Source organism: Gasterosteus aculeatus, chromosome 14, assembly GCF_964276395.1.
Source record: "Gasterosteus aculeatus chromosome 14, fGasAcu3.hap1.1, whole genome shotgun sequence".
NCBI lineage: Eukaryota > Metazoa > Chordata > Actinopteri > Perciformes > Gasterosteidae > Gasterosteus > Gasterosteus aculeatus.
Window position 1 is genome coordinate 9,358,822 of NC_135702.1, and position 70,681 is coordinate 9,429,502.

At 44.1% G+C, this 70,681-nt stretch overlaps 4 protein-coding genes across 10 annotated transcripts in view; 3 read left to right on the plus strand and 1 right to left on the minus strand.

Annotated features, from left to right (window-relative positions):
* The first annotated feature begins 755 nt into the window (after nucleotides 1-755).
* On the plus strand, nucleotides 756-5,650 carry clic3 (chloride intracellular channel 3). Its single transcript, XM_040198140.2, has 7 exons — nucleotides 756-1,527; nucleotides 1,701-1,805; nucleotides 2,506-2,615; nucleotides 3,403-3,528; nucleotides 3,634-3,740; nucleotides 3,852-4,027; nucleotides 4,155-5,650. Exons 2-7 carry the CDS (start codon nucleotides 1,770-1,772, stop codon nucleotides 4,317-4,319), a joined length of 720 nt encoding a protein of 239 aa, XP_040054074.1. The 5' UTR covers nucleotides 756-1,527; nucleotides 1,701-1,769; the 3' UTR covers nucleotides 4,320-5,650.
* A 1,284-nt stretch (nucleotides 5,651-6,934) lies between these two features.
* On the plus strand, nucleotides 6,935-24,376 carry pnpla7a (patatin-like phospholipase domain containing 7a). The gene is made up of 36 exons (XM_040197811.2): nucleotides 6,935-7,103; nucleotides 7,701-7,758; nucleotides 7,882-7,956; nucleotides 8,761-8,848; nucleotides 9,022-9,104; nucleotides 9,418-9,515; nucleotides 10,195-10,335; nucleotides 10,431-10,590; nucleotides 10,853-10,933; nucleotides 11,284-11,412; nucleotides 11,586-11,666; nucleotides 12,138-12,267; nucleotides 12,361-12,432; nucleotides 12,552-12,625; nucleotides 12,745-12,900; nucleotides 13,095-13,172; nucleotides 13,729-13,934; nucleotides 14,384-14,515; nucleotides 14,686-14,809; nucleotides 15,606-15,719; nucleotides 16,043-16,109; nucleotides 16,199-16,348; nucleotides 16,531-16,594; nucleotides 16,818-16,986; nucleotides 17,247-17,429; nucleotides 17,603-17,721; nucleotides 17,854-18,010; nucleotides 18,835-18,951; nucleotides 19,067-19,136; nucleotides 19,249-19,365; nucleotides 19,531-19,679; nucleotides 19,782-19,934; nucleotides 20,046-20,165; nucleotides 21,124-21,208; nucleotides 21,602-21,717; nucleotides 22,019-24,376. Exons 1-36 carry the CDS (start codon nucleotides 7,084-7,086, stop codon nucleotides 22,127-22,129), a joined length of 4,047 nt encoding a protein of 1,348 aa, XP_040053745.2. The 5' UTR covers nucleotides 6,935-7,083; the 3' UTR covers nucleotides 22,130-24,376.
* Nucleotides 24,377-33,299: 8,923 nt separating this feature from the next.
* On the minus strand, nucleotides 33,300-41,451 carry LOC120811697 (uncharacterized). 2 transcript variants are annotated; one of them, XR_013452516.1, is made up of 2 exons: nucleotides 33,748-41,451; nucleotides 33,300-33,344 (listed from the first exon to the last, which is right to left on the minus strand). XR_013452516.1 is itself a non-coding variant. In XM_078087922.1 (2 exons), the coding sequence occupies exon 2, from the start codon at nucleotides 40,535-40,537 to the stop codon at nucleotides 34,403-34,405; it is 6,135 nt and encodes a 2,044-aa protein (XP_077944048.1). In that variant the 5' UTR covers nucleotides 40,538-40,789; nucleotides 41,193-41,451; the 3' UTR covers nucleotides 33,300-34,402. The 2 variants fall into 2 exon arrangements, 1 of the variants encoding a protein (XP_077944048.1); XM_078087922.1 differs by having other exon boundaries at nucleotides 33,300-40,789; nucleotides 41,193-41,451.
* A 4,302-nt stretch (nucleotides 41,452-45,753) lies between these two features.
* Nucleotides 45,754-70,681, plus strand: part of nsmfa (NMDA receptor synaptonuclear signaling and neuronal migration factor a) — a 29,520-nt gene continuing 4,592 nt past the window's right edge. The window contains exons 1-12 of one of the 6 annotated variants that reach the window (XM_078087929.1): nucleotides 45,754-46,006; nucleotides 53,542-53,603; nucleotides 53,872-54,786; nucleotides 55,342-55,408; nucleotides 61,309-61,361; nucleotides 62,819-62,908; nucleotides 65,487-65,617; nucleotides 66,091-66,174; nucleotides 66,296-66,329; nucleotides 67,136-67,206; nucleotides 67,412-67,491; nucleotides 68,026-68,128. In XM_078087929.1, the coding sequence (XP_077944055.1) occupies nucleotides 45,936-46,006; nucleotides 53,542-53,603; nucleotides 53,872-54,786; nucleotides 55,342-55,408; nucleotides 61,309-61,361; nucleotides 62,819-62,908; nucleotides 65,487-65,617; nucleotides 66,091-66,174; nucleotides 66,296-66,329; nucleotides 67,136-67,206; nucleotides 67,412-67,491; nucleotides 68,026-68,128 (1,761 nt within the window). In that variant the 5' untranslated portion in view covers nucleotides 45,754-45,935. The remainder of the gene's footprint in view (nucleotides 46,007-53,541; nucleotides 53,604-53,871; nucleotides 54,787-55,341; nucleotides 55,409-61,308; nucleotides 61,362-62,818; nucleotides 62,909-65,486; nucleotides 65,618-66,090; nucleotides 66,175-66,295; nucleotides 66,330-67,135; nucleotides 67,207-67,411; nucleotides 67,492-68,025; nucleotides 68,129-70,681) is intronic. The other 5 variants (XM_078087923.1, XM_078087924.1, XM_078087927.1 and 2 more) reach the window with 5 other exon arrangements.

Genomic DNA, 70,681 nt, shown 5'->3' on the forward strand with positions numbered 1-70,681 from the left:
GGTCGTTGACCTCATAAAATCTACGACTCCAATCTGTGGATTCCACAGCGCACAGTCATAAGTAACTGCCACCGCGCCCTCTCTGGTGCATCCTCGCCTATCTAATGACATGTATAGCATGACATACCTCCACCAATGCGTTTCTTCCTATCCCGGGAGGTTCAACTCACTGTTCTCGGTGTGCTACACTATTTCCTTTTAAGTCAACTTGCTTCTAGGGTGTTTCTGCATCCTGGCTCCTATCACTGAAATCTTGTGAATACCTGCTACCTTTTTCTGCCAGTCATGAATGCAGATGGACAATTGATAGCAGGCTGCAGCTGATGAAGGCAAAACTAACACATGAAACGTAGAGTAAAATGGGCAACAAGCAGGAGACACCAAACTACTAAAACGCCATTGATAACTCAGATAAAGAGAGGAATATGTGATGTGGTTAGCTATGCTATTTTATGGAAGTGAATCTCTTTTCTTCCAAACACTTGAAAACAAGTTCTCTCTGAGTGTGAACATTTTTCAAATTCTTTCTGACAAGATAAGCAAATGCACTCTTTGGCCCGAGTATGTAGACAGATACTTGTGTGCACCTTTGGAACAAAACATGACTGTGAAAAACAATCAAGAAAATATTTTTTTAATAATATATGTTGCATTCATTTCTAAATATAAAATAATTTGAATTTTTTGATAAAGTTTGTGGAATGTCTGTTCCTGTTTCAACAGGACAATCCTCACTCCTCGTTTTTTTTTTTTAGAACTGGGCCGTACGGAGCTCAGACTTCAACCCAATCCAAAACGTCCGTCTACGAGCCTTCATCGCACAACTTCGGTGACCGGCCAACATGTACGGCAACGTGGCTTTATTCTCAACGCTGATATGTTAGCGTCAGTAAACTGGTAATAATTGTGACGGCCTCTGTGTGGTTCATTGAGGCCACTCTGTGGGAGTGATACCTCTCACGGGTAGTAACCATCTTTGTCCGGAGTTGACGGCAGATCTGGAGCACCTGGGAGCGGTGAGCCAATGGTGATGAAGCCCCACCTGATCGGACTACACCTCTCGCTCTTCACCGCAATCCAGACATCAACCATGGCCTGATCACCCTGCTTGATTTCATCAGTTACGCTGCCTCGTTCCCTCTTTTGGCATGGCCCTTGAGCCAGGTTGTGACATAATGCATTGACTCATTGCAGTAGAGTGAAATTGATAGAAAGCCAACAAGGGGAAAACGGAGATAGAGACGGGCTAAAGTGGACAGATTGAGTAAAATAACAGATTGAGTGAGGAAGACTTCTTTCAGAGAATATGCCGGAAGGCCGACTGGCTGAAAGGGGAGATCCAGATCTGCTGGTCCGACTGGAAAGGCCACAGAGGGTGTGGTCTGCCACGAAGAGGATGTCAGGTGCGGTGAAAGACAAACAAAAAACAGAAGAGAAGAGAGAAGAGAAGAGAAGCAAAGGGGAAATACCGGAATAAAAAAAACACAAAGAGCAGTAAAAGCAGTTTTCTGGGGTCCGGCGCTGACTGTGAGTACAGACTTCAGTAACACGTCTACCACCAATGTGTGTTGAAACTTTGAAAGTGTGACATGAGTGTGTATGAGTAAAAGAATGAGAGATTCAGAACTACACAGTAATGTGATGTCAAATTCCCAGTCAAAGATTTTCTTTGTTGAATGAATGGTTCTTTGCATCGACAGCGACTGAAACGAGACCATTTTGTGGATCCAATACTTATAAATCAGGACTACGAAACTGCAGGAATAAAGATGTCAGAGGTCCCTAATATTGAACTCTTTGTTAAGGTAAGACCTTTTTAAAAGTTGTGATGTGTGTGTTTTAAAAAGAAAACTGCTTAAACTCTACAGATGTCTACTTCAATGTTTTACTTTTATCGGTGTTTAACAGCCAACATTTAAACCAAATTATTCAAACTAATGTATAACTCAATTTGTAGTTTATATCCCTAAACCACTGTCTTAGTAGGAAAAACAAGCATGCAAAAAAACAGAAAAAGGAAAGTTAATTTCTTGGTAAAAGTGTCAGCTTATATATTGTTTTTCCTTAATGTAGCTTTGAACTTATGAATACTTATGGAGCACAGTAGAAACTAAAAAGAAGCCTGTCCAGTTTGGAAGCCTTTGTCCTGCCCTTTAAAAAATGTGATTGCACCACAAATGCCTGACTCAACCATATCAGACTGCAGTGGTAAGTGTTTTAATACAACAAAGACACTATCTGAATACTGGGTCATTTAATCCGGGTGAAAAGCGTCCTCAACTCCCCATTTTAAGTTCCCCAGTGGTTGGTTTGAACTGTCGGAGCGGGCCTGACGGTATGCGTAGAGGTAGTCGCTATGTGGTTGGAGACATTACACTCATGCTGTTGAAACCAACCCAGCGGTGTCCAATTTCAAAAACAAGACTACTTCTGATGTTTTAACATCAGAGAGCCTGCAAGCCAGGGGGAAGTGTGTTCATAATGGTTTGTCTTTGTGTCGGTCAGGCCAGTGTTGATGCTGACAGTGTGGGGAACTGTCCTTTCTCTCAAAGACTCTTCATGATTCTTTGGTTAAAAGGGATCAAATTCCGCCTCACAACTGTGGACATGAAGAGGTAAGAAAATGTCCTTTTCCCCAAGTGAAACGTATCGGTCCTGTTTTTGAGACATGTAACATCCGATGAGCTGGAACAAGAGACACACACTCTTAACAGTCCGAACACATCTGTGGCATTTGCATTGAAGTATGTCTTATTGTCCACAACACATATGTTGTTAACAAGAGTAACAGTTAATGTGGGGGAAACAAGACACAAGAAAATGCTCATATTAAAAAAGGTTTAGAAAATAAACTCCTTTCGAGTGTTCAATATTTCATTAATCTATCTGGAGTGCCGGGTCTGCAGGTGGACTGCTTGGTAATCTTATTTGAAGCTGTGGTTGTGGCAGGTCTATGAGCAGCGTGTCCACCTACCTGGCAATCTGCTTATTGCGTGCACTGATTTGACATTATGCAGAATCTTCCACCAGACACTTGCAAACCACTTGGCAGCAGTGAGCGGGCGTATGTTTACGAACACAATGAAGAGTTTATGGGAGTGGCTTTGGCGAGAGCTACGGGGGAACGTCTGACAGCTTTGCAGACTTGGCGACATCGTCTGACGATTTAGTGACATGTCAAGGTGCGCGCTGATTTAATAACTGGAGGAATTATAATTCTAAAAGTAATAGTAAAAATTGTATTGAGAGACGATATAATTGTGAAATGCTTCTTGAGTAAATCGGATGACAGAATGTAAGTTTGTAAAGGGAATCAGAGAAAGTGAGCTCTTTATCCCTTTTGTGCTCCATATTTATTTTGCATGACCACCTTTGGTGAGCTCAACTTGTTCGTTGTTGCAGGGCACCTGACGTGCTGAAGACTCTGGCTCCGGGCTCTCAGCCTCCGTTCCTCCTCTATAACGAAGAGGTCAAAACAGACACTAACAAGATTGAGGAGTTCCTGGAAGAGAAGTTAGCCCCACCGGAGTGAGTAGACCATGGGATGTTTTCTGTCAATTCTTTTTTTTTTCTTGAAAAAGCAGTAAATATCCCCTTCATTGTTGCACTGACACGCCGTTGTCCCAATGGCAGGTATCCAAAGTTATGCTGCAGATACAAAGAGTCCATCGGTGCCGGAGATGACATCTTCCGGAATTTCTCAGCATATGTAAAAAATCCTAATCCTGCATTTAATGAGCGTAAGGGCATTGGTTGAATATTTAAAAAATAAATGTACAACCATTTCTGTTTAAGACGTAACCACACAAGGGAGACCTTAAGGATAAAAAACGCATTTTACGCTCTTTCAGGGATAGAGAAAAAATTTCTTTCAACTCTGGTTAAGCTGAACATGTACCTGGAGACTCCTCTCCCCTACGAGCTGGACCAGAAGCCAAATGCCACGGAGTCCTCACGCCTCTACCTGGACGGTGACACCCTTACCTTGGCAGACTGCAACTTGCTGCCCAAACTCAACATCGTCAAGGTGGGCAGATTTTACACAGTTTGAAAACTTCCTTTCCATCGTTGGGACGGAGATACACAAATGTTGTGTCAGATGGGTAAAGATGAATTCTCATAATGAGCTGTGCCTGAAACGGGTCTCCCGGCAGGTGGTGTGCAAGCAGTACCGCGACTTTGACATCCCCAAAGAGCTGAGGGGTCTGACACGTTACCTGAGCAACGCCTACAAAAGAGATGAGTTTCGTCACACCTGCCCTCGTGACTCTGAGATCCTCATCGCCTACCAAGCTGTCGCAAAGTACCTGAACAAATAACGCATCAAGAGGGAGAGAGGAAGCAGTGGAAGTGAGGACCAAGAAGAGTAGAGCGAGAAACGTGGAGAACCACAGAGAAAAGTTGACAAACTGTAGGGGAGAACGGGGGTGAATTGTGAATTGCGCATTAACAGTCATTAAATTGAAGCTTAAGGTGTTGGCTTGAAACGTGTATCCCTCCCATTTACCTTCCTTAATGTAACAAAAAGGTGATTAACTATCAAAGACACGCTGACACATTATGACAACCATGACGAGGATGGTTATCACACTGGGGGGGTTGGTTGTCACAAAGATATTACAATGGTATGGGAGAACTACATTTGAAGTAGAATTGCATTGATGAGTTGACAAACACATGACTCAATATTATTTGACATAAAGAAAACCAACACCCCGACTTTAGCCGTCTTACTCCATAGAAGTGTACGCAAGCTCTGATTCCAATCCCGGACAATTCCAAACCAACATTTGAGAAAAGGCGCCTTTTGGTGGCGAGATATAATGAATGTGACAGCCAACCCACGCGCTCCACTACGGGATGTATCTCTGGTTTGTGTCTAGATGAGAGTCTGGACAGTGAAGGCTGATTGGTGTTTAATGTCATGTTCAACAATTAACATTCTTTAAAAAGTATTATTTTCATCAATTGGGTTTTAATTTGCCAACTGCTCCTTCAAAGCTGCTTACACCTTGTATATCTACTGTTACTGCAAACTCTGACTGTACTGCTTTATTTAACCCCAAGAGTACGAAAGCAGTGTAAATCCCTGAGATTGTTCATATCGTATCTTGTTGTGCGTGCATATTTTGCATCCAAGCAAATGCATGATGTTGATTGCAATTTATTGATGACATGTTGACATTAAATCCTACATGACTTAAGATGACATATCTTATGTTTAAAATGACTGCTGTAGAAAATTCTAAACAGCTGTGGCTGTACATAAGGCAGATTTAGAAGCTATTCTTTGCTTTCAAAGTGTCTTTTAATGGTATGTTCTTGAACAAGAAACATTATTTCTCTTCCTGAAAATGAGTTCACACCCTTAATTTTTTTCAGTCCATCCTGTTTTTACCATTTTGAGTGTGTAAATGACAATGTACAGTACTGGTACTTTTTGCTGGTGCTGTATCTCAGTATAGACACAGTTATGTTTAACATTGACATACATTGAATCTAGGTCAATTACATGAGAAGGAAGAGAAAAGTTGGTTGTATGAATACTCTTGAATGCAAAAACAATGTACATGTAAATGTCAGGAAGTGTGCAATATTATGTGTTTAAGAATAGTAAGTAAGGAATGCAATAAAAAAGCTTTTAAAATTACATTTGGTATATGTATTATATATTCATTAGATTCCCACTGATCTGTTATTTAACATATGACCAGCATTTAAATGTTGTAACTGTTTCAGGCGTTAATTTGACCTACCTACTGAACAATCACATAACTAATGAATGTGTCTCTTTTCAAACTTTAAGTAACTTAGCTGAATAATTGTAGTGGAATCAATAATACTTTATTTTCCCCTTAAAAGAAAGATAAAGTAGCACATGTGAATACTACAGTACTGTAAAAGTGCAACCCCTTTAGCATTGCATTTAAGAGCAACAGCTGAGCAAATGTACTCACCATCATTTGATTTTATAAAATTCACACACTTTCTTTCTTAACGTGTTCGGAAATATACAAACTACAACCTCCGCCTGGCAGACGCGCTGAATGAGTTCTACTGCAGATTTGATAGACAATGTCCTGATTCCATCCCCCACAGCTCCAACCTGCCCCAGTCCCCCAGCCCATCAGGGGCTCCTGCCTCTGTATCTCCTTCCTCCCCCACCTACTCTCCCACCAGCAACGACCCTCTCTATTCTGGAGAGAGACGTTAGCCGGCTCTTTAAAAGACAAAAACCTGGCCTGGACTCCGTCTCTCCCCGCACCCAGAATTATTGTGCTGACCAGCTGTCTCCGGTGTTCACTGACATCTTCAACACCTCCTTGGAGACATGCCGCGTACCAGCCTGCTTCAAGGCCTCCACCATCATCCCTGTTCCAAAGAAGCTCAGGATCACAGGACCCAATGACTACAGGCCCATGACCTAAAAAGATCGTAGCCGACCCCTCTCACCCCGGACAAAAACCTGTTTGTGCCCTTTCCATCTGGCAGGAGGCTGAGGTCCATCAGGACTAAGACCTCCCGCCACACGAACAGAGCCCGGTCCCCCACTGACTGACTCTGACATTCCACCGGTCACTTTCTTTCTCGCTGAACACGTCACCTTCACTTGTCAATTTTACTTTTCACTCTCTGTTCGCTGGTGCGCTTTATTTTTTATTTTGAAATATTTTTAACTTTAACTTGTATTTCTTTTGTTAAGCTAAGCCATAGCCTTATACTACTAATCCATAGCATTATATTTGATCTTATTCCTCGTGCATTGGTGTCTTGTCGTCCATTGTTGTACTGTCGGCTGTTACACACCAACCGCCAAGTCAAATTCCTTGTATGTCTGACATATTATGGCAATAAATGTTTCTTGATTCACGTTACAATGGTACAAAGGACCTCGAATGGGATTGGTCCGTTTCTGATTGGACGAGCGTTTCAGACGGTTCCAAGGCGGAAGGAGTTATCGAGAGGTCATTGGTGTACGCGTGACGATGGGCGGGGCCAAGCAAGTGACACACGGCATACAGAAAACTTTGAGCAACATGCTAACTTTGGATCTGTAAGGCTATATTACTAGCTTGACGCGGCATGTCAGAATTGCTCGAAAAGTAAGTACAGCCTCTTCTGCCTGAATTTCACAACGCGTGGATGTGATGTCGACTTCGGTGGTTTATAATAGCTGGCAAGACGCGGCTGCTAGCCGGTGTTGTTTTTAGCTAACGTCAAGCTACGGCTAACTGAAAACAATAGCGGAGACCCGCAATCAACAACAGCCGCTAATTGTCCACGGCTAATCGCACCAGCTTGCCACGTCACGTTAGCTTCGCCACAATTCGCTCATCAACGCATATTCAAGTGACGATGCGAAGACAAGTGATGGGTGGCGGAACGTTAATTTACGGTTTATTCGCAAATCCGGGTTCCTCTCTCCATAGTTCCCGTTCATCCCCCTTAACAACCCGTGAGCCTCCCGCGACATAACGGCGCCGTGCGCGCGACGCTACGCACGTTTAACCGTTTACTTGGTTCGCAGGCGTGAAGTAAACGAACGTCCTTGTCTCCCATTTGATTGTCAATATGTTTTGTTTTATTTTAGCAACGCTTCCTGTCGGTTTCATTCACTCAATAGCGGTTATTCCATTGCGAATGCCCTGTACGTGACAAGCTGGCTGCCTTTAACCCTCCAACGTGCTGCTGCTTTACAGGATGCAATGCAGAGCAGAGGACGAGGGAGACCTCTGCAGACTGGCGAGGGCGAGTTCAGTAAGCTCTGTTGTTTCTTTCTTCATCTTCTTCTTTTATACCATAACACACACAACCACCTGTGACCTGTCGGGATTCAATAACTTTTGCTGATCTTACTTGTGTGTGTGTGTTTTTTTTTAGCTGCTGTTGAACAGAAAAAATGAAATCAGCGCGCGGCTGCAACAGTTTGTGGAGGAAAGGATGCAGACCACCATGGTAAGAAACCACAAGCTACTGTGACAAACCAGCGGGCTCTGCTGGCCAGATTGGGATATCTCTATATTAGTAATAGTTTGGGGGTTAGTTGTGGTAATCTGGATTCCCAACATTTTGTAATTCCAAATGATTGGCCCCAGCACTCTTAAAACAGTGGGATTGAGGTTGACACAGCGATCGATACCTGGCGAATTATAAAGCCATGTCAATTTTCACTTTATTGCAACTATTAAAAAAACTTTTTCCCATTCATGACTCTTCTTTCACAGCTCTGAGATAAAATTCATGTAAAACATTAGATCGTTTAATGTAATGAATATTTCCAACAGCTTTGATCTTCAGTTAACTGGCTAACACTGTGGCTGAGCATGTGTGTATTCATCATTTCATCAAAAGCAAAGAACTTGTGCTGTGTCCCAAACAAAACAACATTGTGTTTGTTTCATCCAACACTTATTTCCAGTTCCTGTAGAAGGTTATTGTCAGTGTTTTCTCAACATGATCCATTTTTCCTGCTCTACCAGTTTCTTTGTTTTAATTCCATTGCTGGCCAATATTGTATGACAACAGTAGACTCAGTTTATGTTTTACTTTACGTACCGCTTACAGACATACTGCATACTTTGTTTAGTCTCTTTTCCAGTGTAAATGCAATACTTTGCACATTGGCACTTTGCCAAGCTTTGGACTTTAACACATAAGGTTACTAAACCAGCAGATTAAACATCCTTTTCTGTGGGAAACTAATGTCCCTTCTCATGTGTCTTTACTTTCACTCCAATACACTGCTTGTCTCTCTTCTAGCTCACCGGTGTGCTGATTGGAGCAGCAGTCGCCGTCTCACTGATCGGTATTGTGGTGCTTTTCCTTTACAGGAGATTCAAGCTCGCTCGTGAGTCCTCAAACTTCCTTGTAAAGTTCATACTTATTGCAATGCTATAGTACATATTGGAAAATATTTTTCTGTTCCCCTGATTATAACGCTCCTCAGAACAGTATATTTTATTTATAGTTTTCTTTAACATGTGGTCTTAATGTGCTTTTTTTTTCTAATTCTATGACTAGGTGCAAAACAGCCGGGTGTACCTCAGTATCGCTTCAGAAAACGAGATAAAGTGCTTTTCTATGGAAGGAAGATAATGCGAAAGGTTTCCCCACTTCTATTTGTCTCGCACTCCTACACAAGTATTTACAGTCTGGTAGACTCCTCATCATTGTAAGGAAATTGCTTTTGTACGCACTTAGGCTCCACAAGCTTATCCTTGTAATACACAGATAGAATAAAACACAGACGTAAGAATTTAGCTTACTAATTTCAGGTCCTCAAAATTATCTCTCTATGTTTAATCGAGAACTTCGGCATTTTTTGTTGTATCCCCTTTAATCATGAGGTCAACAGTTGTGTTGTATAAATACAAATACATGTTTCCGAACATTTCTTTTGTGTTTTGTCGTTCTAAGGTCCAGACGCTGTCATCGATTCCTCCCAACTCTGCCTCAGTAGCGAAACAACCGCAGCGCATCCGCAAAAGAAGCAAAGTTCTGAACCTAGCTAGCAAGTATGCACCATTTATATCCTTTTTGTGTCCAAACGAAACCTCGAAACAGTTTTTCAAATTTGTTTAGTCGATTGATTAGTAAAATTTCCTGGAGTCTTACGTGTCATGGAAATCCTGAAAAACGGTAGACCGATTTTACACCGACCTGAAAGGAAATACAATACTGGTAACTCTTGTTTTATATTGAAATATTGTCCTAAGTAGGGAAGGAACCAGGTATCAGAGCTTCTCAAAATAAGCAATGTCTCAATGTGAAAGGGCTGAGTTTTGTTCAGGATCCCATGAACTTTTGGTATGTTGTGAAAGTTGTGATCATACATCCCCATGCTGAGACGGGCAGATTGGTTTCCAACACATAACGTAGTCCCAATTTGTTTGCCACTGTTCAATTTGTCAGCATGTTTGGATCAGTTGCTAAAGTGGAAATGCTTTCTAGCTTGTTTCACTTACAAAGGTTTAAGGCACATGATTGAACTCTAAATAAGAGCAAGTGTTCAAATGTGTGTTCGCATTATTGGGAGAGTTGGATAACAGTCAATTGGAGGATGCTGGAATATGTTTGTGCATGGTGCCACCCGTGTCTTTCATACAGTCTTGATCAAGGCCTCGACTTCCTCGAAAATGATCTCTAGATGAGAGTAGGAACCCTGAATTTAAATAATTTTGTACCCGTCTTTAGAATCCTAAGGATCGGCAAAGATCCTCCCACCCTGCAGCCTAAGGAACCCCCTTCCTCTCTGCTGGAGGCTGACCTAACAGAGTTTGATGTGCAGAGCTCAAACATGCCCTCCGAGGTCCTCTACATGTTGAAGAATGTCAGGTTGACAAGAATACTTTTTTTTTCTTTCTGACAGATTTTAGCTTCCCGTGCTTTCCTCAGTTTTCATAACGTGTTTATTCTGCAACTTGTTTTAGAGTCTTGGGTCACTTTGAGAAGCCCCTGTTCCTCGAGCTGTGTCGCCACATGGTGTTTATCGAACTGCAGGAGGGTGAAAGTCTTTTCCAGCCAGGAGACAATGACGATAGCATTTTTGTGGTCCAGGATGGACGACTCGAGCTCTGCATCCACGAGAAGGTATGTGGATATCATAAATAAATAAGTGAAAAAAGAAGTGTTACTCAGAAGCACATTAACACTTTGCATTGTGTTAGGACTGTTTGAATGTCATCCTCAACCTCACACTACCCATAAACAAACATAAACACCAGAGAGCAGTACAGCATCATATATCTAGATGCAGTCTGCTGTTAAAATGCTGAACAAGCAGAATAAAAGTACTATCTCTCCACAGCTTTTTATATCTATTTAAATGTTTTTCTGCTCTTTCTGTTTTTAGGATGGCACTGAACCCGTGGTGAAGGACGTGCTCGCAGGGGATAGCGTCCACAGCTTGCTCAGTATTTTGGACATCATCACTGTGAGCTGCTTTTTTTTTTCTCCATCCCATCTCTACACTGTTCATATCTCCATCGATGCCTATCTCGTTTCCAGGCACTTCCTTTTGTACTTCCTGGTCAACTGAAATGGTTCATCATTAAACCTTTAAATCACTGTGTCAAACCGTTTTAAGTATTTAATCACCTTTTTGTTCTTCTTATCAGATGTAACATTTTAAATGAATAGTTCAGATTTAAATGCTACAACTACAATGTATGAAACTCAAACTTCTAGTTAAGTCAATACCGCAATTCATTATGTATATGAGGCTCTCGTGAAGGCCCTCTTTGACCTTGTTTCTTTTCTCGCCATTTCTGTCACCTTTTCCAGGGTTATCCGGCTCCATATAAGACCGTGTGTGCACGGGCTGCAACTCGCGCAACCATCTTACGTTTACCCGCATCTGCCTTTGAGTCCGTGTTCGAGAAGTACCCAGAGACACTTGTTCGCGTCATTCAGGTAACCGATTGTTTAACCATAAATATACAGTGTGTAGTGTTTGTTTTTCTTTGAGACGCGTTCTTATTACTGGAACACATAATTATGAAATTAAACATGATCAAATTTAAATGTAATCACAATCTTATATATATTATCTGTTGCGCTCTGTGTTTCCTTTTGTGTGTTTACAGATAATCATGGTGCGCCTCCAAAGAGTCACCTTCTTGGCGCTGCATGACTATCTGGGCCTAACGACGGAGCTCTTCAATCCGGTAGGAGGGAAATGTATTAGTTCACGCGCGCATACAGTCAAACAAAAGCGGCCCGTATTGAATACATAGACAAGAACTGAAAGGCACGTACACCCTCTGTCACTCATACAAGTTCATTTCACACCACAATGAGCGTATTATAAAAACATATTGTTGTTCCTTCATAAAGCTCATTTTAAAATGAGTAAAATCTATTACAGCCCCAGGGAAGAAAACAACTTTTAAACCTGGCCTGCCTCAGACTTTATGATGATGAACCTACATAAACTATTTTTCGGGGGAAATGTGTGCTTTGCAAATATTTTATTATTATTTTTTCTCATCACCCCAGTTATGAGCTTAATGTGTGATTTTCCCCGGTGCCAAAACTAAGTAATGCAGGAAATATTTTATGGTTCTGGGAAAGGTTACTGTAGTCCTGACTAACTTATATGGGCACTGTTGTTATTTGTTTTGCCGCCTCATTGACAGGAGTCTTGGGCGGTGCCCTTGTCCAACATAAACAGTGTGATGGCCGATGGGACCACTATGAAGACGACTCGTCGCTTGTACTTCCAGGACGAGTTACCGACCGGGTTAACGGAGAGCTCCTCAGAGACAGGTCACATGAATAATTCTAAACATACAACACAACACTGATGTTAAAAATTGCTTTGTGTTGAGCTGATTCTGTGTATCACTGTTCAATAAGCAGATGGCATAAACGACAGTCCTTCAAGCAGCCACAGGAAGCTGCGTTCCACCTCGATGCCCACCGACTGTTCAGGTGGGTCACTGACTCTGACATAAGCGCTCACCAAATAGCATACATCTGCACTAATGTCCTACACTCACCGATTACACAGGAAGGCCACACGCACGGATACAACATTTTTTGATTTGCAGGTAATGACCTGAACATGGCTCGTGAGCGAGCTCGAGTCGCTATGGATGAAGCTTCAAGTCCTGTGACTCCCAAAGTAAGACTCTCCTGCCACGTCACCGCTTTGTCTGCGCATATTTACAACCCAACATCCACTGCCACTTATGCGGATGAACTAAATAGCAGCAGCATAAGTCGCTCTTTCTGTCTTTGTAGTCAAGTCTGAAGAAAAGCGTGACAGTGCAGCAAATCCCCACCGAAGTGTTTCACTGCACCGACAGCAGGGAGCACTCTGATTCCACCAACTGCAATAAGAGTGGCGCAATCCTCCAGGCCGCTAAGAAGGACCTGCTAGGAATCATCCAGCTGCAGGTAATCATTTTAATGATTCATGTTTTCAAAGAAATATTTCAAACATTGACTTTTGAATTCATCAGTTTAATAAATTGAGACCTGTGTTTCTTTTGTGAGTATTAATGTGTACATGATGTTTGTGTATCTATAGTGTTGACAGCCCTAATATGAACACACATTTTGTGGTCAAACTTTGTTTTTTCCTGTTGCAGAACCCCAGCCTGCTAGATGGCAGAGTGACCCTCCGTCAGGTCAAAGCTGGCGCTGTGGTGGCTTGTCAGGGAGACCAGGTTAGGAAAACAACTTGCAAAGCGACTATATCCTTCTTTTTTGTTTCTGACAACTATGATTAATTATTTGTAAGGGTTTTGGATTCCAATGTAGATATATTTGGAGGAACTTTTTTGATTTGATGTGTGAAATTTGCTTTGTGGTTGCATCAATAGTTGACAAATTTACTGTATTCTACCACACAAGTGTTGTCCTCCACTGGTCTTAATTGGACAGCATTTTCCAAAAATTTTCCTAAAACACTGTCCTGATTTAAACTGCACAAATTATACGTTTTTTCACTTCGAGCTCGAGTCAGTGTGGTCCATTGAGCTGCACATGTCTTTCTGAAGATGTAGCAAAACATTGAGTATTTCTGTGAAGAAATAGCTTGTTTCAGTGCCATACACAAAAATTAGATACTTTACACATCAGCTGTAATTTTTTTTAATCCATAAATCTTATTCATAACAATAATGAAACAAGAACTCATTAGCGTGTCATTAGCACACCTGAATGTTGTCAATCACCTTCAGACTCCCAGATATGTGCTCTTCTCTCTTCATGGTGCTTTAGGAGGTGAGCATCCAGTTTGTGATCTCCGGCCTCCTCCACGTTTACCAACGGATGATCGACCGCGAAAAAGAGACGCGTCTGTTTGTGACGCACCCCGGAGAGCTGGTCGGTCAACTTGCCGTTCTGACCGGAGAGCCCCTCATATTCACTGTTCGAGCCCTGCGCGACTGCAGCTTCCTCTCCATTTCCAAAACCCACTTCTATGAGTCAGTCACACGGACATCTCTGCACTCACCCATCCAAAGAGCAATTTGTTCAAGACATGTAGTCTCAAAGTCAGAGAGGAAAGTTTGAGTGTATAACGGATATTGAAAGACTCACAGAATTCATCCATATTCTAAACATCTAGATGAACGGCAGGATCTTCAAACAAGTGTTTTGTTTTAGACTTAAGTTTTCAACAAGAGTTAATGCAGTTGGACTTCAACCCATGTCTCCTTGTTGAAAAATATAATTTATTTTTAATATCTCCCGCCGCTCCCTATATGACACATTTCTATAGTACATTTGAAATGCAAAATAAGCCATCAAATTTTGATTTCCCACGTTTAACCAAAGGGATAGTTCCTGTGTTTGGGCGTGGTAGTGGTTGGGCTGACACACGTTGACTAAACAAAAACGCAAGCAATCAAAATAATCTGTTATTCCTCCTCAGAATAATGCGCGTGGAGCCAAAGGTTGTGCTGAATGTTGCTCACACCGTGGTGAGAAGGATGTCGTCCTTCGTCAGACAGATAGACTTTGCTCTCGACTGGATGGCTGTGGAGGCGGGCAGAGCCGTCTACAGGTACTCCACTCGTAACCTTGTACGACTTGGAAAAATAAGTCTTCAGAAGACGGGGTCAACTTTGTTGACGTACACATTTATGTGAGAGATTTAAATACATTTCTGTCACTTCCAAAGTCAAAAGTGTTTTCATATTTGTTGTGAATTGAAGTTGTTTGTATATTTATCAGGCAAGGAGAGAAATCCGACAGCACTTTCATAGTGCTGAGTGGTCGACTGCGCTCTGTAATCCTGAAGGAAGACGGGAAGAAGGAGCTCATAGGAGAGTACGGACGCGGCGACCTCATTGGAGTGGTAAGGACCGGGATGCTGAGGGGTGGAAGGAGGGGGAGGGGGGGGGTGTAAAATGCAAAAAAATATTTATCTTCACATAACCTATTTACTGTCATTACGTTCTTCAGAAACCCAAATGTTGGACTAATCTCACAGCCAATAAACAAAGAATAATAATGAGTATTTAGTGAGAAAAAGTGACCAACACCACCTGCCAGCCAGCTGAAATTTGATTTTAAACAAAGAACAAGAACATATTTAATCTTTATTAACCATGACATACTATTCATTATAGTTAACACACAGCTACATTAAGTTATTCAGGATACATCCTGAAAAGAAAAAAACACAATCTGTCTATTCTGGGGGGTTTCAAACACATTTAAACTCTCGTTTGCAGGATGGAGGCATAGAAAGACAAACTAAACCGCTATGCAAAGTATCTAAGCTCAGTTGGAGTCCTCATGGTGACTCTTACTCCCTCCACCTGGCAAATCGGCACCACCTGCACAGAAGAATTGTGTAAATTAGAAAATAAAGCATTGACCGCTCTCTCAAATCACTCCATATCCTCAGTCATCACCATAATGCCATATAAAAACATTGGTTGGTAAACCAAATATATTTGCCCTGGCAGACGTACGCAAGGTTTTGTAAGTGAATATATTTTTGGTGCATCTTTCAAGGCAAATATTTAGTGTTTATTCCATGTACTATTTTATAAATTAGGGACAGTTTGTGTTTTTCATTAACTATCGAAAGCAAACCTTTTCCTTAGTAAGTAAACAAAGTTATGTGTCCTCTTGTTTGCCTGCAGGTAGAGACCCTAACCCATCAGAACAGAGCCACCACAGTGCATGCTGTACGGGACTCTGAGCTGGCAAAGTTACCAGAAGGAGCTCTCAGCTCCATCAAGAGAAAGTTCCCACAGGTAGGATGAACCTCAGTTGCTAAAATACATTGTAGCTGATGTGAAAACACCATTGATTTTCAAAGTGGACCTTTTTGGAGACCAGTACAATCAAATTCGATTAGTTAAAATTAGTTGATTAAACCTAACCTCCGATCACGAGTACATGGCCATTGGTGTGGTAAAGGGTTCGCAAAATGTGCTTTTCTTGCGGTTTTGAGTGTAAAATACTTAATCACTACAAACTACAGTTTTAAGCATCGCTAAAGGAGGAATGAGTGAGGAAATGGCAGCCGACCGTCTGATGACGAAACACCGAGCCTCTTATAAAATGTCCTCTCCAGGTTGTCACCAGGTTGATCCACTTACTGGGACAGAAGATCCTGCAGCAGGTCAACGGTCCTCTGACAGGTTTGGAGCCTCTATGTCCCATGTGCACGTGTGTTAATCTCAACCCGCCGATGACTGGGGCGTTTGCTAATACGCGCGCATGTCCCCAGCTCGCAGTTTGGCCCTCCACACTCCTGGCAGTAAGTGGGATGCAGGAAGCCAGGCCTCCAATCTTTCCACTGTGACAGTCCTGCCGGTATCAGAAGAAGTCCCTCTGACGGCCTTCACCCTGGAGCTGCAGCATGCACTCATAGCAATTGGTAAGAAAGAGAAATGCAGAAGCTCAAATATGTTCCTGATTTGTGTGTTTTGCTGCTACACTTAAGGTCCTGGATGTTCTTTGTAAACATATGGCCACCGTTTTTAAAATTTGAATTAGACACCCGGCACGTGCTGATAATGATCTTCTTATTGACTAACTGCTGTAACCCGTCACATACAGGTCCTACTCTTCTGCTCACCAGCGACGTTATCAAACTGCGGCTTGGAGCTGCAGCACTCGACAGGTATGTTTGGTGGCTGAAAATTTAGAATTTTCAATATTGCATTCAACACCTCCCAAATAATAAAACCATTCATACTACTTATTGGCCGATTTCATTTTTTCCTTGGGCTCTTCATCTTTCTGACTTATTAAATTCTGTTTAAGTTTGCTTTACTGGCACAATAAAGAGCTCTACTGCCTGCTGCCAGCAGTGGCCGTCTTTAATGGACTCTCATCCTCTTCAGTGTCCATGAGTATCGTCTGTCCAGCTGGCTGGGCCAGCAGGAAGACCTCCATCGCATCGTTCTTTACCAGACTGACTACACGCTGACCCCGTGGACACAGCGGTGCATTCGTCAGGCTGACTGCATCATCATTGTGGGAGTAGGGGACCAGGACCCTGCTGTTGGGGGGGTGAGATGAGAATCCGGGTCAATGGTAGCTCTGGGTTTAGGAATTTTTTTATTTTGATCGGTGTAGGGTTGCTTAACACAAGTTTAATCATTAGCTTGTTCTATTTGAAGAAATGTTAAAGGCCCATCAAAAGGCTCCAGAAATACATTTTATTTTTAAAAGATATTGTATCTGTACTAATATTCATTTGTCGCTACACAGGATAAGCAAGTGATTTGAAGAAAATGTTCTGACATCTGGGCTTGCTTTCTTCCCTCTAGCTGGAGCGCATGTTGGAAGGAAGTGCAGTGCGGGCCCAGAAGCAGCTGGTGCTTTTGCACAAAGAAGACGGCCCCCCACCCAAAGGAACTGTGGACTGGCTCAACATGCGGAGCTGGATCTCCAGACACCTCCACCTCTCGTGTCCCAGAAGGGTCTTCTCGAAGCGGAGTCGTCCCAAACTGGTAGGATGTAGTCATTTCTCATCTGCAGACAAAAACACATTTGTCTGTCCCATTCAGGCTGCTTTCGTCCCCTCATTTAGTTATTTCAAATTCAACATAATCATATTATTCTGATCCATTAAATTCTTCCTCACTCTTTCCTGCTTTTATTGCATTGATTTGACTCTCTTCAGTTGGAGCTGTATCAACGTGTGTTTGAGAAGCCAGCAGACCGTCACTCCGACTTCTCGCGCCTGGCTCGAGTCCTTACAGGAAATGTTATTGCCCTCATACTGGGAGGAGGAGGGGCCAGGTAATGCCACCCAATCTCACATCATACTGTACTGAAATCTAGAAAACCTTTTCAAATACAACTCCTCCTATGGGTTTAGTGGATTTCACAATTGTCAGAGACTGACTATAATCATGAAGCTTTCCTATTCAGGGGCTGTTCCCAGGTGGGCATAATGCGAGCTCTCTGCGAAGCCGGCATCCCAGTGGACCTTATTGGTGGCACCTCTATCGGTTCCCTGATGGGGGCACTATATGCCGAGGACCGCAGCCACAGCCGCATGAGGATGAGGGCCAAAGAATGGGCGATGGTAAAAGTCTTCGTCTTGCAATACATCCACATGTTAAACAGCTGGAGGCACTTACAATTTGATCACACTTAAACCAAAAGAACGGTGATACTGTACATGTGAGATCTAATTACTATAAGATGGATTTGGATTTTGGAGTCATTTCCGAGGATCCGAGAACATGAACCTTGAGCATCTGCAGATTTCAGATTTTGGAGAAACAACTTTGACCAAAACCAAATGTTTTTATTGGGATTGTTTTGTAAACTTCAACAGTGAATCCTCCAGTTTTTTAAAAGGAATATTTTCCAAGCAATTAAAAATGTTCTGCCTGAGTCCTCCTTGTGAAGGTGGCTGGGTCACTTGACTTCTATTCTAACCTTTTTATATTAAGTAAAGGCTGTGTGATGCAGAAATCCCTGAATGATTTGCACATTCAGCTCATGCAGTTATTTTGTAGTTGTCATATGAACCATGACTGCTGACTTGAGACACCTGCTCCGTGTCGAGGTCTGCAGGCTGAACATCATTCGTCCCCCACAGCGTATCAAGACCCCCCTCTTTGGACTCTGTCCTTGGTTCTGAACGTCTCTACAGCAGCGGCTTCTTAGCAGTTTTAGTATTTCTAGCTTAATACTAAGAACAAACTTTTTATCAAACAAATAAAATGTTGATGCCTTTTTAAGAGTGAATTTGGGGTTTTACGAAGAAAATTCTGATTACCTAGAAGAACCTACTTATTCACACTTCAAAGAGATTTGCTTGAGATCAAACTAAACTTACGTTTTTTGTTCAGAATAGAAACCATTTTACCTTTTTTTTTTTTTTGTCCTTTTTTCCGGCAGGAAATGACATCCGTGTTTAAGAAGTTCCTGGATTTGACGTACCCAGTCACCTCCATGTTCTCTGGTGCGGCCTTCAACTCCAGCATTAGCAATGTGTTCAAGAGCAAACAGATTGAGGCGAGTTCCCAAAGAGCTACTGAAGAATAGACATAACCCACGAATTAGTTTCAGATGGAGATCGCGCAATGTGGCATGTGAACTTATTGTTGTCATGTTTGTAACGTGTGTGCAGGATCTACGGATTCCGTATTTCAATATTACGACTGACATCACTTCCTCTGCCATGAGAGTACACACTGATGGTAGGTGCAGTGTCATTTAAAAAATAAATAAAACTGTTCTTGTTTGTTGAAAGTATTCTTACCTAAAGAAGCCACAGCAGTAGGTGAATTAAATCCTTTTTGGCCATTTGAGGGTCTCTGTGGCGGTATGTTCGTGCCAGCATGTCGCTGTCTGGCTATCTGCCTCCGCTCTGCGACCCCAAAGATGGCCACCTGCTGATGGACGGAGGCTACATCAACAACCTGCCTGGTGTGTTACTCTGCTGACTTCATTCCTCTCTTAGTGGAATACTTTTACTACTCTACTGGAATACTAATACTTCTCTTAGTGCCTTGAACATGTCGTTGCTTCCATTTCAACACTCATGTAGGATCTGTTCTTCTGTCCCACCGTTGTTTCCTCCTCGTCTCCCAGCTGATGTGGCGCGCTCCATGGGGGCCAAAGTGGTGATCGCTATTGACGTGGGCAGCCGGGATGAAACCAACCTCACTAATTACGGCGACTCGCTCTCCGGCTGGTGGCTGCTATGGAAACGCCTCAACCCTCTAGCTGAGAAAGTAAAGGTAATGAATTGATTAAAGACAAAAGACACAGACCGTACAAGGATCCGTTTTAATACCAAATGTGTCCTATGAATGACGATGAGGGCACGTCTGTGGTCTCACGTGTTGAACATGGCAGAGATTCAGACTCGGCTGGCCTACGTGTGCTGTGTCAGACAACTGGAGTCTGTGAAGAGCAGCGACTACTGCGAGTACATCAGACCTCCAATCGACAGATACCGAACACTGGAGTTTGGCAAGTTTGATGAGATTGCTGTAAGTTTAAGCAACAAATGTCAGACAATTCCCACAAGGTATTCTGGTGTCTCCTAAATGATGTGGCAGTGGAAAAAGTAATGGTGACGTGCAAGTATCTCCCTGACGTAGGAGGTGGGCTACCAGCACGGAAAGACTGTCTTTGACGTGTGGATCCGCAGTGGAGTGGTGGACAAAATGTTGAAAGACCGACACCAGGAGGAGTTCCACAACACCCAAAGCAAGAACAATGTAAGGGAAACACAAAAGAGGAGGAGCCAGTACAGAATGGATCTATTGTGGTTTTAAGTATAACCATAGATTGTCTTCACTACTATCTTTTGAATCCAGCATTCATGGACAAATCAAAGCCATTTAAAAACTTAACTACAAAAGTTTAAATTAGATAGTTCTTACATAATATTAATAATGGTGTCACAACATGAGTTCTAGATGACTACCCATCTAGGTAAAAAAAAGGACTCGAGGATGGCAAGTTTGCTGTAATCTTATTGTGCAGTCCATGTTTATCATCAACATGGGTATTCTACGTGTTCTGTCATCAGCAGGCTCATGTTCGGCCTTGGCTGCACTGCCGCTAGAGTAATAACGCTAAAGCTATGCAGCAGTCTGCTCTTTAAGTACAGAAGAAAAGATGTATTTTACAACAGATCCATTGTCCTGCAGCAATGGCCCATGTTAACAGGGACGGCTACAGAATGATGAGATATTTTAACAACGCGGGGAGGAGGATTAAGAGAAAAATGGTATTGTTGATATTGAAATGAGTTTTGAAAATGGATCCAAACTGGAAAATTAACCTGAAAAATGATGACAATGGGAATGTAGTGAACTATAGTCATGCACTGCGTTTTGAAACCGTCTTGGACTGAATTTTCATTTAATAGCTATCCCACATAGTCCGTTCTGTTAATGATGTTTCTATCTTTAGGTGCAACCTGCAGAGGAAATAATGCTTCTCTGTGATGGATTCTACAGTGTGTTCAGTAATGATTCACATAATGCTGAACAAACAAAAACAGGGGGCAGCAATTTAAAAAAAAATAACATACAGGAGTTAAGATCCAGAAAGAAGTTGGTCATTACATTTTTAAATTGGCAAAAAACTATCGGCACAGTACAGGCAAAACTAATTGAACCTCAGTCAATTTTAGTATTACTTTAATGTTTATAAACGTGTGTGTCACAGGTGGTCTCATGTCCCAATGCTTCCTTTACTGACCTGGCGGAAATTGTGTCCCGCATCGAGCCCGTCAAACCTGCTCTGGTGGATGGTAAAACTGCTCTCACACACACACACACATTATTTATTTTGTGCACAATTTCTGGTGTAATGCATGTTATGGTCTTTCTCTCCTTTGCGCCCTATTATTTGTTTTAAGATTAAATAAATAAAACATTAAATGTTTCTAAAACCGTACAGGCAACAAATAGACCATAATGTTATATTATTTTTGATCAGCGCTGCCTAGCAACAACGTTTGTTTGTTGTTTCCTCGAGCCGTTGTCACGGGTCAAACTGCCCTTTGATTTCCTGTAATATCGTCAATGCTTCCTTTTTCCGAACTGTTCACCTGCGAACCCTCATTCCTCCTCCGCACACCACGAATTATTTACCCACAATTTGCTGCTTTGCTTCCTGTTTTCCCGCGCCTTCCTTTCATCAGAGGAGTCTGACTACCACACTGACTATGACGAGGAGGCAGTGGAGAGCGCTCTGTCTGACATGGAGCTATACAATCGCCCCGGAGAGCACACTGAGGGGGAGGAGACTGCTGACACGGTGTGAACACTCGGGGGTTTCTGTTGGGTTCAGCACTTTACGGCTCATCCGTCTTTTTCCTCTACTTAATATCGTTTTTTTGCATTATTGGGTGCACTTTTTTTTTTTTTACATTTCGACTTTGCGAAAGTCAATGTAAAGAAGGAGAATAAAAGCATTGTTTGAGGTCCTGCGGGGCCTCCAAAATACATGACAACTAAAGTTGCAAATAAGCATATTTATATATATTTTCCCCCTTTGTCATTAGATCAGAAATCATTCAAATGTAATTCTTTGCTGATACTTTACTTGTGATCATCAGGATGAAGAGCTGGAAGGGAGACGTGCACAAGACACGGCCTCACTCTCCAGCAGCCGTCCCCTGACTCCCACAGTCTCCGACAGTCCGTCAAGCAGACAGCCCATTAAGTGAAGACCAGTCTCATGAGCTCAGTCCGATCAGGTCTTCACAATTTCACCTGCCCGTTTCGCCCAATTCCGTCCCACATGACTGAAAAAAAACTTATCTGCTGCCCTTGAGCCTGTCAGAATGACCGCATTCACCACGCTGGCCTCGATACACAGGAGGGCTGACAACAGGCGACACAGGCAGCGAGTGTGACATTTCCTCAGAAATCCAAACACTATGCATTCCTCTAATCCAAGAGCAGCTGCAAATCTGATCATTTATTTCAGTGACAGCCAAGACTACCTTGTAACTTTACATGACTCGCAACAGTCCAGTGCAAGATAGAACATTCTATTCAATGAAATATGTTAGATTTAACCAGCTGAGAACTTTTGGTTGATAACACTCCGACAGATGAAGAGTTCCAGCTACGTTTCAGATAGTTAGTCAGTTCATTTCAATTAGAAAACAACTTTTTCTCACTGTTAACTGTACAAAGTGGTTGTTTGGAAATATATTCTGGAGACTTTTCCACACACAATGTATAAAGATTACAAAACATCTAAAGTTTGCCCTTTTCTTTTGAAATTCAGATACAAACACAAATTATCAACTTGACTAGAAACCACGACGGCCGTAGGAAAGGCGCTCAGTGGCTACTTCAACAGGTACATCGGTACAGTCAATTTTTACAAATTCATGTTGTACAGCCCAAATTTGCGTAAGTGGGCTTTCGGTCTGTTGAAGATGTGAGAATTAAATTATATTTATTAGAGGTCACAGGTGTTGTTGTGCTGGACTACATTATATTACGGGGTTTCTCTGTACATACAATACAGTCCAGGACAACACCACCACCACTCGGACAGTGTCAAGGGCACAACAGTTGTATTGGCGCAGACCTGAAGAAGTGGCATTGCACTTGAAAAATCCCAAACTTTTTGTGTTTTTAACATTCAGTCATAATCTACATTTTAAAATCCGAAAGGAAGCAAAACAAGCAGCACGCACTCCTGCCGCGGCTGTCGCGCAGCTTTCGGTGTGCCGGGGAGGGAAGGAAAGATCGCAATGCACTTCAAAGCGCTTGTTACCCGCTCAGCTGGCGAGAGAGCCCCCTCCCATCTGTTATCAGGACCGGATTTATCAGACAGACAGCGTGGATCTGCTGGGAGAGCCCTGAAGCGCTTCTCGCGTCACTACAGCTGAGGCACAGGGACGTGTTGTAACAGAAGTTATTTGGCTTGCACACGTTTTTAGTTTTTTTTTCCCTCTGATTTGCAACTGGCATCAACATTATCCGATGCCAACATATATTCAAAAAGGCAACTGCAGATTGTATTATTTAACCCAAGTATGTAAACGAGCTAGGCCCTAGGTGATTTTAAACACAAGTTATCTAGCCTTGTTTAATCTGCCTGTGTCACTTTTAATGATTTTTGTCTCAACTTTATTCACAACTAGAGCTGCATATTTTCAATGTTAATGTTCGAGTGATCCATCTTTTGGCATATTGTGTAAGGAAAAGTGAAAAATTGATTAAAATTTCTTAGTGCCCAATAACTATCAGAGCCCCAGCAACATTTGAGGAGTCTTTCAAATGGTTTCAGGTATAATTTATCAAAATATATACATTTAAAAACAAAACTTTTTAGGGTTGTTATGCAATTTCCTGTTGCTTGGAAGCCAACGCACATTGAAATGCAACAAGCCAATTTATCCGTCTGCCTCCAATAATAAGGATATCAATGCGAATTCTTTAATGACATTTTCTTTTCACTTGACAAAGCCCCCTGTGAGCCTCACAGTATGAAGCTGTGATCTCCGCTGATACTGGTGCTACGGTTCATGCTGCCTTACACGCGTACAGAGAGAAGAAACCCTGTGATGCGCATATGGTGGTTTTTTTAAAATGCAGATGGAATGTGGGAGCGAAGCAGACGTTCGTAGTTGACCGATGAAGTAATGGTGTTTTGTCGTACCTTTTGGGTGGTTTCCAAAAACCGAGCACAATGAATCAATGTTGTCTGGCAGAATGAATGTTTTACTACTTTATTAAATGGGACATGGTAATGGATGAAGTGCTGATGTAATGTGTGGAACTGTGCCATAAAGTTAATGTTACAAAGCCTTAGATGACCCGTACGGGAGGGAAACACAGTCCAATGATGAATGTTTACCGTTAAGCCTGCACTGTATTGCATCTACTTTTCTATACTTCAAAGAGTTGTTGATAATCAATAGTTACTAATAAAAGTTTTTTTGTGTCTTTCATTTTTACGTGCCCGTAATTTCAACTTTAATGTGCAATTAATTGTTTGGTCTTCAAAACATGGAGAAAAAAAAAAAAACTCATCAAAATGCCTTGCAGAGCTCTAACACATAAGGGGCACATTTTAGCAGAGATAACTGATCCGGGAGAAAGTTTTATTTAATACATAAAACCGCATAGTTCAGTTCTCAGGGGGCATTTCCAAAAAAGATCAGATGGTATTGGCCTAAGTAAATACAGCATCATCTAAAACATCAAATGAAGTGGTGCTACTTGGTGGTTCGATTGTTAAATGACTTTGTTGGCGTACCTGAAACCCTCAATAATGGAAATAGATATAAGGATTACTATTCAATAATATTTCAGTATGTCATAAAAATGGATTGATTGATATCAAAAGTAATTTAAAAATGGTTTAGTACATCCCAGAAATCCTTGCATAGTATTTCATAAAATGTCACACTATGGCATGTCACAAATATACATAGAGATTGTCGCAGTTGGATCAAAGTTTTAGAATAATGTCATAAGCAAAAATTGTATAATATGTTAGAGTGATATAGAACACAAAAGTCTGTAGGATCTTCAGAATCACTGGATGATTTCTAAAGAACGAGTATGATGAATAACTGAAGCGCTATTAGACCAGCAGGCTTGTTTGTGACAGATTAACACACACACACTTAATCCCAATCTTTTGACGTGTCCTATAATGAGCTTTTTCAATCCCCCGCCCTCCCTGTGGAACTGAGGCTTGCATCGGCTAATTAATGAGCACCCCGGGGGGAATTTAGGTCACAAGGAGGGAGACGAGAACGAGGAGGGAATAATTGGCAGCAGCCTCGATCAATACATCACAGTGAGGACGGCAAAAAAACGGGTTGAATGAGTACAGGCTCCCAGGATATTACAGTCTTTTGACAGAAAAGCAAGGTTGACGATGTACAAGTGGCTGGGGGCGAGTTGGTGGGCGACGACCCCTTTCAGAGCCACTATTGGAAAAATGAGTCAGGGGGAAAAGTGGTGACAAGAAGCCCTCAAACAGACAGACCTTGATCCGCCGGAGGAATATGTAACCAGCTCCACACCGCGCACCTCTTTCCGAACACGCAGGGCCGCTCTTCCGTTGCTGTGACCTTCCGTGCAGGAAGTGCTTTTGGAAGGAAGATAGCTGAGAAAAGGGGCACTTTGGTGCTGATGCAGTCCCAACTAATTGAACCTCGGATGTGGGTTCAGGTTCGACTTTACTTGGCACTCTCCACAAGAGCAAAGGAACCACTTCGGACTGATTTTGAAGCCTTGTGGCTGATTGTGGATCATTGTCCTTACATTCACTTCTCTGCCCCTGAGTACAGAGCATCCATACGTGTAAACCTTTCCCCCTCCGTAGGTCCATGCCACCAGTGTCAAACTCAATCACAGAGAGGGACAAAACTTAAAAGTGGGAGACTAGTGGCCATGCGGTTGCCACAACACCAAAGTTATGACTTTGATACAATAATAACAATACCTGCCATAAATATCACGATACGATACTCAATACAATACTCGTCCTCCCTGCGATCCCTCGCTGGGCCTCCCCGTCTCCTCCACCGGAGAAGTTGCTAGATCCGTCGCTAGTAGCGCTTGCAGTGCCTTCTGGGACGTTTAGAATCAGCCGCGTGCGTCCTATTTGACCGGCTGGGCCACTTATAACACACGTGATATTTACTCGCGGCCGGACATAATGGAGTTTGACACGTCTGGTCTATGCTCTCAATACCGTGAGAGGCTTTGTTCCACATCAGAAGCAGCAGCAGCGGAAACCTGCACTAACAGGCTCTCAATAGGTTGGATTTTTAAGACTTTGCTCGGTGTCATTTCAGTGCTGCATAGAATAGTGGTGAGGAATTTGCATCGGTATTCCGTTGAATAAAAGGTTTCTGCAGATGGGAGCATTAAAAAAGGCACCAGGTGTTGAGGAACGCACGGTTTCAAGGAATTACAAAGAACACAAGATTTCCTCTTAATCTTAAAAAATATATATTTTGGAAATAATTCCTGTTGGTGGTGGATCTGGAAAACTGGACCCACTGCACCACTCAGCAATCCAATTTGTCACAAGTGCGCCCTTCACCCCCCACCACTGTGATCTTTGCAGGCCGGTGGACTCTTCATACTTCTCGTGGTCTACAAATCCATTTTTGGGAATGACCCTTGAATGACCGCTCAAATCTTCTGCGCGTTTCCGACAGCAATCGCCATCCAGTGACTTAATTCGGCTCATCATTCCAAAAGTCCGTACGGAGTTTGGTCAGAACTCCTTTCATTTTGCCGCTGCGAATGACTGGAAGTCCGTACAAAACACGCTCAAATTAACGGACCTCACCTTGCTCAACATGTCCCTCACTTCTCTCTCTCGTCCATTTTTACGAAGAACTTCCAGTAATCTGCACAGGATTGCAGTACATTGCTGTACACAAAGCAGATCTCCCACGTTCACCTAGAGAGAAAAACGTGGTTTTGAACTACACTATGTGAATATTTTTGATGAAAATCTTTACTGAAGTTATTAGTCAATGACAAGAGAATTCATAAAGAAAAAGTCTGATCATGTATTAATCACTTACGCCATTTTTGCCATTTTTGATCAGAAAAAAAGCAATTTGAAGACGGGACGCACCGTCATAGTTCTTTTTACATTTTACAGAGTAAATGATTGATCAACAATGAAAATAACCATTACATGCTAAACAAGTTCCAATAAATAGTATATCCAATAAAGCCTCCCACCTCCCAAAATAAAAAATGAATAATAATCACACTACAAAAGTTCATCCAAAATGAATTGCAGTGCAATGAAGAGCAGAATTAAACTCCAGTGTTGAATGCCAAAGCACCCAGGAACCCCAAAATAAAAAAACATGAATTCAGCTCGGTTTTTCTTTGTGTTCACAAACTCAATGTCAAGTGCGTCTGATTTGTGTCAGAGTTGAACGTTTTTCTTCTCTGGGTTTCAATCTGCCTGAGTGTGAGTCGGTTGATCTCTGTCGCCTCGGGCTCGACAAGATGGAGCGAATAGAAGAAAACGGTAAGAATTCTGTTGTTGCAGTGGACACCATCAGCATGCAGCTGTACCCCCCCCCCCCCCCCCCTGCATCCACATTTAACAATTCAATCCGCCGAACTACTCTTATTTACAGCACACCGCTTCAACAGCTTCACACTCAACATTCGTTTCGTCCACCAGCCCTGATCCCCTGGTTTCCCACGGCAACATGCACGAAATACACGCGGAACCTTTTAGCAATTGATTGTCGTGAGTGGGAGAATATATATATATTTTTTTTTAGAGTGCCGATGTCTGAGATGAAATCAGTTAATATGCAGCCAGGGAAACAGGACACGAGTGTGTGGGAATAATAAGAAAAACCGTCGCCCACCATTGCAGGTTCCTGCATCACCGGACAGAGATGGAAGAATGTAAAGTCTGCGGCAAAACTCAACAGAGGTTGAGATCGCAAAGGAAATTATTACAGAATTTCGCTAAAAAGTATTCACATCATAATGAGGTGAGTTCTGTTATGCCTGATGTATTATGCTGCTTAGCCTTCAGGGTCTTCTACATTCAGCACTGAAATAAAAAAAAGATTTTCAGAAGGGGTTTGTGTATTTTATTCTGTCTTCTATTACAGGTCGTTTAATGGACTATACTCTATTTTATAGCCAAATCAATCATCTATGTTCATTTCTTTTATAGCCAAATCAATCATCTATGTTCATTTCTTTTTCTCTGTCAACAGTTAATAAGTAAACTATATGCTGCCTTCAGCAACAACGCCCACCACCGTTATCCAGGAACAAACACCAGAGAAAAAGGCCCAAAGACTGAGATAGTGTTAAACTGTTCGATTGCAAAAGGTCAAATACAAGCCACACGATTTTCCTTTATTTATTATTGAATTATGGTGAACTCATGAACCACTTCTCACTGTGGACTATGTTGCACCGTATAACGGAGCCTTTCTTTTGAGCCTTGTCTCCACAAATCACTCTCGATGGAGGAAAAAAACAACAACATGCCAGAATGTTTCCAGCTGCAATAAAAGCAGGTCCTCAACCGGCCGCATATGTGGGCCTGTAAATGAGTTTGAGGAATATGGCTGCAGATTTGTGTGTGTGGCTCACAGAAACACAGCAGCAGAAATGAAACTGTGAAAACAAAGATGGACTCACAGCTGCTGCCGGTTGATCCGGCACAAGATTTGGGCAGAGCTGCTGCCTTTGTCAGCTCCCCGGCCAAGTTAATAATACCCCGCTAACACTAAAGATTGGGAACACGAGGTGAGAGCACATCACTGCTCGAGTACGTCAGCTGCTAAAAAAGAATGACTTTTCCCCAGATAGAAACAGAGTCATGGGTTTTTGAATATGCACGACAAAAACTCCACCGACATACTTGACAAAGCCTATAAAGAGCATTCAGACGGCAACGATGTTAGTCATGTACAGCACGCTTCTTTAGGTCTGGTCTGGCGTGTACGTGAGGATGGTTTCATATAAATGATACATTTAAAAAGGGCCCTTTTAGTGCAACAGCAAAGGTCTGAAGAGGTGGAAATCCAGAGGATTTCACAGACACACTTTAACCTTATTGACAGGTTGGATGGGCGGCTAAAAACCACTAAAACCATGGGCCTTCTTTTTTATTTCCATTCTTTTCCACGGTGCATTTGACAGTTCAGTTAGGGGACTTATTTTGGGGCCGTGAGAAGTTGGATTCTCTCCCAGGTAACAAAAACTGATTTCCAGTCTGACAAACATTGAGTGTCCAATGTACAGCGACAGAGTGTGTAAACCATCTGGAGGGGGAAGAGAAAATGAAACAAGACACATTCAAAAAGAAACAGAAACTTGAAAGAAGCCTTTCGGTTTTTATCAAAGTTGGGTTTTTTTTCCCATTTGAAGCTAAAGTAATACTCCTTCCATTGCGACAAGTCTAGATATAAAAAGGCAGAAGACCGTATTGAACATTTTTCATAATATATAATATCAACTTCCTGGTCAATCAGGCCATCATCAAATTCTTTAGGACATAGTCAACCATGAATGCGTGTTCCAGATTACGTACCAAGCCATCTAGCAGATGTTGAGATATTTCACAGAAGTGAAAACTGACGTCTGTAGGATGAATACGCTGAAGACCGATTGCCTGAAACATTCCAACTACTAGTATTATTAAGTAAATGTGTCACCACAACCATTAAGAACCAATATTCTTTTAGATTCCAGCTGCTATTTGCGGCACACATTCATGCCAGATGCCTTTTCTGTGCATGTTGTGCTTTTCCACCATCATTCCACTTCATGCAGTGGGCTCATTTCCGTCCTGGTTGTGGTCTTTGGCCCTTCACCATCCAGTGTATCTGCCTGCATCTCCCTCCCGTTTGCCATTGTTGTGCAGGGAGCAGAGCTGCAGCACAAGACGGAAAGACACTTTGGCTTCACATCCAGCTTTATGATTTATTGCCCCGGAGGCGCAGTAAATCAATAGCCTCCCTGCGACGAACACGTCGATCCCAGTGGGTCTTTTTTCAAATGCGCAAACAGAGTTCTCGGGATAAAAGAGCGGCGTGTCTGTGAGTTTGAGAAGGAAATCTGTTATCAGCTAATGTCTAGTGACATTGTTGCGCTTCAATTATATTTGTTCCTCTCTGTTTTTCGTCACACAAGCACGCACACAAGAGAAGAGTGAATCAAGCAAGGGTAAACGTCGCTGAGTAAACAGAGTCAAACCGGCCCCCATAATTCACCATTGGGTCTCTGGGAGGACGGCCGTCCCTCACACCGCTGTACTGAAGCTTAAATTTACCCTGTGGGAACTTACCAAGGAAGCACTGCAATTTATTTACATTCTAATACCTGCCAACGCTGCAAGAGCTACAAAAGTCCCACTCGCTCTGCAAATAGCACATTCATGCTGTTGTAGTTTTACATGACAGAATATTAAGCCTTTTATGGCGTCTTAAATAGTTTTTCCATTTTCTATGATGCAACCAGACATCATCATCCTCACAGCTTTGCAGGTGTACACATCCCTTTTCTACAACTTGTAAGTACCCTTCCATTGTTGTCTTCATTAATGCCACCGAGAGCGGCCATTTTAAAATTTGCTTTCCTTTCAGTGTAGTCAATGAAAAGGATTTAGCTGCCCAACAGTAACTTCTTTACTGGTAGAAACTGTAGCATCCTTCCGCTGCATCTTGGGAGTCAATTTCAGGACTATTTGACAGCCTTATTCTGACTTGAAAAATGGTCCGCTACAAAGCATCACTATTAGCCATGCTAGCTGCAGCAGAAGCCACATCAACGTGTGCCCATTTCCTACACATCTGCTAAATTTCTTCCACCTCTTTTATTCCCATTTCTTCTGATCCATTCCGCTGTCCTTTCTCCAACTCTCTTCATTCTCATCAGCCCTCTAACCGATCGCTCCTTCACCTCTCAGAGAATCAAGCCACTGCTCCTCAGCCAACCAGAGAGCGCTGGAACCCATTAAGCACCTTAGTGGAAATATGTCACCTGGGAGCCGACGTTACGAGCGATTTAGTACGGAGGGAAGACCGGAGGAGAGGAGCAATGGAAGAGAGAGGGGAGGTGTGCTGCAGTACCAAGGTGAGACAAGGTGGGGATAGACATGCGCGTCACGTACGGAAGAGGCCTTCCCTCGCTCTGACACGCACGCACGCACACAAACACACACACACACACTTAGTCTCAGAGGTGATTCTGGACAAGTAATTAGATCGGAGCACTGCCTTGTTGGAGTTATATCTCCCTTTAGAACATTGTAAATTCTTACACTGTACGTGACAATTTCTTTTTTGGGGTTCTGCACTGGCTGCTTCATACTATTTAGAATCCATGCATCAAATTGCCGATTTGTCTCGACAACAAAGATTTTGAGACACCAAACATTTTAAAAGAGATGTGTTAACCTATATACAGTTTGGATTGAAATATATTTTAAATCAATGACATAATCCTGCACATGTTTATGGCATGTAATGCCTTTTGCATCATACGTCTCAGCGATACCGAATTTCCGTGTCTTAATCAGTTCTATAGAATGATTTAGGGGCCTGCTGCGCTGCAGATAAAGCCAGAAGGGAGCACCGATAACGGCAAAGATGAATCTTGCAAATGACATTTCTTAACATGGAATAAATTCTGTTATATCCTCTCATTCAGAAACGTATCACGCGGGTGCTGAATATTTTCAATCCATAGCTTTGCATTAATGTTCAGAAGATCCCATTTTTAGATGGTAGCATAGTAATAATAGTAACTATATGATGTATACGCAGGCACGCGTTATGCTTGTACTGTATCATTTAAATCACTATTTATTTTTGTATTTAGAAAAGAAATTGATAAATATAAATAATAAATTATTCAGTTTTACAAGCCTTTGATGTTCTGTGTATTTTAAAGGAATTGCATACATCTACACGTGAGACTATACGCTTTGTGAAGGAATTAAGGGCTTCTTTTGTCCGAGAGCCCTGCAGAGGAAGAGGTGACTGTTTGACCTTATGGCAGAGGGAGCTTTACGCTGGCTCTTCTCTGCTTCATTGTAAAAAAGATATCCAGCTTTGTTCAGTAATGCACGAGGAAAGCAGCCTTTGTAGAACAAAGGGCCATCGCATGCATGAGTTTGAAGAACTCGTGGTGCCGCTAAAGCAATTCACTGTACAGACAAGAAGGGAAGCATCAAGGGTTGAGTCGGTGCCATTGAGAACTTTCTAAAAAAAAAAAAGAAAATTAAAAAAAAGATGAATAGTTGAGTTTGGAGGTAGTTGCATTAGTGAGGCAATTGGTGCAAAATGTGTATTTCTACTGGTTTTAGACGAACAGAAATTATTCCACATGTCAAATCAGAGCAGGCCAGAAGAGCAGGAGATGACAACAGAACAGACAAACAAGACAAAAAGCAACAAAAAAAACCCAGTATGAACACAATCACGGATTTCCCCTTGTAGCGATGTTCAAACATCGTACAAAGGATTCAAGACCTTTAATCCTCCACATCGTCTGCAGGATTCCAACGCTCATTTATATCGCCGTCGCCTGGATGTCACATGTACGTGGGTGGATTACGTGACCGCGGGGTTTCCCGTTGACAATTACCCTCCCCGACACCTTTGTCCAGCAGGGGAGAGAACCCACATGGAGCCGCGGCGGATGAGTCACCAGAGGAACCACCTTCTAATGAAGTTCATGGTGGTAAATAATGAGGGCTGCCCTAAGCGCCCCCGGGTGGGGAGGAGGGGGGAGGAGGTGAAGGCAAGCACGCTGCGTGACGTGGGTTCACTTTTTAAAAAACACAGGCGGCATACACATGTGCGCACCGGACACAGACGCGCGTTTGCCTGGGATAGTTATACCCTTCATCTCTCTGTCCAACATCTTATTAAATCGGTTTCCGTTTAATTTCCCGGTGGCTCCTCGTTCAGTTTCCCATCGGCCCACCAACTGTCCTCCAGTCTGATGTCTCTCCTTTCGGCGTTTGGCCTTGAGATAATTTGGGGTTAGCCATCTTTGCCAAGACTGTGCCAAATGCTCTTTCTAGGTCAATGCCAGCATTAGTATTCACAATAGTATTTTACCTAAGTGCTTCTCCTTCAAGTTCTGGAGGGTGTCTGGTTTCAGCTCCATGGAGAGCTGTGCAGACGGTTTCCTCCAGAGACTTTTTTTTTATGACTTTGCATATTTTGTAATTGATGCCTCCTTTGAGTTCTGAGAACATTTCAGCCACTTACTTAATTGTTGAGATCTGTCGTCACAGCATTGCTAGAGTCGCCACTTGAGGAAACCAGCACCACTGTTCCGTTTTCTCCCCACGGAAAGGGCAACCCGGCACACATAGGACTTTACTCAAGATTCCTCATTTGTTTGTTTATTTCTTAAAAGGGGAACCAGGTAAAAAACCTGGAATAATAAGAAATGCAATACTTAAATTTCCATGTGCACACCACAACCAACACAGCTCCCCAGTTCTTTATCTTAATAACATTATTCAAAAATACAAATAAACATTATTAATATACTATAATCCACCATCATCAGTTTCGTTATTTGCATGTACACATTCAATCATTATGCACCACATTCACAATGCATGCAGTCTTTTCTTAGCAGGAAACTACAATTCCCAAAATGCCCCACGGCAAACCAGGAAGTACCCACGTCACATAGCAGTCTGGCTTATATGTTTAAAGTATGAAACACAAAGAAAGTAAACACAGCAGCAACACATTTAAGGTGACATCAGACAACATGAAGCGTACATTATAAAGGAGACAAGACAACATTGAAAATCAAGAGAGCTTACCAAGTGGCTGCACACCGGGTTGGAAGTCGTTACCAACTAAGTGAATCGCGCTTCCTTTTCACTCAGTAAACACTGGTCACGTGACCTCACAGCACACTCCTCTCTTAAAGGGACACTACACTATTGCGCTGCTACCTCAAAGTTTCTCCATATAATACTGGCATTTACATATATAGCTCTGGCAGGTAAACATTTGATCACACATGTAAATCCGAAATAACAAAACGTCATGAATTAAAAACTCCACAGAAAACACAACACCTCCCACTTAAGTTCCTGATGTTATCCAGGGAACTTACTAACTCACTTAAAAAGAACCTTTTTATTTATTTATTTATTTATTTTATTTTTTTTAATTTTTTTTTTAGAACCCTTAAATGTGCACAATGTCTATGTGTAAGCGTCCGATGAAGGCACGACTGACGGGGGAACAGTTTAGTCCACTGTCCAAGTCAATTACATCCCTTTGGCACGTATGCAGTGTACTGCCCGGGTATGCGAGGTATGGAATGTGAGTGCTCTTCTTCATGTGTGTGCAACGTAATTGGCCTGGTGGCAGCGCTAGGCTTGCACCACGCAGCCAACAGGGCTAAGATGGTAACAGGGTGACAGGGGCTTGGCCGGTGAATGAGAGGGGTTTGGGACGATGCCGATGTCATGGCGGTTTGGGTGGATGAGTTTTGTCCTCCACTGGGAGAAGGACCACCAGTCTTCTCACGTCTCTCCTGATAACCGTCATGGGCAGCGAAGAACTCCTCTTCTTTTGGCCACCCGCCAGGGATACAGGAATTCCAGCGCACGTTGCAATGTCAGCGTCCCTAACAATCCCTTTACTGTCAGGATAAACTGTCAGAATCCGGCCCAGGCGAAACTGCCCTCTCAAAGCATTTGGGTCAGCAATCCAGACGAGGTCGCCGACTTTGACGTTCCTCTCCGTCCGGTGCCACTTGTGTCGAATGAACAGATTTGGGCCAGCTAGTTCCCTCCACTTTGCCCAAAACCGGTCCACTCCGATTTGAATAGCCCTCAGACGACGCCAGGGATGAGTGTCTAGGTCCAGCCCGCTGGTGTCTCCTCCAAGCGATGCTCGACCCAGTATGAGGGAGTTGGGCGTTAAGTACTCAACAGAGTCCTCCTGTTCTTGAGCTCTGGCATCAATTGGGCGTTCGTTTGTCAGGTTGGCTGCCTGATAGAACAGAGTTTGGAGCTCCCCCCATGTGAGGGACCCTGTAGTTCCTCCTAGGCTTATCAGCGCCTTCTTTAAAAGCTTCACAGCTGCCTCCGCAGCTCCATTCCTGTGGGGTGCATCTGCAGGGTGAAAATCCCACTTCCATTCAGTCCCGTTCTTAGCAGCCACATCTTCTATAGACGCAGCCTGCAAGCAAGCCAGATGTTTATGCAGCTCATGCAGAGCCGACTTGGCCCCAATAAAGTTGGTGCCTCTGTCGGACCATAGTTTTCCTGGATGCCCCCTCAGAGCAACAAAGCGGGAGTATGCTTGGAGGAAACTTTCTGCCGACTGGTCATCGGTGAGGTCCGCATGGACGGCTCTCGAGGCCATACAACAGAAAACAATGCCCCAGACCTTCTTGCTGGTCCTTCTTTTAACCGCGTCTTTCACCTCGAAGGGGCCAAAAAGGTCGAGGGTCGCATTTTCGAACGGGCTTGCCCTACTGGTACGCTCTTGAGGGAGATCACTCATTACTTGCTGACACGTCTTTGCTCGTTTCTTTCTGCAGGTGACACAGTTGTTCAGCACCTTCTTAACTGTTCTCCGTCCCTGCATGATCCAGGCTTTCCTCCTTGTCCGTAGAAGGGTAGAGGCAACACCTTCATGGTTTTCTTCATGTGCCTCCCTGGCCAGTAGGGTTGCAAGCCACGACTGGCATGGGATCAGCGGTATAGCCACTCGATCTTCATCCCAGCATTGGATTCTCCCTCCGCAGAGCAAGAGTCCGGTTTTTTCCTCTTCCTGGACAACCAGGCGATCCAGGGTTGCGTCGCGGAACTCAACCCCACACTGAGCTTCGAGAGCTAGATCTTTGAAAGCTGTTACTCGTTCTTCCACAGACAGGCATGGTCTTGCCTCCCACTTTGACCGAACTGGAGCCTGGCTGTTACCCAGCCAGATTCCTACTGCTTGTCTCACCCAGGCGATGGTCCCACACAACCGTGCAAGTGAGCTGAACCGCTGGGGGTCCACAAGGCGGACAACTGCAACACTGGTTGGGCCTGACCCTTTCCTGGGCTGGGCTCCTACTGTGACCAGTCCTGTGAATGCCTTCCTCCGAAGTCCCCCGATCTCAGCAACCAAGGGATTGATCTCTCTAGCAGTTTTCACCGGCCATTCTGACTCAGGCAACTTCAAAAATTTTGGGCCTTCCTGCCAGACAGATCCTTCAGCAAGCTCCTCCGGGGATGCCCCCCTTGTGATAAGGTCGGCGATGTTCAGTCTACCTTCGACCCACCTCCAGCTATCTACTGATCCAGCCTTTTGGATTTCTCCAATCCGGTTTGCAAAAAATGTCTGATAGCCATAGCTATCCTTCTGGATAGCTCCCAAAATTGTCTGACTGTCAACAAAATGAATCCACTGATCGACCTTAATGTAGCAGTGCTTCTCGAAGTATGTCTTCAGGCGGGATGCAAAGACAGCCCCGCAGAGTTCTGCTTTAATGACATCACCTTTCTGGTCTAGAGGAGTGAGCTTGCCCTTTGATTCAACCAGCTTAACTGCGACTGCATCTTCTGTCTCCCACCGTAGATAAAGAACGGCGCCGTAGGAAGCTTCACTACCATCGGAAAATGTGATTCCCATTGGCCGGCCTATGGCTCCATGAGGTGTGAGACTCCTGTTGAATCGGAGTTGGCCAAGCCTCACATTCTGCTCAAAAAGTTTTATTGCAGCTTCTCGAAGACGTGGCGAAAGAGGGTCGTCCCAGGTGTCCTTGGACTGACGGTCAATTCCTGCTTCCTGAAAGGATTCTCTTACGAGCATCACTCCTCGTTGCTTGGCGGGTGAAGCCAGGCCGATGGGGTCATAGAGCCCCGCGATCTGACTCAGCAGCATGCGTCGAGTGAGAGGGTCGGGGGTGCCGCCTCTGACCTCATCCTCTCGTAGATCCAGACCGGTCCTCATCTTTCCTCGTCTCCTTGAGAAGTTCACAGACGTCAGCACACAGAGTTTGTCAGATTCAGGTTCATATCCCAATCCCAATGCCTTATTCTCCTCATCCCGCATCTGGTTGGGTAGTATCAGGGTCTTGGGCTCTGTTGACCTGACATTGCTGGGGTCAGTGGGTTTCTCACTCCTCCCACTTTGGCCTGTCAGGACCCAGGGCTTGAGGGAGAAACCACCTGCTCTTAGGATTTCTTCCACTCCTTCGGTCATCCTAACCAGAGTTTGGAGATCATTATGCGATGTTAGAACATCGTCCACATAGCAGTCCTCTGTCAAGATTCGGCGCTCTTCAACCATGGATGAAAACTGGGGCAGGTTTGCCGTTTCTCTCATGGCAACCTGAGCGATGCACCCAGCAGGCTTGTCGCCGATGTTGACCCGGACAATGGCAAACACACCAATTTCATCTTCGGGGTTATCCCTCCAGAGGAATCGATGGAGGTGGACCTCTTCGTCCTTCAGCCACACAGAATTATACATTTTCTTCACATCGCCAAGAGCAGCATACAGTCTGCTCCTAAATCTTAGCAGGACACCTCGAATTGGGTTGAGGACATCAGGGCCTTTGTGCAGGAGGTTATTCAGGCTCAACCCTTTAAACTCCTGGCTACTGTTCCAGACTATCCTCACTGGCGTAGAGCTAGAATGAGGATTTGGGGCAACCAAATGGCTGATGTACCAGATTGGGCCATCCCACCGTTTGATCTCTTCCTCTGTGAGCTTGATGGCTGCCCCTCTTGATACCATCTCGCGGATCTGCACTCCATAAGCCACTTTCCACACAGGTTCTCTTGCTAGCCGAGCCTCGGTGTTCCGGAAGGTGGCCTCCACTGCTCGGCGGTTATCTGGCAGAATTGCAGGGTTCACTTTCCACGGGTAGGCCGCATCCCAGTGTGGGGCGTCACTGTGTTTGTCCGCTAGCACATAAGAGAGGCAGTCCTTTATCTTTTCTAAGTCCCTTTCTTCTCCAAGGGTCATCTCTCTGCCTCCCGGAGGGCACTTGCTGCACTTGCAGCTCCCGCATTTTGGGTCACACGCTGCCCCGATACTGTCCCACTTAAACCACTCAAACACCTCCTTGTTCGAAGCGGTGGTTTTGCTGAGGGTAACTTCTCCCATCCTCATTGGGTCCTCACTCAGGTCTTTGGTGTTCACAAGAACCTCCTTGTACACCATTGAGGATGTTCTCATAGATCTTGCGAAGTGAGTTTCCGACTGATGCAGCGTTAGGTCTACTACCTCGAAGAGATCAGGGTGAGTACCACCAACAGCTTTGCCCAAAGGGCCGTCCCAGAGGACTAGATCTCCCTCCAACTTGAACGGCTGTGGAACTAAACGACCTTCCCTGTGGCTGATTAGAAGATCGATGTGCTCAGGGCGGACCAGCTCTTCTGCAGCGATGTCAGGAAAGATCCTTTGCAGCTGTTGTGGAGTGACCGGCTGACTTATCTCTGCAATACTTTCTAGGCCGTAGCAGAGTAGTTTGTGCTCCATTACCGTCCCCTTCATGGTCTTCACTCTTAGTCGCAGGGAGTACCTCTTGGTTGTGACTGTCGTTGTCATTCCTCCTATTCCGTGGACAATTAATTTGATGCTCTCACCAATTAGTCCAAGGCGCTGGGCAGCGTTGTTTGTTATGTAGTTGGTGTCAGAGGCAAGGTCGATAAGAGTGCCTATTAGCTGGCCTGAGTTCGTCGTCACTTCCAGTAACATCATTATAACTGGGTACTCTTTCAGTCCACCTCCAGCAGTGCAGATTATGGTTGAGGCTTTGTTGGAAAATGCCTTCCGGAATTCTGCTCTTAGTTCCGGAGTGACTTTCGCCAGGAGCTCCTCTTGCTTGCTGGTCAGCCCGAGGCTTTTCCTCTCCATCCTTCTGGTACCTTGCTCCTCGTGGCCAGCGTCTTTTTCTTGAGCGATGCACTTGGGGCAGAGCAGATAGTGGTGAGGCTCTTCTTTACGGCAGTCCATTTTACTGCAGAGGAACTTTGGGTTGCAACGGCCATCCTTCCAGTGGAAGCACAGGCACCGATTGCATATTCCATGGGTCTTCAGATGGGCTTTCCTCTTCTGGAGATCCATTTCCCTGAAGACTTTGCAGGCAAACAGCCTGCCAGCGTGTGTCTCATCGGCACAGGCTGTACACGAGTCCAAGCGTGGTTTTAACTGAGACGACGCTCTTTGGCCTGAGGTAGCTTTGGAGAATGCTTTCTTAACTCCTCTTTCTAGCTTGTCTGCTGGGCCTTTAACTGAGGAGCTTCCTTCTCTTGGGTTTGGCTCCAGCTGATCCAGCTCCTCCAGGATTGCTTCCTGCTTCTTCAGGAAGCGCAGTAAGCAGTCAAAGTGGTTATGTGGAGCGAAACTGCTCACAGGCTTGGTCTTGTGCTTAATCCATTTCTCCTTCAGACAGCTTGGTAGCTTGCTTTCAAGTGACTGTGCCACCCAACGGTTCCTTAGAACCTCCTCTTCTCCCAGGATCACAAGGTTACTAAGAGCCCGCTCCACTGCTTGGATCAGCTCGATCGCTTTTCTAGGATTATCTCCCTTCACAGGGGTTAGGCCCTGAACCTCTTCTGAGATCTTCAGAACGATTTTCGCCTTGTTCCCAAAGCGGTTGTCGAGGCGCCTGAACATTTCATCTGCCGACGCACAGCTGGACAGAACCAAGTCTCTCTTCACCCTGTCGCTGAGACTTGCTAGGAGGTGGAACCTTGTAACACCAGCAGTCCTCTGTGGGTTCCCCAGCTGTTCGAGCTCTTCCCACTCAGCCTTCCACCGATAATAGTCAGTCATGTCTCCCGAGAACGTGGGCAGGCGCGTTCTTTCAAGACTGATCTGTGGTCTGAAGCCATAAGCCCCGGGATGCACGCCAAGGGTGCTTTGTGGAGGAGCATTTGAAACCACAGGAGCTCTGGTGGGCACATGCGTTACAGTGGGGTCTTCAGGGGCTTTTGGGGTCTTTTGGGGGTGCGTGCCGGACTTGCTACGTTCTTCATCAGAACTCCCTTCTTCAACCTCTTCCTTCCGCTTCATCTTTTCCCAGCTCCGCGCCCAGTCATGTAGTCTGTTGACCAGCTTGTATAGCTGCTGCTTGTAGAGTGTTATCTTTGCTCCAGAGACAAGACTTTCCCATTCAAGCACTTTTAGCTCAAGCATTTTGATCCTCTCCAGCAGACCCTCCCTCAGGACTTGAAAGTCTTCCTCCGGCAACTCTTTCACCTCAATGTTCTCCATTTCAGCACATTTCTCCTCTGCACCATCAGCATACAATTTAAGGTCAACATAAGCAAATTTGTTCCATAATGTCTCCTTCGCGAGCTGGAGCGTTTCTGTATAGGTGGCAAGGCACGTCGCCATCTTCTCCTCTACGTGAGCCACTTCTCTGCTTGATTTTTCTTCGTCGCCTTCCACTTCTCCTAGGGCATCAACATATTCGAGACCAGTGTCGTGGAACTTTCCAAAGTCCACACCAAGTGCTCTGATCTCGTCGATCAGCACCCTTTTTTCTAGGAGGTCTTCAGTGAGGGACAGCTTTTTGGCTCTCTTGGTGAAACACGCCTGTGCTGTTGAGCGCTTTCCTTTTAGAGCCACTAATTCCGCTGAATCCATCTTCCTTTCCCGACACTGACCGAGGCGCTGCTCCACAGAGGGGTCTATTCGGCCTTTTCCTCTTCCTTTGGAGTTTCTTCGCTGGTCAATGCTGCTAGGGCGGTTGCGGACTTAGCTTGACGTGCTCAGAACCGTTGGTTTTTTACTGTTCCGTTTTCTCCCCACGGAAAGGGCAACCCGGCACACATAGGACTTTACTCAAGATTCCTCATTTGTTTGTTTATTTCTTAAAAGGGGAACCAGGTAAAAAACCTGGAATAATAAGAAATGCAATACTTAAATTTCCATGTGCACACCACAACCAACACAGCTCCCCAGTTCTTTATCTTAATAACATTATTCAAAAATACAAATAAACATTATTAATATACTATAATCCACCATCATCAGTTTCGTTATTTGCATGTACACATTCAATCATTATGCACCACATTCACAATGCATGCAGTCTTTTCTTAGCAGGAAACTACAATTCCCAAAATGCCCCACGGCAAACCAGGAAGTACCCACGTCACATAGCAGTCTGGCTTATATGTTTAAAGTATGAAACACAAAGAAAGTAAACACAGCAGCAACACATTTAAGGTGACATCAGACAACATGAAGCGTACATTATAAAGGAGACAAGACAACATTGAAAATCAAGAGAGCTTACCAAGTGGCTGCACACCGGGTTGGAAGTCGTTACCAACTAAGTGAATCGCGCTTCCTTTTCACTCAGTAAACACTGGTCACGTGACCTCACAGCACACTCCTCTCTTAAAGGGACACTACACTATTGCGCTGCTACCTCAAAGTTTCTCCATATAATACTGGCATTTACATATATAGCTCTGGCAGGTAAACATTTGATCACACATGTAAATCCGAAATAACAAAACGTCATGAATTAAAAACTCCACAGAAAACACAACAACCACAATGGCACTTTGGAGATTAAATGTAATCCTCCAACTGGAATTCTAACTCAGTTTGCAATAGTCTCCTCTATTTGTGGTTTTCTTTGGCTTTTCCCCCTCTATGGAATAGATTGGATGTGGCATATGGCTGTGCAGGCGAAGTGGGGAGCTACAACGCAGAAAATAATTGAAAAACTATTGTAAACATTTTGTACGCTACGAAAGAAGACTGTAAATCACTGCTTTCATACGGTAGTTTTCAAAGAAGCATCAAACGAAAACAGCGATGGAGCTCCAAAAGGTTCGATACCTCAATTGCCAACGCATGGATCTAGTGAAATTGCTCGACAAACAAGGAATTCTATTTAAAACCGTCAAACCAACTGCGTCAACAAAAAAAAAAAAAAACAGCAGCCAGAAGATAAATGACATCATGCCTGCTGATTTTCTACATTCCTTATTGCGAGCCTTTGGTTCACCTACTTGACATCCGTCTACTAAAATAAGCCATTCCTATCAAAATGAACTGCTCACCTGCTGCTGGCAGCTCGTCTACTCCGTTTAGCGCACAAGTACAGAACGCTGACAGAAAGGAAATATTCTGGATCTACACTAAAGTCACAGCCCTCGAAATGAATCTGCTTGTGGAAGTGCCCAAGGTTCGTTTATCAGGTGTCATTTACACAGGCTTCTCAGGGTGAGATGTGCTGACTGGTTTTGCTCTTTTGGTTTATTTGACACTATAGCTCAGTTGACTACGGACAAAGCGGAAAACAGTGAAGACAGAATAACTGCACATTAAATATGTGGTTTAGATGTTTCAGTGCTTGGTGTGTGGGTAGAAACATATCAGAGTTAGATCAGCGAAATAGCATCACTGCACTTTAGTAGGTGCCTACGAGGACAAATCCAGACAAAAAAACGTTGGCAATACAATAACTACAGATTTAAAGAACGTTTTCTCACTGGATTAAATATCTAATTGTTTTTTTCTAGCTGCAGTAGATGGAAATGAAGTATGATTTTGTGGCAGTTAATCTAAACTGAGACTTGAGTCCTCCCTGCCCCCTTATTGTAGTTACCCGTAGGTTAAACTTGTCACACCTAAACACACACACACACACACACACACACACACACACACACACACACACACACACCTCAGATTGCACTATCCATCATCTTCCCATGAAAATTTCTCCTCAGCACACATTTCTGTGCTTTCTGTCGCTCTACGGCTGCCATCCATCTCCTCTCGCTCCTTTCTGTTGAGTTGGGTGAGGAGGGTCATCGTTTTAATGGGAAGTACCTACTTATAGATCTCCTTTTTGAACAGGGACGGATATTCTTGGCAAATTAACAAACACACAGATTTAGATGTCAATTTTAATACTTTTTAACCCTCAAGACCTCACGCTGTTTTCCCCTTTGCTTTCTTCTCATTGCTATCGTTCTTCTCCCTCATCTTCAGACAGCTTAACTCAAGAGAACATGGTTTATTGAAAAAGTCCTTGATGGTTTAATGTACTAAGATAGAAACTTGTTTAACAAAAGGGCTGTGCAGATTGATGCAGAAATAGGCTGTAAGGGTTATGAACTCAAAACTTGAATTATTTCCTTCATACTCAAAACTGTGAAACTCATCATAGCAATGGCGGAAAAGTCAGACGATCACCAGTCGTTAGGGATCATCTTCAGGGGACCATGAATGTTTTTACAAACCTTCATGGCAATCCATACAAAAGATCCAGAAATATTTGAGTCTGGACCAGAGTGGTGGACTGCTTCGTGACTAAAACACTGCAAATTATTAATACAAGTAACACCCAGCTAATCCAAACAGACAGACACAGCTACCTTGATGGATTTGAAGAAAAGGCTTCTAAATCAAACTGAAGTTTGGAGTTAGAATTGAGTGTTTTAGGTTGGTTACAGCATCTAAGAGCCAGAAAAACATCCTCACAAGTGCTAAAAGCAATATTTTTACTAGTAATAACTTTTCACCACAAGATATCCAGCTACGTCACGTTTTATGATACAGTAAAGTGTCCTCATATTGTGCATTCAAACACAATGTTAATTAAAGAAGGTAATGAAGCTCTTTGCAACTGTCCTCCAAGACTTAGTTAATCAGTGAAATGAGGCAAATTAAATCATAATCCACTATCAAAGTTCATCGCAGATGGGAAGAATCATTTTTTAATGTGGGTTTGACCCTCTAGAATCATTTTCCTTAAATTAAACAGTACATTTGAAGATTGGTATCGACTCAAGGGGAGCTACGTAGAACATTGCCTCAGTTAAAACGTTTTCAGCTTTACTACCGGCCTCAATAAATAATACACACGTAATGTCCTCAAAGTGTCCAAAAGTAGGCCACGCTTCATGGTTTAGTTTAATGTTTGCCCTTACGTGTACAGATTAAATATCCTGCCCGAGGTACGTTCACAACACACCATGACTTCTTTCGTTACCCAAGTTCTTCCTTTGATGGTATTTTTATCAGCTAGCTCTCGGTCAGATGGACCGATCAAGTCTCAGATAAAAAGGCCGATCCTGATGTGGATTTATGGCCACATGTGTCTTTCTTTTCCTCCAATGTCCTCATCCCTTTTCAGCACATGGCCCCAGTTGTTTCCCACCGTGTGCGGACACGTCCCTGCACCGCATTTACAGAATGAAAAGCATGAATCGTCGCTCTCATTCATCCTCGTGTCGCCTTTTCCTCGCCCTCATTCCTTTGCATTCTGCCGCCACCCTCCCGCGTGCTTCCCCCGTTTTTTGGCTTTGCGCTGTCCATTCATGCATCCATTCATTCATCCCTCCTCTATCCATCATCCTCCTCTTCTTCTCCTTTTTTCATCCTGGCTGCGCAGCTCCATCATCCCTCCCCCTCTGCATCTATTCATCCCTCCGTCTCTGGTGCTCATCGACAGCACATCCACACACGTTCCCTCAGTCTCCTCAGAACTGCCTCAAATTATTTACTGCTTAATGACCTCCAGCAGCTCACACCAGCCCCGTGCTTTGCTATATTTATTGATATTCAATTATTTTGTCTTGTGTGTGCGCACGCGCGTAGGCGAAGCACATTTTAAAAGATATAAAGCTCAAGGACAGTCTGCACATTCAGGGCTGCTGATGAAATGACCCGTGGTTTAAAAGATTGATCGATCTGATGCCTGAAGGCTAATCGACCGTTGCTCTCTGCTACCCGTGCGGCTGTCTGTTTATATGATCTGTGCACGGGTCCAGATGTGTAATAGCATGCGCAGATGTGTAATAGCATGTACGTATGTGTGCATACACCAGTGTTCACCACTTACTATGTTCTTCTCAGTGTGGTTTTCTACACTGCTGGTACTTTTGCAGACATGGATTACTTTAAACAAAAAGCAATAAAGTTGAATAGCACGTAATTTAATAATTACAATACAGTATTTGTTTGGACCATTAGATAAAATGCTGTAGATTGGATATAATCTGGTTACAGTATACATGGAACGGTTTCCTGGATTGTGGTGTTATTGTGGATGATACAAGATTTTATCTCTCATTGCACAAAATAGAAGTGCACTTCTATTTTGTGCATGCATGCGGACAACATCTGAACTAGTTGAGCATTAGATAAACACTGGATAATACTAGATGTAGGCTCGCGGTTGGTTAATAATAACTCAAAGCAATTGTTAAATAATTAAGTCGCAGACTCTCTGGCACATCCAACTCCGACCAGGATATTATGAAACATCTTCTTTTCAATGTTGCAATCACAATTGCGTTACAAAGTAAGTACAAACTGGAAGCATTGCGGATCCCTGAAGAAAGAAACATCTGAGGAGTTCTCCTAAATCTGCAAGGAAATCCTGCTGCACAGATGCAGAAGCCCTTTATAGTACGTCAGTGTCCTGCCATCTTTTGAATACTGATCACGTTTGCGTGAAGGAAAAAAATACATCAGTCTAAAGCCGTCGTTATGATGCTTTTTGAACTACAGAGCACCTCGACCTCACTGCTCCTGGTGTCCTTGGCTGTGGATGAGAACCATTTTTAACGTGCCAGAGAGGGGGGGCTTCTGCCCAAACGACCGTTTACATAAAGATATGCATATTGATCCTAAAAATACTGGATGGATGAAAAGCAGAGGTCCCCCCCCCCCCCCCCCCCCCCCCCCCAACATACACGCCGTGTGATGATATCACCTTCCAGTGCATTTTCAGATGAATGAGAGAGGCAGAGAGGACCGTGTATTTTCAGCCACACACCGACAGCTGTGCAGCCACCCCGCGTATACGTGCTTATAGGGAGGGGGGGTGAGAGAGGGAGGGAGAGAGAGGGAGAGAGGAGACGTCGCTCTTTTTTGTGCATCCTCTGCTCTGCACACGCGTGCGTTGCATGCTGTCTGCTCCCCGGATTCTCCATCAACTTTTTATGCGGTTTTTGTACTGTTTTGTCTTTGGAATGAACCGTTTTCCTGCCTGCGTCGTGTCCATGCCAGCATGGGAACCGCCGTGTCCAAAAGGAAGCATTTAGGAAACGATGCGATATCCTCCGTGGCAGCAAAAGTTAGGTGAGTATCACCCGGATCTCTGCGCCTTTCGAACCCACCCAATGGCGGGCGGCCGGGCGGCCGGCCGGGGAGACCCGAGCGGCAGGTCGCCACGTGTGGCCGTTGGATTCCCGCGGCGCGTCGCTCGGTACAGCTCGTCCTTTATTTTTGATGCGCAGAGAGGCTCTTTGAGCTTTTTATATATTTATTTTTTTTTTTATATCGCACGTCTGCAGACTGTCCCGTCTGGCCCGGGGCGTGCATCAGTGCAAACGGGTGCTGGTTAGAATGAGCCTTTCATGCCATAAATAAAAACAGCCCCTGTGGTGCGCGACAGAAGCCAGCTGAGGTCATCTCTTAAGGGGAGGCTGTGTTTCATTCAGACCACATTGGAACCCACGAGGCGTCGGTGCACGAAGCATCATTGTGTAATGAAAGTCATGCAGAGGCAAAGCGAGGGCTGCTGTGACTCATAGTGGACTAAGATGCTCGGACTTTGGGAGGCTCTCCCTAGAAATAGATCATCAAGACGATCCATCGAGTGTGCAATCAGACAACAACTGGCATCTTCATCTCTTGAATGGTGATTTTAAAAACAAAAATGCCTTTCTGTCTGGTCGCCATCGACCCCAGCGGCAGGAGGCTGCTGACTTCACACCCCGGCGTGCAAAGGATCCAGTTGTTAATGAATCAATCAATGAATCAATCAATCAGTCACCGCGATCGATCGTTTGCAGCGATTCACTATTGCGATCGCAGGTATTGGAACCGGTCACACAGAGCGGCTGTTTCCCTTAGTCTGCGTGGAAAAAATAAATAAATGCAATGAGTGTGACTCAGACCGTTTGGCACGAGTCCACGCCACTAAAAGCCGCGTAACGACTCACTCGCTCGCTGTACAGCGCCGCGTGCGTTGCGTCTCTGGCACCATGCGGAGTGATGGAGGCTCAGCCATCTCCTCCCCGCGTGACCGAGGCTGAGCCGGAGCTGAAACGCACGTGCACGGCCGTGGGTGTGTGTGTGTGTGCACAGCGGGCTCTTCGCTTCACAGGACCCCCCCGCTTCGGAGTTTTAACTCATGCGGTGATTGACCTTGACTTGTGAAACGTCGCTCGACGTCCACGGCTTTTGGGGGGCGGCGGCGGCGGCGTGGCATTACGTCATTATCTCACATGTGTCTCCCCCTTTTACGCGGCACAGTCCCTGCGCGAGGCTTCCTCTGCATTCATCGCGTGCAGGAGGATGCTTTCTATGTGTGCCACCTTGGGACGAGAATGTGATGCTCATTCACAACGTGACGGGTGTCCGGGGCACGTAACCGACCCCACTGTGTGCGCGTGAGGGGGACCATCTCAAAGAGGAGCCTTTTCCCCATCATGTTTTCGTCCTCTAATTTTCCCCAGTTAATGGCAGAATGAACCTTGCCTTTGTAGATGCACACAACCTGGTAGACGTGCGTCGTTCCTCTGCACCGCTCCACCTCGCACACAAACAGGTGTGTAGTCGGGCCTCTCTCCATCTCCACACACATCTGATGAACTGTACACACAACAACTAATCTAGTGTTTTCCTGACCTCGACAGACCATATATGTGTTCACTCTAACAAGTTTGTGTGTATATGATCTATACTTGGGGGACCGTGTCTACACTTACCAAAAACTTCCTAGGCTAGACCGCATAGTGATCAATGGTAATGATGGTAATCCATCCAGCCGTTCTGGGATGACTTAAGGGATCACTAAGTCCTGCCGACACGTGTGCCAGATCAGAAAAGCTTTGACGGACACTTCGTTGTGGAGCTTTGAAGCCTCGTTTAGCGGACATCCCTCAACAGCTGATGCCCTCATCCGTAGGGAATGAATTCAAATAAAGACACGGGGAAGACCGCAAAGACACCGGCGTCTTGTCCCTGGTGTCTGTCATCATATGCATTATGATTGCTGGTTAGGAAGCAGGTCACACTTTCCCCTCCAGCAGCTCATGAGCAGTAGCGAGGGGGGGTGATATTAATTCCAATTTACACAGCAGAATTCTGCGACATTGAGCGAAGAAGCGAATGCTTTGATCTCAGTGTCGGGCGGTGGTGTGGTTCGGGCAGAGGGCAGCGATGGAAGATGAGGAAATGGGTTTTTTGTTTGTTTTTTACAGACAAATTTATTAAATATGGTGTCTTACTTCATTCGACAGGTGCTTTTTTGGGGGTTCTCATTGTTGCCGACTTTCCCTATGTTCATGGAGCGCCATTATGTGATTTTCTTTTTATGTAATTTTACATTTGATTGATTACACTGTGAAGAATGATGAGGGCTCCAGCAGTGTTGTGCGATGTGTGTCTGATGTTGTGCATCTATTCTTTGATCATACAATCGTTTTACAATAATGCAACATCTATTCATTTACTATTTCATTTGCCAACAAAGACCTTACGATATGGTCAAAAGTTTTAGAACAAATCGAGCAGATCTTGAGTAAAGATCGTTTTATCGACGTACAAGATCAAGCATAATATTTACGTGTTGTGCTTTTTTGGTAAAACTAACTGTTCCTGGAATATTAGAAACAATCCCTATGTTAAATGTGTGTAGGCTACTGTGTTTGTGAGTCATTTGAAGCTGTATGCTGGTAGCGTTTCACCACCAGCATACTGACATTTATTATCAGCTCCCAGATCAGGTGCTGTTTCCCCATAACGGCCCATAACGCACCACAATTTCAAGACGCGCAATTAACGTTCCCAAGTCCCTCTGGCCCGGAGCGCACGCAGGCAGCCGGCCCCTCAACACGTTTTCATCACCCCAGCTGTGCATTTCTGCGTGTGTGTGTGTGTGTGTGTGTGTGTGTGTTTGCGAGCGTTTGAAGGAAACCCAATTCAATTAGACCATCTGAGAGGAGAATTCGATTACAGGGCATTAAGAGTGAGGAATCTCTTGGCTTGGCAGCCCATTGTTTACAGTGGGGAGACGCCGCCCGGGGACGCGTCAGCTCTGATGATGTTCAGTGGGAACACGGGGAGCGGCGGCCTGTTTGAAGCCTCCGGCCGCTCGTCGGCTAAAAGATATATATGGTCACAGCGATGAACAGCGTGACAATCGACAGGGAAACGGCATGAGATTAGATAAGGGGTCAATAACAGACGCAGCGTTAAAAATACATGGATCTCGATAAGTGCTTGCGTGTCAGTTCTTTAACCGGTTGACCTGTTGGTCCATTTAGTACGGAGATCATTTTTTGGTGAATATAGTTCAAATTATATGACGGTACAAAAAAAGCACGACATTCGAACCGGATCCTCGGATGAAATGGTTGCGATTTATTTCTCTGGTATTTTTTTGAAACTGGCCAATATTTTGCATCCAATTGCATTGACTTTACCCTTTTTTCCAAATAATATCTACTTTAATTTGACTCCACTTGGAAGACACATCGTTTGCTTAATGTCTGTGGGCATTTTTGGTGCGCAAACTAAAGCAGAAAAAATATCAGATTGACGAGAAGCAAAAAAAAAAAAATAGATTTAAAAGTAGAGGAGAAAGTAACGCTGGAATCAGCAATGAGTCATGTTCCCCCATCTGGATCTGCATTAGCGAGCACAAACCTGGAGAGACTGGCGATAAAAGGGTTGTTTACCGTTCTATAACGTCCCCATCTGCCAAGTATCTACTCATACATATTGTTCTGTGCGGATCCATTAAAAGAGAGACTGCTCAGGTGCGTCGTCCTGCTGTGGAGGATACGTTTATGCGACTGTGAAGCTCGTGGTAGAAAGTGTTTAAAGGAGGGCTGGAGTGTGTGTGTGTAATTGTGTCTGACTCACTGGGCCTGCAGAGTGCTGCTAAGTACGTTCTGAACCGCACAGCCGCAGACGAGGGATAAAAATGTGCCCGTACTGTATTGTCACTCGGCGGGAGCTTCAGGATGCACGTTGCACTCGCGGTACTTTGTATGGTCACTCTATCAGAGGCATTGCAACGTCGTCGTCCTCGTTGCGTGACATTGGAGTTGGAGGCCGTTCGAAGACAAACAAGGGCGTCAAAGTGAAAAAGCAGGGAGAGAAAAAAAAGAAATAAACATTTAGAAAGAGCATCTGTTTTCTGGACGTCACCCGGGTACTTTTCTTTGTGGCCATGATGGCGGCGGTCGCCTAACTTTAGCTACCTGAAACCGTGACGTTAATCCTAACTGAACTACTACTTATTGTGTTATTTCGTACTGACCGATCATCCGCTAACCTTGCCCGGGTTGTTGTTTTTTTAACCGCTGTGTTGTCACGTGGCAGATTATGGTGTAGGACGAGAAAACGCTTCAATGTGTCATTGTGGAAGGCAATAAACAAAGAAGGGATTTCGGGCCCTGTCGGGCAGGTGAGAACGTTTCCCAGAAGGCCGGTTTGTGGTTTCAAGGACGCTGTGACAGCCGATTTAACAGCTGAAAATATGGCCTCCGCCGGCGATGTAATCGGGATACCGTCACCTAGGTGAGACACACAGCGATGCAAACACGGGCCGATTGGACATTGTGAGTTTCTTGCACTACTGTGGGGAAGCTTTACATAAAACACACACGAGTCTGGACAACTGCTTGTAATAACAAATCACACTCGTAAAGTGTTTGGCAGAGGATGGGCCAACGCTCGTTTCTCATAAAGTCATAAACCTGCCATCCTGGAATGGTTTCTAAAACATTAACGCAATTATGTCTCTTTAAGTTGTTCATTCTATAGTGAAATATGTGGAAACAGAACCGCACCTTTAATGTTAAAGACCTCACCCCCACAGAGGCCACTCCTGTCCGTCCCCGCAGTCTCTAATCTGTTCTGATCTGAATCCAGGAGACTAAACTTGAACCGTTGCCATCCTCGTCACTGGCGTTTGACACGTGACTCATGGCATATGGCATTTAATGGCCCTGCAGAAGCCACTTAAGGGGTTAAATGACCCGGGCGTTCAGGGCTGAGTTGATTCTCAAAGAGCCAGATGTCCTGGAGGAGAAAAGCAGACTCGATTGCGTCGCTTCCTTCCTCGGTGTCCTCACTGTGCTCTCTCAGTCTGTCTTCCTCGGTTTCCTCACAATTACCTTTCATTTTTAATATTCCCCCATTTTGCTGTACGCTGTTCTCCCCTCTCTGTACTCACTCCCTCACTCCTCTCCCCAAACCCCTGTCACATGTCTGAGAGCATGCAGGGTGAATTTCATATCTGCCCGTCAGGCTCCTCGTCTCCGACTTCACCACCTTCATTTTTCACAGGAGGCTGCAGGGTTTATCTCCCCTTCTGCCGCATGCACCCGTGTTCCCGGCGTGTCGTGCCCACATATCACGTAGGGAGTAGGTGCAAAAAGGGGACACGGGACAACCCAGAGAGACGGTTTTGTGTTTATGGATGGATTGAGAGGCGCTTTGCTCCACCCGTTTCCGACTCGGTTTCTGCTCATGTATAATGGATGATGAGAGTCTCTTGCACCATTGTTTGCGGATTCTAATCAGAGTGCCCGGCCTCTTGAATAATGAAACAGGAGTGTAAAATGAAAATGTCTCAGCGCTTCGGAGGAACACCTGCTGATTGCAGCGTAGACCACATTCATCACAAACTGCCCTTAACTGGGCTGGTTCGCTCGTTACGTTTCTGTGTGTTCACGCAAACGTACACAGAAACAAACAATTCATCTCTTGAATGCACGGAGAGGCTCGCAAACGCACAAAGCACAAAGTATTGTACGCACAGAAACCTCAAGTAGTGAAAACATTACGACTCACATGATCAAAGATCCCCCTGGTCTTGGGACCTTGGGTTGTAGAGTCAAATCCGCATTTGAAATATTTAATTCACCAGTGTTTACAAGGTGCATACTCTTAAATCAACGTGTGTTTAATCAAATTACACCAAAATAACAAGCCAGAGATATATTAGTAGAACGGTAGATGTTCATATGTTGGTCCACCAGTTGGTTTCTGGGACTGCGGGCAGACTACAGTATGAAGTGTAATTACAGTATATTACACTGAACACACTAGCATTGATCTCTCACAGAAAGCCTCCACCACAAATAGGGGTAAGGAGGTGATGGTGTCAAAAACTACACAATTACGTATGTATGTATATGTATTCACAAAGGACCATTATCAGGGGGGAGAACAACGGTTTCCCAAAATAGGCGACAGCGGCAGCTTCTACTTCTTTGTTCAGTAACAGGGAATAATATGGCAAATTATGATATTAAGTTATTAACTTGAATATTAAAGTCGTAGTGATGAAGGCGCTCAACCGCGTAACCTTACGAATGTGCCTTTTTTAATGCATCGGTCTCGACCGGGGCTCCGTTTGAACAAGAAACTCCATGTGAGAGGGAAGGAAAGATGAACGTTAGGTGAAAAGTCACTCTTCACTGCACCCGCTCTCCTCGCTGCTCCTGCTGTGTTGGACGGGCTTTAATAATTGACGGAGCTGCCGGGAAGGAGGTCGGTTACCCACGGATTCACCTGTATTCGGGGGATTCGTTTGCACGGTCGCCTCCAACTTCAGCCACGTTGAGACAGAGGACACTTTCCTGAATGAGCTAGAAGATGTGAACGGGTGATATTGTATCAGCAGCCGTGGAAACACCAGGTAATGTTTCATTTTGAAGACGCACAATGCTTTTTACACCAGGTTGTGTTTTATTGATGCCAGTAGTCTTGGAAGCACCAAGTCTTACATGCTACTGGTTAATTTAACTACAGCTGAATAAAAAGGTGAGAAGCCGCAGGATTTCCTCTGAGAAGTAAAAACATGGCGTTTCACATGATCATGATCCTTGCAATCGGAGTAACTCATCGTCAATGGCATCCAGTGTTACTTAAACCGCTCTCCTTTCCTCTCATTCCTAATTATTGTCACGTCGTTATTCCTAATAGTTACTGCTGCGCCTCATTCGCTCTCGGTTGATATTGAAAGCACATCTCCAGAGTTATTTGTCTTCCTTTGTCTGCCCAGTCTCACTTTGCTCTTCCTGTCACACACAGAGACCAGAGGCTTTTCTATTAAAAGCTGGAGCCCTTAGAGACCTTTGAGTTTAAGGTATTAGTGCGTGTTATTTCTATGTGTGAGTAAAAGAAAGACCATGAGGGGGAAGAAAAAGGTGTAGCACTGTCGCCATGGCGCCCGCAGCATCCATTTTCCTTCAGTGGTTGCCAAAGTTCACGATTTTTCTTGACACAAATATACTGCTTACATCCGCACATGTATGAAAGAAGGACACAAACATATTTATGGCCTGCAGATGCAATCACACCCTCGGAACAAAGCCGAGGTCACACTGAGAAACCAAGTAGAACAATCCTTCACTCCACACTATCTCCTCCGTTTCTTTAAGTCTGCGGCAGCCTGACGCGTGGAGATAAAACCGCTGCATCTTTAATCTGTGGGCGGCACAAGCCCAAAGAATGCAATTAGGTTCATGGTTTACAGTCTTCCATCGCCCGTCTCTACCCTTCCATTTCATTTCCTCTCCTTTCAGCTCACCCGTACTGTCCCCCCAACCCATGAATAATGTCTTTATGTGTGTCGTGTGTCCCCACAGAGCAGCGCGAGCATTCGGAGAGTACCTGTCCCACACACACCCTGAAAACCGAAACGGATCAGGTCAGCGTCTCAGACATCCTGCCATCTGTCCATCCCTCTGTGCCTGCTCTTCCTTCTTGATCTTTACCTGGTTCACCCCATCCTCTGTGAAAATGCAAGGCTGCCATCTCGGTTAACACACCAGCTGGTAACCAGATAAAGATGAAGGTTTCCTCGATGTCATACTCAGCTTGCCCTCTTCTTTTTCCTCTCTCTCTCGTAATAATAATCATAATTCCTTATTATGAAGCGCTCATATATGGATGTCTATTTTCCGTCATCACTTCAGCTCATCTTCTGTGTGAAACCGCGGTGGGTCCCGACCCCGAGTCGACGAGTGACACGATAAGCCCGAACAACAACAACAACCGCCTCCATCTCTGCTCCAACGCCACCAAGGGCTGCGAGGACAGACGGGAGCGCGTCCCGGTGAAGACCCCCCTGGGCTTACTCCAGCCTCCTCCCCCTTCCATCACCATCTCTACCAAAGCGTCTCGACTGTCCCTCGAGCGCAGCTTCTCGGCGGAGGAAGACCAGCAGAAGTGCGTCGAGTGCCCCCTGCAGCCTGCTCGCGTGTACACCATCACCACCCAGCGCGGTATGCTGATGAGCAGCGGCCGGGGCAGCAAGGAGAGCCTGGAACTGGACGTCCTGAAGGAGAAGACGGGGAGTGGCGGGTCGGGATCCAGAGGTGGCTTGATCCAGCCCTCCACTTCCCCTTCGTCAACGTCCTCGTCGCCCACTCAGTACCACCACTCCGGCAGCGGCCGCGGCGCCAGCCACCATCACAGGAACCACCACGACCACGGGAACCACCACCACCACGGCGTCCTGGGCACCAGCGGCGGAGCCAGCGGGAGCGGCAGCAGCGGCAACCTGCAGCTGCAGCAGCAGCAGCAGTCGCTATCCGTGGCTGGATCCCACTCCCATCACGGGGCACACCACCACGGCCACCACCATCACCTGTCTCAGCCGCCGCTGCAGACCTCCGTCAGCGCGCACAACATCCGTGGCTGGGGCGAGGGCGGGAAAGGGGAGGCGGAGTGCGGCGGGCTGGCCTGCGAGTCGTGCGGCGGCAGCGGCGGCGCCCCCTCGCGAAGCCAAGGCTCCCTGGATCTGGAGAGCGCGAACCGCGAGGCAGGCAAGCAGCACCGGCGCCTAGAGCGGATGTGGAGTGTGGACCGGTTGACTGGGCTGGAGAGAGGTGAGAGGGCGGAGGACACAGAGCGAGGGAGAGCCGCTGGATCCCAACCCAGGGCGGGAGGGCTTGGACGAGAGAGGAAATAGCATTTGACAATAGCCTGAATTACACTCGATTCCCTATTAGGCGAGTGGAGCAGTTTAATGATCTATACTTCATGTGGGGTTTACTGGAGAATGGGTTTGTGGAAATTTAACGACCAATTTAGTGAAAACAAGCACACTGAACATTTTGTGAGGATTTTGTAAAGGAATAAGCAACTTTGCAGGTAGTTGTTACAGTGAAACGTCCGTTAAGTTAAAGTTAAGTTAAATCTATTTCTTCTCCGAGGGTTTGTTGTTGGATGTGACATGGTGGTCTGTATATCTGACTCTTTGTCTCCCCGTCTCTCTCCTCTGCCGTCTCCTTTGTGTGTCTCCCTCTCTCCATCTGTGGAGTGGTGGACTGTGAAGTGCCGTCGCTGGTTTTGTGCTTCCATACGTTTACCAATGTGACCAATATGATTTTTCTCTTTTGTTCACTTAACCCCAGAATGATCGTCTCTCTCTCTAATTGCAGAAGACACCAACTGGTTCCCCAAAGAAAACATGTTCAGCTTTCAAACTGCCACAACGACAATGCAGGCGTGAGTGTTCAACCTTCAAGCACACGTGCACATCTGACATATACACAAACACTATGCAGACACAGTCACATTGATGGTGAATGAATGTTCAGGCTGGTGTGTGTGTGTTAGTTAACAGACCGTACTGGTGACTCATCTGAGGCCATAAAATACAAACTACATACTTAACATTACCGCAAACCATTTTTTTCCAAAGCATGCTATAGGTTTAAGATTTATATCCACCTTTCCAAGCTGGTATTCATTTTCATTTCAGTAAGCTGTAAAAAACAGCTTGCAGACCCTCAAAGTTCACTCCAGGAGGACAATCCATCATATTGAATACTTGTTGTTAAAGTTGAATGATTGCTGCATGGTAGGGCAGTTTTACGCCGGGTTCCTTTTTAAAGCTCACCTTGAGGACCATTTGACATAAGCACCCTCGCATGGTCTACAATGACTGTGCAAAACATGGGAATGTGAGCAAGCATGTTTAGCATGTTGAGCATTGTGTGTTAACATGCTCATAACTGCTACTTACTGAAGCAACGTCATTAGTCTTGCAGGCTTTATTTTTATGAAAGTATTGGAAGAACTGGATGCACCACATTTTGACCCGATGGGGGCAAAAGTCACAGGATCACCGGAGTAATTAGCGTTTATAGGTCCAACAGTTGAGATGTTTTAGTCTGGAGCAAAGTAGTGGACATTGCCACAATCCCACAAAACAGCCTTTTTTAATATTGAATGGCAGTAATGTAACATTTATGCAGTTTGAAGTTCATAGGCTGAAACAGACGGTGTGTGTGTTTCTTTTGAGTAAGTAAGTGTGTGTGTGTGTGTGTGTGTCTTCCTATCAACACACTTTTTGTCCGTCTTTATGCCTCTTCCAGTTCTTACTCTCTGTTGTGTGAACTCATTGCTCGCTGGGGCTAAACTATTTTTTTTTCCCTCCCTCTCCTTCTTTCTTGCATGCTAATTAATCGTGGGGCACACAAACAGGATATCGTGAGTATACTTCCACACCCGCTTCCTATTTTTCCCCACTTTTCTTTTCTAGGCGATTGAGTTTCAACTGAAAACAAACTGACAAGAACTAGAAGGAACTAGTGAGTGCGTGTAGTTTGTGTTGTTCTGGCCTGGCCAAAAACATATTTCCATCATTAAACATCACATCATCATTGTCAGTTAGAAGCCTAGTCATCTAATCATTTTACATCTAAAGTAAAAAGAGGGAAATTGAGTTATAGGACGTTCATGCAACAGCAGGTAGGAAGTCCAGTGTGAACCACTGCAGCGGAGACCGTTCTACCAAAATCAAGACAGGAAAGGTCCATTCTAGCATTGGCTGATCGAACCCGGTCAGCTCACGTCCCCCCGGCTGTCCGGTCAGTCTGGCCCACTAACCCAACCTCACGTCACACACAGCAATTCGGTTGTGGCCCTTTAATATTTGTGTGGCCGTCCTGTTAAAAGTGCTGTAATCCGCCTTGACTGCCGTCCCCAATTATCACTCAATCTGTGCTGGCTGACTTTCGGCGTGTTTGGAACAGATTGTGCCAATTGGCTCTGGAGAGATTTGTTAACAACAATTATAATACGGGTAGATGAAATCCAGCGTTCTGATGGAGAGCGAGTCACGGGGGGTCCGTTTATTCAACGATAATGTAAAGTTGCTGTTCACATTGACCCCAGTGTTCCCGTATCACTGCGCACTCAAAGTAACAGGTTTGATTTTGCGCGACCGTTAGTTGACATTTCAGTTTTTAGATCGGTGGCGATCGGAATCACCACGAATGATCGGTTTCGGGCAACGCAAGCTTTTGCAACCAGACAATTAAGGTGGAGGTCATGAGCGATGTAAATGAATGAGATGGTGAGAGTTCTTGCAAGGAGACCCGAGGCGGTCTACATGCACAAACACTGTTTTCCTCTCGACTACTGAAATGCGGTACGTTTGGTGGATAATACCATTCAGTGCTGAAAAGCAGCCATTTACTTACTATTTATAATTTCACTGGTAACCATATTATAAAAGCAATATTGGAGAGTTGCCTAACAACACCCCCGAACATTATTGGCCGATAAAGTACAGCCTCTCGTACCTTATTGCGTAGTATCATAGTATTTATAGACAATTTACCCAGTCAGTAAATTATGTTTAGCATGGCTGGACATGCTCTACCTAACCACAAGATTACTGAGTCACATCTTTCCGGATGAACAATAAGTAATTCTGGTGAAGAAATAATTAGACATCGACAGTGAGGCGCTTCACGCCATGTTTGTACTTTGACGTACGAAGTGGCGTCGCTTTCTGCGAGCCTGAAATGGTTTCAAAAGTTGAACAATGACTTTAACGAACGGCTTGCCGTCAACCTTTCGCTTCCGAATTGCAGCTTTAAATTTAAAAATAATTCCTAACAATGAAAAACTGAGGCAAAATAGGATGTATAAATCATTTGAGACTGTGCAATATTTGAGGTTTCCGCAGATACTCCAACCCAATGGCTCGCAGGTGCATTCAAGTCTCAACACTCCTTTAGACCACACATCATAATATACGAAAGGTACTCATGACCGACTCTGTTCAAGAATCATACATTTCACCGAAAAACAAACAAACGCTCTCTCTCAAGTATGGAAAGACACACAAGGTCGAAAGATTAGTGCCTCTATTGTATGATGGATTATACCACATGCAGACTGGCACATTAGTTACAGGGATGAAAAGAAGATAAGACGATGTGCTTGGACTCACCGGTCTAGCTGCTGCCTACCTGCCTCAGCCTCCCCCTAACAGCCTAATAAACCCTGGAATCAGCCCCCCCCCCTTTACCGCCCGACCCTCATCCCTTCAGTACTGTGCCACGTCCCGGCAGGGCTTTCCGGGGATTTGTGTAGATAAAAAGCAGAATGAAGGAGCGGAATTTTGAGATGCACCTTGCGGGGTTTGCTTGGCTTTTTTCACTCGTTTCTGGCTGTGCAATAACTCAGTCGTTTATTTACGCCCACGTCTAATCGGACTAAGACAAAGAGTCCCATTGTGGCATTTCAAGGTGAGGGCGTCAGCAGTTTTAAAACAGGATGTGCTTTCCCCGTGAACTGCTACACTGCCCAAATTTCAAGGCCGGATTTTTACCGCCACTCACTTTAAATCAGTGTTATTCTTTTCAGACGAAACTGAAAAGGTCAAAACGGGTACTTACTGTATTAGTGGTTTTATAAAAAGGTCAGATGAATCTCGCTCAGCAACACCTTGATTAAATGCTTGTGTAGGAACATTTTTTGTGGGTTGCACAATGTGACATTAATTCAGCAAACGTCAGTATTCAAAACCCCAATACAAGTTGGTAAGTTACTGCAGCATTCTGCCACCAACATGACTGGACTAACATAAACGGTAAATTTGTTTTGCCCTAAAAAAGAATACAAAACGGAGTCAGATTGTCGCTGAACTTATGAAATCAGTAACGAGTTCAGAAACTGTCCCACACAGGGGCAGATGGTGCATGTGACACCAAGCATGCAGTACATCTCAGTTCCTTTGACATCTCAGTCCATCTGCAGCGTCAGAGCATTATGGTTGAGTGTTATTTTTCACACAATTTCGGTTGATGAAATAACAGAAGTTTTACGAACAATTTTCCTACCGCTGAAAACCATCACTTAATATATATATATATATATATATATATATATATATATATATATTATATCTCATCAGACTTGTGCCAAGTCCACCCTAACATCAAATGCAGGTTTATTTATTTCCATTGTCGCCTTTATTGTGTAGTGTATCTGCATTAGTAAAGATGTGTCCTAATCTAAACGGCTGTGCAGGAATAATAGCTTTTTGAGTGGTAGTTTGCCAAGTACCAGATCCTCATCCCAACTGAGCCAACGTTTAGGACCATTATTATACAGCTGTGCACAAAGAGAGTAAAAGAGACATTTCAGCATTGCTCTGAATCAGCCCTCGAAATCTCAAAGTGCTTTTCACCAGAAAAGTATATTTTTGGGGATTTTATGGAATCTGACATTACTAATAGTGTCAGTATTTCATTTACATAGATTATGTCGCTTCTCTACCGACGTTCTTGTTGGAATAAAGACATTGAGAGTTTGGAACATGGGTAGGCAGCAATGAGTCAAGTTAAAGTAACACGTGAAAACAGATGAGAGCATTAAAGGGAAAGGAGATGGAAAAAAGTTCTGGCGTCATTGAGCATCAGAAGGGCATAAGATGAAAGGAGGGAGCATCTGTCAGATCGTCTTTAGTTGGAAGAGGAGGCGGCCGTGGTTCCCTCACACCTCCCGTCTCTCTGACTAGATCTCATAAACTGTGTCCACACGCTTCCTTTGTGGGCAGCTGAGGTTTAAGCACAGGGCATTCAGGGTACGCTGGGATACTCTCCTCAAAGTAAGCAACGATGATGTTGTTTATCTGTAATTAGACCAGAATTATATTAGACCATGCATTTGCGTGATGCAATGTGTGATGCTCGTAAAATGTAGCGTTTGATGTTGCTAGTTAACTGTTGTTTTGCTGACATTTTTATGCGGGCAAACCAAGGACAAAGAATCCACAACCTATTTATTTTTCCTTTTATGTTCCTTCAATATTTATGGGCTTCTCAACCACCCAAAAAAAAAAAAAAAAGCATGGGCCCACTGATACATGGACAAAGACACATGCACACAAACCACATGCGGAGATCATTAATCACGAGCGGCTCGTGGCTCTGTATAAGGAAACTGTTTGTAAATGCAACATGGGAGGGAGTCCAAAAGATAAAAGGATGTTTATCTGGGTCTCTTGCATAGAACATCATGTCAGGATCAGGCAGAAAGCCACAGACGAGACCATTCCAACACCGTTTCTTTGTTGTCATTAAGGGGAACATGGTAGTGGAACGCCTCTGTATAAAATGACTTATAGACTGCAAATGCACGGCGTCGTCACGGTGTTACTGTTGCTAGGAGACTTTTAGGAGGCGAAGAACCTTTCATATTGAAAACGTCCACGTGTTTTTAACCCACGTAAATCAGCTGTAACGCGGCTTTTTATCCAGTAGTTTGACATTCTGTTGTTGAGCGTGTATCAAGCTCACATCTGTACAGCTGCAACACTTCCGATGAATGAACATGTTATCTTGTAAAACATCTTTGGCCTCAATGAGACGCAGCAGTGCAGACTCTTTACAATATATTTGAATAATGAGGATAAAAAAAGCCTGCTTTGTGATTCAGGACATTTAAACCAACGATGTAAAACGTGTTGTTTGATCCTGTAATCAGCAGCAGATTTAGCCTGACCGATAATTAGCCGGCCAATATATTTTAACGAAGGCATCCGGGCAAAGCCACGGGCTTATGTGTGTGTTCCAGGCTCTAAAATATGAATAAAAAAAACTCAATCAGGCATGAACTTCCACCCGTGTTAAACACACACAGACGCTGCAGATCAACAAAGCACCTCTGAGTAAAGCAACACTAACGGATGTCGGCTGGATAACCTCCCTCTGATAACCACTGGTTTCCTCAGATGTACAGTAGTTCTGCTCGGAGCAGATAAAAATCAGGAACATACTTGGAGGGTTTCCCTTTTGGCTGCTGTCACATGAATAATCTACACTATAAAAAGGATGAGAAGAGGTACTTTGGCAAAGTGGAGCATTACACAACGCTCTGCCGACAAGTATTTTCCACTTACATTGAGGAAGTTAGTAAACGAACCTGTAATTATCTTATTTCTTATTAACTATTTTTAACCTCTCTTCACCGAAATAGAAGCTTGACATTAAACTTTGTCTTTTCTTGCTTTGTTATTTGCCGCCCGCCTTCTCTCCTCATTCTCCTCTTTACATTTGGGTTCTTCCTCTGTCATCCCTCTTCTGCCTCGGTGTCTCTACCCACAGGAACTTCCGGAAGCATCTTCGGATGGTGGGCAGCAGGAGGATGAAAGCACAGAGTGAGTCAGAGATGTGTGTGTGGTTATATGTTTGCTCAAATTGACTGATTTAATTCACCCAAACATCATCTTGTTGTGCGTTTTTTTTTTTTGTGTGTTTTCTGGTGTGTTTTTCGAATGCGTGCCTTGTAAACGCTGCTGTTGGGTTGGGATTCGTGATGCTCTATTGTGTTTCTTTGAGTGTTATTTGGTTCATCAGTGTGTGTCTGTGTTGCTGTGCATGAATGGGTGATCGTGTAGGTGATTTATTCCTGTTGCATTGCTTTGATTGTTCAGATTTTTTCTTCTTTTTGATTTGTTGGTTGTAAAGTTTGAAGTGAAAAATACTAAATTACATAAAGCAAGGGGATGAATGGCTGAGATGGAGTGATGTGTGTGTGTGTGAGTGTAACTGCTACTCTATAAGAGAAGAAGACGATAATCAATAGATTCTTCATTGTTGTGGTTTCGATACATGCCGATGGCCAGCGGATTTCACTGTTCGACAGTATTTTTTACCTTAAAAGGAGAGAAAATGGTGAGGCACAAAGTAAGCTTAACAATAGTCTGAACAAAACACTGGGTTAGAATGTTTATGTATGTTCAATTAGAAGTTGTGAGACCAGAGATACACATTATGTACAAATCTTGGTAACAAATGTGAAAGCCTGACGAATAGTACTATTTGGTTGACATGTTTGAACCCAATGAAAACCCAAATGAATAAATATTGTACCATAGCAGGTTTCTAAAACCCCAAATCTTATCGATGGCTTTGGATAAGCGGATCTGACGAAATAAATAACTGGCTCGAACTGTAAAAATCTAAATCTTCAGTTCAAAAAAAAAAAAAAAAAAAAAAAAAAAAAAAGCATAGTTGAACTTTCATGGGATCACAAAATAGGACAAAATGTTTTGTTTGGTTAGAAGGTATTTCTAAAAGCAAACCCGTCCGTTTGATCCCAAACGTTAAAATCAAACGAATGAGTCGGCTAATAAAAAGGGAGTCAGTGTCAGCAGCAAAATGAACAGAGACACAGAAAACAGAACGGCGCCTCGAGGGACGCTGTTGATTAACCATGTCGAGCACTTTAAATATTTCAAATAAACAGTGATCACTCTTCAGAAGCACACAGCTGATTTGCAAATCTGTGAGACGAGCAGCGTCCCTTCGAATCCACATCCACTGATGATAAGCAGCAGGATCCTTCATAATGTCAACATATGCGATTGTCAGCACACGTGTTTGTTTGTTTGTTTGACGGTTTGCACATGCGGGCATTTGTTTGTGCAGAGCGATGGCGCCGCCTGCACACTATCTGTGAGCCGCTTTTGCCTGTTCGCTCTGGTGTTCTGGTTGGTGAGTGTGTGGAGGAAGCAGCCGGTTCGCAGGTGTGTGTGTTTGTGTGTGCGTGCGTGTGTGCGTGCGTGCGTGTGCGGCGCGCACGTGTGTGACTATCTCTCCCCGCCTGCAATAGCCTTCGCTGAGCGTAGGTCGAAGAGTTTCAGCCGTTCCTGGAGCGACCCCACACCGGTCAAGACTGACTCTCCTCACGAACCCAGAGACAGTGAGTGGACACGGACTCACGCACGTGCACCCGCCTGCGCACACACACACACACACACACACACACACACTGAGGCACAACGTGCACAGTGAAGGACTAAAAACATATATGGAAATACTAAGGCTTTAACTTTGAAGTAAACAATCCCGTGGTGTAAATCTAGAATTGTGCCTGTTAGAAGTTGTGCGTTTGTATGCAATCAATCAGAGAAGCAAAGGTTAAAAAACAGCCCTGCACACGTTACACCGTGTAAATCCAAACTACTTCAAAGCAGTCATATCACCATAAGCGCCCGATGTCCTTTAAAAGCTGTCAAGTGTCCTCTTGTTCTCCAATCTAAAAGAGCTGCAGTAAAACGTATGAACAATCTACTCGGCGTGTCGTTATAAATAACCCGTCTCAACCCGTGTGCCCTCACATCTCGACTGGCACATTGATTAGTTTGAATTGGCTTCGCGCTCACGCGGTGCTTTGGTCATTAATTCATTTTCATACACACAGGTGGCTCGTGTGGAGTTGAAAGCCACTTAGCGGCGTTTGTCAGCTATAAAAAAAGGAAAAAGGTCTGGTAATCATCACTTTGATGTACGAGCTGAGCTACATGATGGAGATACAGGTGGACGCACAGTGCGGCTTCTTTAATGAAGGTCAACCAGTCCAAAAAAAAAAACATGCATTATTCAGTTCACGATATACTGACAAATACTGCCGACCTAAACAATGCTAAATGCAGCATTACCTAATCGACGGCCCTCACCATGGCAACACTTTATTATCGGTGCCCACGGTGGAAACTATAGTACAGCAAGTGTTTACTGGAAGGCGGGTGGGACTATTAGAACGGCAGCGCTGTCGCTCAGGAAGGCGTTGGCTGCTGTAAGCGGCACGTGGACGCAGTGCAGAGCCAAAGTGCATCACGTGCATTAATGTTCGATAGAAGCCCGACTAAGTCAAGGAAAGCTCGGAGGACGACACGGCGACTTCATTCTTTGCTCGGAAAGACTTCATCTTCGCATAGACAGTTGTAAATTGTTGGTATCTTTTTAAATGTTGGGTTTTGCTCCTTTAATCTCTCATAAACGGCCGCCTGGAACGTACTTGAAAGTTAAAGCCACTTTCCAGTGTGTACAAATAGACTCATGCCAAATAGGACTTGTAATGACAGTGTACTGTTCTGTGTGTACTGTAGACCGCTGTTAAAGTACGGGGACATTTTGTCATCTCACGCGATTCAGTGACATTTGCACCCAAAACACACGCACAAACTGACCGCCTCTGCCGTTGACTCTGACCCTGTCCATCTGTCTCCCTATGACCGTGGGTCTTTCTTCTACTTTCTGTGAGTATGTCTTCCAAAGTGGAGTGTGTGCGTCTCAGTCCGACTGTGTCAACTAGTACACGTGTTGCCGCGAGGAACGCGCGTCTCTGTGTTTCTGAAAGGCTTCTGATTGAGAGATTTCAACACAAACTGTTGGCACGTGCTGTCGTCTATGTGGATGTCGGAGTATCTGTGGTTTTATGTTTGTTTTTTCTCCACCTGCATCTTCAGCGATTCTGTGTTTCAGAGTGTGATGAAAGGTACATGCACTGTTGATGACAGGCTAATGGTGTGGTTGATGCCGCTTTCCTGAGGGAAAGGTATTTTTCTCCGGAGGCGCGACATTAGTCGTCAGTCTCTTCATCTGATCCTTTTTCATTCTCTTTTCAAACTGCTACTTCACACTCGGCACCTATAGTTTTTTCTTTATGAGAGAAATGATAGTCAACTTGACTGATACTGGATTTAAAGGCCATTGAATTGAATTAGATGAATATCCTCTAATGACAGACGGTAATAACTGCGTCACCTCCCGTTTGAGACCATTATAGTCTTTTTCAAATACAATACATCCATAAACCCTATCGATGCATTTTCTAACATCAGATGAATAATACTGAGAACAGTTTTGATGATCATCTCCGGCATGTTAAGGGGTATTTTTGCAATTTTGTCGAGGTCAATAGTGAAGGACAAGACAGACAATTCAGTCCAAAAAGAGCAGACTCGAGTGCTACAGCTCTGCTCGTAACACATTCCGAGGCCCAAATTGCGTTTCATTCAATGAGCTGCTAATATGTGAAAGAGTTCCTCTGCTAGTTTTGATAGTGACACAATAATATTACATTTTACAATCATTAAAGTACTATTCATCAGTTGATCCTATTTAAAACATGTTGAAATAAGAAGATATGTGTACTAATATACATTATTATATGTTTCAAAAAAGCACAATTTGATGGTTTTCAACACATTACTTTCTGAGAAATTGCCAGAAATTGCGCTGCCACGCTTCCTGTCACTCATTTTTTCCTCCTCCTGCCAGCTGTCCCTTTTCCATCTGTCACTTTTCTTATGTCACCACCATTATTAACAACTCCATCCTTCCTCCTCTTCCGCACTCACCCCTCTCCACTACCCGGACACCTTCTTCCTTCACTCCTAGATTTGCTCTCCCAGGTCTTTGTCACATTTCTCGCCGCCCACGATCTGCCTTCAAGGGATTATTTTTTCTCACCGGTGCAATATCTTCTCTTGTAGGTGGAGACCTTCAAGCGTCTTGTGGTACCTTGGACGAAGGAGGCCTCGATGACAATGTAGACTGGGAGGAGGAGCGCGAGATGGAGAAGCTCGCCTGTGAAGGAGACGACTTTGTTCCTCCCAAAATCATGGTATTAGATTAATATTGCCCGTCATATTCAACATTCAACATTTGTTTTGGATGCAGGCTTTCTGGAAATGGAATTGGTGGATTGTCCCTTTAAGAATGTAAATGTGATTTGTTGCAGCTAAATCGGTGATAAACCGGGCACAATAAAGATGGCGGTTTTAGAAAATGGTTACTTGAGGATTAAACATCGATTGAGTTTAGGTTGAAATGGTTTAATCTTAGCAAGGTAGCTTTAGATCCAGATGAGGTATTTTAAATGCAGCTAATGTACACCGTGTCGCTGTGAGCGGTATATAGAGCTGTGCATTCCCTGCAGGCACAAGACGGTGATCGTCGCTATTTTACTCTTTCCTCTAATTTCTCTCTAACTGCAGTTCTCTCCCTTTTCTCTCCACTTGGCTCCAATTTCTCCCGCTCTTTCATTTCCTCACATCCCATTAAATTCATCATTCCGGTGTCTTACTTCACCTTCAGCTGATCTCTTCCAAAGTCCCAAAGGCGGAGTACGTTCCCACTATAATTCGCAGGGACGACCCCTCCATCATCCCCATCCTCTACGTGAGTTGAACCCTGACATTGATTGACACGTGTGCGCGACAACCCTTCGACATACAAAGCCTACGAGTTGTTTTTAGACTCTGAAGTCTGACTGATGATTTTGCTTCATCTTTTTCCACAGGACCACGAACACGCAACCTTTGATGATATTTTGGGTGAGTAAATATTCCTTTTACACCGGTCTAGTGAGTAGATATTCAATATTGAATAATACTGTAGAAAAGATTACATTCTGAAATTATGACTAAGAACGTGTACTAGAAATATAAAAGTGACAAATGCAAAGAGGCAAATAAAACCGTGTTCAACTAACGGACGGTAAAAATAAAAGTAGGGCCAAAGATACACATGTATATATAGATTCATATGATGCATATAGATGTTGTGAGCGCTGACTGGGCAGCAGTTTGCCTGAGGACTCATGTAGGAGTCTGAACTGTGACTCAACGCGTGGGAGTTGAGGGTTAAAGATGATGCACAGGCTAAACCGTACCTGCGAGATTGAATCTCTCCTCAAAAGATGCAACTTAGATTGGGCTTAAATTGTGCATTTCATATACGACCAGTTACAGTGCTGCAAAAGCAAAAGATTACATTGTGGTATTCTAGGATGTGGTTCTAAATTCTGAAAATGATGAAAAGAGACAAACTCCCAGTTCGGGAGATTGTAAAGATGACAAACTGAGTTTGTGAGAGGATGTCGATGAATAACTCGACAGATTCTATGTTTCCATTTTACTTTCTTTCATTGGCCTGTTCATTTTGCTGTGACCTTTCCTTAACTACACAATGTTGAACTTAATTCAAACTGAATCTCACATTAGAGTTTTCCACTGCGTATTGTTACACTTGTACTCGCACTCAACCTCCAGAGTATTTCGGAGTTCACCGCTCACATCTCGGTCCCTGTAGCTCACATCAGTCACATCAATCAGAACTCTTTTTTTTCTGTCCCTCAAAGAGGAAATAGACAAGAAGCTCACAGCTTACAGGAGGGGAAGCAAGTTCTGGAGGATGCTCATCTTTTGTCAGGTGAGGAACCCAGCAGATTTGTTTATTTTGGCTCACATTGTGCGTTTTGTTTGGGATGTTGGCGGTTATGTGTTTCATACACTGCATATTGACGAGTGTGAACGTCTTAAGTACTTTCCTCTGGGATCTAATCTCAAATTAATTGAATTGCAAATAAGTCGTTGTAATAGTAGTAATGGGTTTCACTCCTGCACGGGTTTCTTAGGGAGGCCCCGGTCACTTGTATTTACTGAAGAATAAAGTGGCGACTTTTGCGAAGGTGGAAAAGGAGGAGGACATGAGCCAGTAAGTATTTGTTCCACGGGTTCCGTTCTGTCCAATAACATGACAACTCACACGCAACTCACTGACATGACGCTTAAATGTTATGACCGAGTAAGAGAAATATTTTATAAGATACCTCAGCGGCTCTTTCCTTGAGGGATTTATTATACCAGCAACAGGAAGAGGGCTCAGTCGGTTATCTCGATTAAAGGTTAATTCACAAAGTTTGTCATGTAAATCGTCCATGTCGGTCGACCAGTAGAGACCACTGGTCTGTGTGGCATTTTCAGAATGTGAACACCGTCTCCAGGAATGCTCCCAGGAGATGCAATCAAAGATGTTGCACTTGGGCGATCATTTCATAGTGAATCTCTCCCAAGGGGAACATCTTTGAATAGGCGATGTTTGTTTTAAATGTAAAACATAAAAGGCTTACAGCCTTTTCCAACAGCACATTAGAAAAAACAACTCCGGCCAATCTCTCTAAAAATAACATCCTGCGTTTTGTGAAATCGGGCCGATACATTCAGTGGAACCGTCTTTGTCTTTGTTCAGGTTCTGGAGGAGGCTCAGTCGCTTCATGAGCAAAGTCAACCCAGAGCCCAACATCATCCACATAATGGGATGCTACGTGCTGGGCAACCCCAACGGGGAGAAGGTACGCGGACGCCGACAAAGAAAGACACGCACAAACCGCCCCCCCCCCAAAAAGTCTGTATCCCAAGTTGGATAAAAGACCGTGAACACAATTGCTTTGCAGCATACAGGGAGGTGTTGTTCAATAATTATGGGGCGGTAAAATATAATTGAACACTATGAATTCCTACGCCTGGGGGGGGGGCATCGGAAATCGTCATGCAAGAGTAGAAATCCAATTCCAGGTCGGTGTTAAGTCGCATGTGCAAAGATTTAGTGGCACACAAACCGATTTCATAACATGAGATGGTAAATATGAAGTATTTTTCGTTTAGGTGAACACGCTCACCCCTGCCCTTTGCCCCTCGTTGCCCCGTTTGCCTCCATCTGCTTTCAGATTCATTCTCACGGTGTGAGATATTCACCACGTTTGTCCCCGTCTCTTCTCTCCTAATCCACATATCTGACTTTCATACACGCACAACAAAGACAGCGGCGTTTTTTCTGACCTCTGTTCCGGCCATGTCTGCCAGATTGCTTTGTTGCATAAAGTGGATCTCCCTGGGGTTGACGGACAGTCTGGCAGTCTGCACGTCAGTGATATCTCCACCCAGACGGACAATCACAGACACGTCCGAAAGTATGTGGACACTTACTTGTGTGGTCGGATGCTGATGTTAGAAATGTTTGATGGAGCGGCGGCCGTAGCTCTCTGCAGGATAGTACTTTGGACCTCGCAAAGTGCAAAGTGGCATTCTTGATGTTGAAACAGTGAAACGTCTGCAAGCACACTAGGGCCTCAAATATCAGCGAATGCGAATAGGTTTTTCCTTCATTTGAGCGGTGTGCTGAATGTTCTTCGATGCAATGCAACACTCATACATCAATAACATTATAACATTAAATTATATCGTGGTTATGCACAATAAAAGCTATTTGTTAAACACAGTTCTCTCTCCAATACGGTTTTGTTAGGGTTCGGAAAGCCCTCGAGGGAGGCCTCACTCCTTGTTCTCGTCCCGGCCGGCAACGAAGATACAAAAGAGTCAGCTTGCGTAAATTCAAAAATCAAAAAGTATTTTCTAACTAAACAACGTTATAAGGAATACAATTACAAAGTGAAATACAAAACGAACAGTAAAATATTTCGCGAAATAGAGAATTCTCTGAGCAAATCTAAAGCGACTTATCAAAGCGGCTGCAGGAAAATTCTAACAGTCCTTTCCCCACTTTGGTCCTTTGAAAACTCTTGAAGTGTGTCTTCTTTGGTGCATTTGAATGTCATTGGATTCCCCTTCAAAGTGTCCCCTCCTGGACTGTCCCTTTTACATCGAGGTGTGAAGCTGCAGCTGTAACCTGAACCTCTCTGTACTATCTGTCCCTCACATTCCAATGCATTCAATGTAGATACATTTGGCTTTATGCCTCAATGAGTGAATATAAAAAAGCATACAGCGTTTAAGTCTTTATCTTATAACTAGTGCACCTTAATTACAACAACCCATCATTAATGATCACCGTTCATCACACTTCATCATACGATCTAAAACAGTTCTCAAAACATTTGCCTCAGTTGGCTGCCTTACATTGTTGTTCATTTACTACCTGACAGGAGAAAAAACTCCCAAAAAAACCTCTTTGGGGATAAAATTGGGAGAAATCCATAAAGGACGGCAATTAGCATCCGTCCCCAGGTTTTTACATCACATTGTGACAGAATGTTAATGTGTACAGTGTTTATATGATTATCATGACTATAAATTCTGTTTGATTTCAAATTGCATTCACTTCATCTAACATGTTAATGTAATAACTAATATCTAACATCACACAAACTACAATTCTAACACTAAACATTATTACACGTATTTTGATTTCCACCACTAGGGGTGCACTTCTGTCTTAAATCCCTAACAGTTTCAATGATATGAATCTGGGCTCCTGCTGCCCTTTGATTACTGGAAGAACACAGTTATGACACTGCAAGGTGAAAACAGAAAAGGAAACTACCCCACTTGCAGCACATTATTTGAGATCCGCCATTTGCCTCCAGCTGTCTTTGCACTACAGACACGCCGCGTCTCCCCAACCATTCTCTCCTCCACATCTGTCATGTAGCCATCTTCTTTCATCTTCTTCAAAGGACTGCAAACACCGGGAATGAAAGCTTCATTTCTCCACCACCTCCATTTAAACATTATAAAGTGAAAGACAAAAGCGCAGTTGGCCTTTGATTTCTCTGACAGGAGGCATCGGGATCCCTCATGACTGAATTCCAGAGGAATCAGTGAGCTTTTAACATGCAGAGCACCACGTCAGTGAGAAACTGCAGAGGAGACGACGGGAAAAACCTCAAACTGCTTCACAGCCCTGATTAAAGTCTTTTGGAATGCAATGAATTATTATTTCACCATTGATAACTACATTGTTTTTTTCTTTCGACTGATTAAACGTGGCTTCGGTCTAAAACTAAAAATGTTACCAGATTTCAAAGTGATGCTTGCCCGATTATTGGCCGCGACACAATCGATTTAAACAGACGTGAATTTGTCTCTCGGCATGTACTCTTTAGCCT

Bases quoted from the DNA above. Each gene is read 5' to 3' on its own strand.
- pnpla7a (XM_040197811.2), top strand. From the start codon at position 7,084: ATGTCAGAATTGCTCGAAAA. The intron at 9,105-9,417 runs GTTTCCCCACTT...TGTCGTTCTAAG, and splicing joins GAAGGAAGATAATGCGAAAG to GTCCAGACGCTGTCATCGAT. The intron at 13,173-13,728 runs GTTAGGAAAACA...ATGGTGCTTTAG, and splicing joins TGGCTTGTCAGGGAGACCAG to GAGGTGAGCATCCAGTTTGT.
- LOC120811697 (XM_078087922.1), bottom strand. From the start codon at position 40,537: ATGGATTCAGCGGAATTAGTGGCTCTAAAAGGAAAGCGCTCAACAGCA.
- clic3 (XM_040198140.2), top strand. From the start codon at position 1,770: ATGTCAGAGGTCCCTAATATTGAACTCTTTGTTAAG. The intron at 1,806-2,505 runs GTAAGACCTTTT...TGTGTCGGTCAG, and splicing joins ATATTGAACTCTTTGTTAAG to GCCAGTGTTGATGCTGACAG. The intron at 3,741-3,851 runs GTAAGGGCATTG...ACGCTCTTTCAG, and splicing joins TAATCCTGCATTTAATGAGC to GGATAGAGAAAAAATTTCTT.